Source organism: Nelumbo lutea, chromosome 5 (genome assembly GCF_056320005.1).
Source record: "Nelumbo lutea isolate HS-2025 chromosome 5, American lotus-T2T, whole genome shotgun sequence".
Classification (NCBI taxonomy): domain Eukaryota; kingdom Viridiplantae; phylum Streptophyta; class Magnoliopsida; order Proteales; family Nelumbonaceae; genus Nelumbo; species Nelumbo lutea.
The window spans coordinates 9,959,627-10,016,343 of record NC_142688.1 but is presented as its reverse complement, the minus strand read 5'-3'; the positions used below and the strand labels follow the sequence as shown (position 1 = coordinate 10,016,343).

The following is a 56,717-nucleotide window of genomic DNA, read 5'->3' as shown; positions in this document are numbered from 1 at the left end:
AGATTTAGAGTGATTTTTGAGTTGACCGGAAAGTTTCTCAAAATTGCTTATAATTTGCTTGATATTTCTTAACATTCCTAGATCCGCCTACAAAAAAGATACATTCATCTACAAACAACAAGTGACTTAACTTCATTGTAACTCTTCCAAAATTTACCCCTTGAATTTCATTGTTTTCTTCTGCTTTATGAATCATTTGAGGTAGTACTCCATGCCAAGAATAAACAAATAAGGTGACAAGGGGTTCCCTTGTCTTAGTCCCCTCTTATTTTTACTACAAAAGAAGGAGAAGTTATAGATTGATTGATTAACTTACTCCATTTCTGAGGAAAATCCATTATACATAACACCTCATCGATAAATTGCCATCCAATAGGGTCATAAGCTTTAGACATATCCAATTTGAGTGCTATATAGTGTATGCCCTTCTTTTGATGTTTGTGTTGATGAGTTACCTCTTGAGCAAGTACCACATTATCTAATATTTGCCTTCCTTTAACAATCCTGCTTGATTAGGGGAAACCAAGTCTGGAATTAGTGGTTGTAGTCTCATCACCAACCATTTGGCAATAAATTTATAGCAAACATTACAGACACTGATGGGTCAATACTGATATGGACCTTCAGCAATTTTATTCGTACGAATGAAAATAATGTTAGAGCAATTCACTTGTTTTAACAAAGACTCTAGTTCAAAGAAATTAACCACCATAGAGGCAACATCTTGTCCAATTTGATCCCAATATCTTTGATGAAAAAATGTTGTGAAACCGTCCGGGCCAGGAGATTTATGTGGATTCATATTAAACACAATTTCCTTGATTTCTTGCTCCGTTGGTGGAGCGAGTAAAGTTTGCTTATGTGCCTCACTTAATTAAGGGAAATTAAGATGTTCTAAAAGGCCAACATCCAACTGCTCTTCAACATCTCCAACACTTTGTATATACTTATGAAAAGATTCTCTTTATTTCTTGAGAGTTTGTGGTCCAATTACCATTGGCATCCTTTACCTAGCTTAGAGCATTAAATCACCTCTTAAATTTTGTCCTATGAAGAAAATATTTAGTGTTACGATCACCCTCCTTTCTAGATTTTAGTCTCCACACTTGTTCATCATGGGCAAATCCAATTGGTCCAACCTTTTATATACATACTAGGGGTGAATAAGAAAAACCGATCGAAATTGAACCAAAAATTTAGTTAACCAAACCAGTCGGTTTGGTTTCAGTATTTTAAAAAACCAAAGGTACCGATTTGGTTTAGGTTAACCAGAATAGAAAACTGACAGTTAATCGAACCGGCCGATATACATATATTTTTATATATTTTACTTATATATATATTTATATTTTTATACATTATAAATTACTAAATATGTATATAAATTTATAATATATATTATATTATTTATTATTTAAAATATAATATTATATATATATATTTATAGATTTTATTATATATTTATATATTTTTCTATAATATATATTATAAATAATAAAAAACTGAAAAATTGATAAACCAAACTGACGGTTAACTGAATTGATCAACCGATTAACTGATCAATTTCGGTTACCGGTAACCCCAATTAGGTTTCAAAGAGACAACCAATGACACCGGTAAAAAGTGATGTATGGGGAAAGACAAACTATGACACCGGTAAAAAGTGACATATGATTGCAAGTGGAAGGATGTAGGAGTGTGTGGGGATGAATTTAATAATGAATATGATGTACAAAGGTTTTGTTGAATTGAATTGAGTTGAAATTAATGTAGTGATAAGAGGTTTATCCATAGTTGGCTAAAATACTTAGCCCGTACCCGTTGGAGGACATGTGTCTAATAAAAGGCATTTTATTAAATAAATTAGTGGGGACCCATGCGATGTACATGATTTGTTAAGTAAAGAAAAAATAATAGAAACAAATAAAAGTATGTAATTGTTTTATATTTTTAACTTTATAAATAATTAATAATTATTTATATATTATATATGTTTTTACAATACAAAAATAACAATAATTAAATTCATCTATGGTTGTTCATCAAATTGATTAAACTGACCATATCTATCTTTCTATCTATCTATCTATCTATCTATTTATCTATTTATATCCCGAATTGGCTGGTTTTCACTAATGGCTAGTCGATTTTCGGTGACCAACTCCCCAACTTCACTTGGTTGATTTGGTTGGCCAAACAACCTACAACCAAATCGAACTAACCAGGGAACACTACTAATTTTAGCTAAATTAATAGTCTAGCCTCTAATAAATAACAATAGTTTAATCTCCAATAATTATTGGAAATTTTCTTAACAACAAAACAAAAGTAGATTTATATATAATTATTGATATATGTATCACAAAAAAAATAAATAATTACTAAAAATACAATAAATATTAATTTTAGTTTATGTAAATATATAATAAATATAGATTAAGATTTTAAAATTACTATTAATAAATATTATTTTTGAAAGTTATTTTCTAGAATTATTAATTGATATAAGTGAAATTTGTTATTTACAATATTTAGTTATTTAAATAATATCATTATTTAAATTTAAAATATTAATTATTTATTGAATTTAATAATATATAAAATTATAATTTGTACTATTATTACTTAATTTCGTTATTAATTTTGTAAAATATTAAATTATTATTAATTTGAGTATTATGTTATAATTGTTTTTCTACTTTTAAGATGTCTTTTAAATTTATTATATAATTTTGTTATTTTAACTATTTAAAATCTATTTATGTTAAATATTTCCTTATTTAAAACATTTAGTTATTTAAATAGTATGTAAAATATTTAATTTTTTTTTCGTTATTTGAATTTTATTTATTTTAAAGTTATTATATAATATTAAATATTTTGTTTTGTAATTATTTATCTATTTTTAATATTTTTTTATTTCATATATTTAGTTATTGAAATATTTAAATAATATTTTATTTTTTAATGTCAATTTTTTATTATTTGAATATCATTTCATGATGAATTTTGTAAAATATAAAATTATTAATAATACGAATAATATTAAATCTATTATAATTATTTTTTGTGTTTTTAATAAATATGTTAAAGTTATTATATAATTTTGTTAGAATATTTAAATAATTTTTTAAAAATTTTAATTCAAACTTTCTTTGAATAGATATGGATAAAAAGTGGGGGAGGTAGTTTAAGAGGAGATTATTTTGGTTAAGAACATTTGTGTGTGTATGAGAGAGAGAGAGAGAGAGAGAGAGAGAGAGAGAGAGAGAGAGAGAGAGATTTGGCCCATTAGTTTTAGGATTTAGGATTAGTGTTAAAAAAATGAAAAAAAAGAAAAATAGTTCTAGACTGCTGTATTTTAATATACAGATATAGATTGAAGGCTCGGGATTAGGGTTTAGGGGTTTATGGATTTTGGCTCCAAATCGAAGGATTTGTATCCAATTAAATAAATTTGACCCATTAGTTTTGGAATTTAGGGTTAGGGTTTATGGGTATTAGGATTTAGGAGTTTAGAATTTATGTAAGGGCGTAGTGTTTAAATGTGAGAATGAAGAGATAATCCGACCAAGGAAGGAAGCAAAGCAAAGCTCAGACACGAAGGGGGTAACATGAGTGCATTGAGTAGTGACTGAGGTGTGGCTGTCCCAACGCACTAATGGGTGGATTTCAGGCCCAATCCATATTATATCTGGGGTTGGCTTGTATCAACCCCAGTGGGCAGTGGCCGGGCTTAGAAGGAGTACATGATTTGTAGAGGAGTACATGCTGTCGCGTTCCAGTCGAATGATTTGTAGAGGAGTACATGATCCCCAACCTCAGGCTCAGAAACCAGAATCATGAGATCATCACGATGCACCAGATCAACCATGTCGCCGTGTTAGAAAATGGCTTTCATGATTATTTCTCGTAGCAGTAATAAAAGATGGCATTTGAAGAAGGATATTGTTACGTAGCCTTATATTTGGGGCCTCTTGCCTTCTTGGCCCGATTTATAAATACTGCAAACTCCAAATCTCGGGAGTGGAGAATCTGGAGACTCAATCAATCCGATTAAAGCTACAAAAACTGTCCATCAACGCTTTCAGCCCTGACTCTCGAGGACACCGTTTAGTTATTTGGTCAGGTAGAAGATTTAATAGAAAACTACAGACATAATGCAGATTTCTAAATTCCACTGTAGATTTATAAACATTTAAAATGTAAAAAATCTCTACATTCTGAATTAACACCTATTCAATTGTATTTTGTGCCTAAAAATTCTGATTCTGGGCTGAACCATCATTCTCCCAATATTTAATGGGTGTAGATATGCAATTATTCAAGTGGGCGAGCAATTTGCATGAATGGTTATCAGGGTGGAAATGGGCCGGGCTCGGTTCAGGTACCGACGGAATTAGTTACTTAACATTCAACTCATTTATTGCAACCAAGCAAATTTATTCATCGGATGAGGGCAGCTGAATAAGCTGAAAGTTATGATGAACCATAAACTTAAAACTGGTGCATTAAGCCAAACACAATGGTCAAAACTTTGACCTAGATCACCTTCAAAATTGTGAAGATCTGCTAATTTCATTTCGGTGTCTTTCAGTTGCAGCCTGGAGGATGCTGGCTTGTTGGTAGTGTGTGTACTATTGGGGCGGGGGCAGGGGAGTCCCAACAGGGTAGATCTGCTTCTCATCACAACGATCTCACAGATACATTCCACCATATATTGAGAGAGATGTTCCCGATGTATGGTGGGATGTGCCTGTGACCGTGAGGCGCCATGTGTGAGTAGCAGATCCGGTCTCGGATCTTACGCGTTCGTTGTCGTAGTTTTTACTCCTACTCATTTCTTTAGTCTAAACCGAGAGAGATGGTTATTAGATATTGGTTAGTTAATTAACTCCTCAGTCCTCGCTCAGAGGGCAGAGCCTGCGGTGATAAGTTGATAACTGATATGGTGTTCACAGTTCAAACGGTAGTAGTAGAACCGAATCGGAGTTATTCTCACAGTACCCTGAATTACTAAATTAACCCTTTTCATCTTTTTTTTTTTCATTCTAATAAGGTAGGCCGGTAGGCCCTGCCCCTAGCCCCTCCCTCAAAAAAAAAAAAAAAGAAAAAGAAAAAAAAGATTCTTATCAATTGAGTCGGGCCCACCCCGAAACTTCTTACACGAAAGAATCAAAGAATCAGGCCCAACTTGATCCACCTTATCACCTGAAAGCCTATCGGCCATCAACGGTAAGACTTTCCTGATCACCTTACCACTGCTTGATCGGTATGTTATATCTTCCAGCACGCAAGGCTTTCCGAGAAAAAAAAAAAAACACATCAACTTTCAGGTGATGAATAATTAGCTGCATCAAACTGGGGATTATGGGATTTGGATTTGGGACCTTCCGAAGTCCCAACATCCGTACCCCACATTTGTCGATTACTTGGAGTTGGAAACCCCACTCCCTGTATATACAGCAGATCCGGACTTCCACCATTCCCAAGTTTAAAACCTACCCTTTTTCCTTTTCATGGTCGGCAGCTGGCAGTCTCACGAACATCGGTCGTGCATTAAGAATATCTCCCGTGAATAATAATTTATAAATACGAGAGATGTTTTCAATGCATGATACGATGTGCGTGTGAGGCGCGAATGAAACGCCCTATGTGAGTAGCAGATCTGGTATCTAGTCTGGCACTTCCGTCAGATAAAATTGAACAGTTCCTCCTCTTTCCTTTTTCTGCCTCTTCTTCAGAGAGATTCACCTTCTGCTTGACTAAATGACTGGTACTCTGGTAACTCCTGTTTCTATTATATAAAAATATAATTTTGGTAGAATTGGAACCGTGAAAATCTTAAGATTTCTGGATTTTAAAGGGTAGGATTTGATTTGGGGAAGCAGTTTTCTAGTAATTCATCGTTACGATTTCCCACTTGCTGATGTTGGCAATGTACGTTTTGACTAGTGGAAGATCAAGCGGGAGACAGATGGACACCATCGATTTGATTGTTTCAGACACTCACTCTGAGAGAGAGAGAGAGAGAAGTGTAAAGGGAGAATAGTGAGTGACAATCAGAAGTCGTTTACAGCTCACCAGAAAGTAACCCAAAACTCGATCTCTCGACCAGACACAGACAGAATCTTTCAGACCCAGAAAAGAAATAGATTGAAAATCACGCTCTTTCCCTCTAACTCTTAAGTCCCAGTTTTTATTTTAAATTAATTAATAACCTACAGGATACAGAGGAGAGACGACGCAATTCGCCAATGCCACCGCTAGCCATGTCTAACTTCCTCCTGCCCCTCCTTTGTTTCTCTGCACTCTTCTTGTTACCTGTCCAAGCACTCACTCTACCCTCCGATACATCTGCACTTAAAGCTTTCAAGGAGGCAATAAACCCAACCACCATCCCTCCTTGGTCATGCCTCGCATCCTGGAATTTCTCCTGCGATCCTTGCTCCCTCCCTCGCCGTTCCGACTTCATTTGCGGTATCACCTGCAATTCCGACAGCACTCGCGTCACAACACTCGTTCTCGACCCAGCCGGTTACTCTGGCACTCTCTCACCTCTCCTCTGCAAACTCACCCAGCTAACCCACCTTGACCTCTCCGACAACTCCTTCTACGGACCAATCCCTTCCTCCCTCTCTTCTCTCACCAACCTCCAAACCTTGAGCTTGAGATCCAACTTCTTCTCTGGTTCCTTCTCACCCTCACTAACCCAACTCCCATCTCTCAGCTTTTTGGACATCTCCCACAACGCCTTAACTGGAAGCCTCCCCGAAACCATTAGTTCCCTCTCCAGCTTGAGAACCATCGACCTAAGCTTCAACAAGCTCACTGGTTCTCTACCCAAACTACCTTCCAATCTAGTGGAGCTGGCTATAAAAGCCAACTCGTTAACTGGGTCTCTACTGCAATCTTCGTTCCAAGGGTCACCGCGGTTAGAGGTGGTCGAGCTGAGCGGTAACATGTTCAACGGAGTAATCAAGGGCTGGTTTTTTCAACTCCCATCTCTGCAACAGGTCGATCTCTCTAACAACAGCTTCACAGGTCTCGAGATCTCGAAGCCTTCGGACGCCAACGGCAACCTGGTGGCCGTGGATTTAGGGTTCAATAGCATCGAAGGGTACCTACCCTTAAATTTCGCTAGTTATCCTCTGCTGTCGTCGCTCTCGCTTCGGTACAACCGGTTTCGTGGTCCAATCCCAATGGAGTACAGTAACAAATTGTCGCTGAGAAGGTTATTTCTCGACGGGAATTTCTTGATAGGGAAGGCGCCGCACGGGTTCTTTTCCGATGGGGCATCAGTCTCCGGTAGCTTCGGAGATAACTGTCTGCAAAGTTGTCCGAACTCGTCCCGGCTATGCTTGCCTTTGCAGAAACCTAACTCGATTTGCCGTCAAGCATATGATGGCAAACCAAGGTCCGGTAGTTCCCAGCCTTAGAATTAATATATGTTTTAACTTTTAATTATCATTTCCTTTATATCACAATTAGTGAACTGTTGATGATAAATCAACGATGCTAAACAGTTGTGTTCTTTAGCTCCAAGAAGGTTTTGTACTTTGTAAATTGTATAGAAAGAGAGACCATCTACTTGCACGGAATAAATTAGTCATTATTACTAGCTATATGTAAAATTGTAAATAGCGTTTTTAATAATATTTGTTTAGTAGTGAAGAGTAATCGGATTTGAAACGTCGCCGGTGATGGGAATTTTGATCGTTTAACGGTGAGTTTCCGAGCAACACATGCAACATCTGACAGGAAGGGCAAGTTGGGCATCTGGAGAAGAAGATGCTGAATTCGTATCGTATGTTATGTACATAATAAAAGAAGATTCCAATCTTACGTCTAAAGAGAGGTGAGAGGCACGTAACATAATAGTACACAGACTACTGGGCAGCCTGGGTTGCACCCACCCAAGAAACCCAACCTCTTGCCGACAAGGCGACATCTTCTCGGTATCAGATCAGCCTTACTTTCCGCGTCCTTTATTTATTTATTATTTAACTACCACCTATACTACACCTAGGGCTCGTGGTTGGACTCATGTGTACTATGAATGAATAAACGGTACGAGCCCAACTTGCTACAATCACAATTAAATGAACGGAAGCCAACATTCTAGCCAGTTCCAGGCTTACAAGCGCATTCATATTTCAATGTTGTTGCTTACTTTGATTGATTACTTAGTAACCGTTTGTGAGTGCTCATTGTATAAACAAGTGTTTTAACTTTAGTAAATGCGTATGAGTGTTTTAACAAGGCTATCCATTAGTTGCCCCACTTTTCAATATAACAGACAAACATTATTAATAAAGGTATTTTACGGGTCAACAATATAGTTCAGAGAACATGTTATCTGCCTTACAGTTTCACGAAACATTTTGGTTGTGTTTTGATTGGGGTGAAAATGTAATTTAACTTTATATATATTTTTTGAAGCGTATCTGCTGGATGGAGACCCAGAACTCTAAAATCTGCATATTTGCAAGTTCTACTCCACTACGAAATGGAGCCTGTAGACCAGATAGTGGAACCCAGAAACGTGCGGAATTCACTCCATCGGCACTGAGTTACACGCTAATCCTGTGGATCAAGAAGAGGTGTAGTCTGCAATTTGGGCAGGCTTCGGTTGAAATTACGTTAATTTTTGAAAAGCCCAAAGGTCCAAGCCTAATGCTGTATAAATTTAAATTCTTCGAATCGGGGATCCGACTGGCACCCTAATTTGGACCTATCTAACCTCTATCAAATGTTGTTTTCTCTAGGTTTAATTTTTGTTTTTCTATGTGAAAAGATTGGAAATCAAACTTGTATTACACTTTTACTTTTAAACCGAACTGAAAGATGTGTGACACCAATAGGATGGGTGGGGCTTTCAGAAACAGACGAGACAAGATTTGTCAATTCCGTCCGGTTTTGTTCGTTTTTCTTCAATTATGGTATGTATCAGTTCTTTGTTTCTATTAGATTTAACTATTGCCTTTTTAAAACGTTGTCTTAGACTTTCAGTCGCTTCCCTTAGACGTTCATACTCATTTTCAACCCTTTTTATGTTTCTTTCTGTTCATACTTCATACGAAATGCGCTTCTAATCTAAACAAAAATAAACTGGCAGAGGGAAATGTCTCCAAACAAGCAACAGGCACCATTCATCAGATTAATATTTTATTTCAATAATGTAAACAGTTGCGAAGAATCGAGATGCTTAGCCTTTTGGTGGGATGACTACTGGAGAAAAGTTTTTCTTTGACCGATAAAATTATAAATTTATAATCACCGACGAGCAAGAGCCAAAATCAACATCCAGGCTCCCACTTTTGTGTGAATACAAGAAAAAAATGTCTGGTAGTTCAAGTGATGGGAGTACCTAATTTCTACTTAGTCCATATCCTCCGTTCACTGAATATTCCTTTCAACAAGATTTATATTAGTATATTAGAATTCCTGGACTACAGTTGATAAGTAGCTTGCACTTGACTAACTGAACCAGCCAAAAGTGCAACTTAGGTTGAACGAAGTTGGTACTTTTATACTGCTTCGGGTTTGGGCCTTTGGTCTTGGGTTTTCGGACTGGGCCTATTTAAAAATTTAACAGAAAACACCCTTATTGTCAATGGTCAAACATATTGGCCAAACACTCTACTCCTTAGGATGTATCTAGTGTAAAATTCTTAACCAGGGCCACCAAAATCCTTGGTCATTGTGTCTTTAATTTTAGGCTGCAATGCAGACTTAGGCCTCCTTACAAGGCCCATAACATATTGTTGTTGTTTTCATCAAAGACAACAATTCTTCTGCATTTGAATTAATTTTATTAGACAAGATCCAAAGTGCTGGGGATCCAGGACCCATAAACCGTTTTGGGGATAACTTGCTTCTTATCCTACACAAACTTTGCCGAGGACACAGTAGCTCAAAATTAGAGGCGTAAGATTAAACCCATGTAACTACAGGCTCTCCATTATAATGTTAATGAATCTAAAGCGCAAGTTCACATCTACACCCTACAATGTCTCACAGTACATCCCTCTCATGTATTGAAAACATCTCCCAATGATAATACCAAAGCTGATGATATCATCTTTGGGAAGTATTTTCAATACACAGTGAGGATGCGCTATGGGACGTTGTGGGGCGCAGAGCTGAGCTCCTAACGTGCACCCAGCTCTTTCCCCAACCCTATTAACCCTGTAGTGTGATGTAATATCGAAAATAGAAAAAAAAAAAAAAAGGTTCCGTTTTCAATATTTGTTATTTAAAGTCTTCTCTAAAATATGTGTTTTGAAACATATATTTGGACAGTGGTCCGAAATTCCATTGAAATCTAAGCTTTTGGGATAGATCTACTTGGCAGAAGTGTCCATTAGAGGAAATTTTTTGCAAAGAGTTTATTCCTTTTTCCTCCATTTGTGTGTTCAGCCAAAAACTCTCATTCTTGTTGAAATACATGTAAAATAAGGTAGCAAACCTTGCTCCATCTATAAATAAAATCGATATACTTGCTTTATCTTTCGTCACCCTGGCTTCCTTTACCGGGAAAAGAAAGAAAGAAAGAAAGAAAGAAAAAAACTTGGCTTTTGATTTGAATTTCACCATCAACCATGACGAATTGTAACTCCTCTTTCCTTTTTCTCCTTCTAGAGTCTCGAGGTTTACATGTGAATATCTCATCTTCCGGATTCTTTTTATTTTATTTATTTTATTTAAGATATCAATCTTTTGTCACCTTGGCTTCCTTTACCCCAAAAAAAAAAAAAAAAAAGAAGGAAAGAAAAAACTTGGCTTTTGATTTGAATTTCACCATCAACCATGACGAATTATAACTCCTCTTTCCTCTTTCTCCTTCTAGAGTCTCGAGGTTTACCTGTGAATATCTCATCTTCCGGATCCTTTTTTTTTTAGATATCATCTTCTGGATCCTCGAATCGCCTTGATTACTATCATCGAAGCCAAGAAACTTATGCATACACGCACCCTATGTTATTCCTCATAATGTCCACTTTTTCCAACTTTATTTCTAAGGGTGCAATACAGGTGGGTTGGATCAGGTTGGAGGTGAAACCCAGGTTCAACCCTAAAGGTGTAAATGTTGGGCTTAGGCCTGGCCCAACTCGAGTTTAAGTTTAAGTTTATCAATCCAGACCCAACCCGAGCTTAATTCAAGACAATTTAGGTTGGGATCAGGTTAGGTTAATCAGGTTTTGACGTATTTATCTTTTAATGGGCTTTATGGGGAAGGGATCTGCTCCGAACGGACCACTGCAGCCACACTTCGGGAACAACTCCTTTGTCATTCATGGGAGATGCTCCTGATGTGTGACCCCTAGTTGATACACTATTGTGAGCATTTGTTTCAGGTCTGAACTCAGTTTAATGACTCACTTTAAGAATAGAATTAAGGGAGAATGACCATTCAGCTCAGATCAAAATTTTATAGCCCCAAAGTACAGGGGGAATGCTTCCTGACCGTGAATTGATGCCAAATTCACGGGCAGGATGTGGTTTATAGAGGGGGGAGAGGGCTAGTAGTAGGGGGGGAGGGCTGGAATTCAGATTCTGCATCGTATGTATCTGTACTTCTGATATAAATATAATGCATATGTGTTTTTTGACCAGGCTTAGGTTGGGTTGGGCCAGGCTTGAGCTACCCAAGGCCTCAACCCAAGCCCAACCCAAGTTTAGGTTGGGCTTGAGTTTTCTGGCCCAAGCCAAGCCCATGCAAAAACTCGGGTTGGGTCGGGTTTTGATAACACAAATTGTTAAGTTATTTGAATTTGATAACACAAATATATAAATTATTTTATATGAAATAATACAAATTGAACTCAAAAATACCAAATTGTCTATTCTAGGGATAAAATAGTAAAATCATGGGATTTTAGATATTAAAGGTTTGATCCAATACAAACAACCTTATCTATTCAGAGCCTCTAAAAAGTAAAAAAACATCTATGCATCAGATTTTAGATATTTTTAATATCTTTTTAACTTTTCAGAGTTCAGATTTTATATTTATCAAACATCACCTAAAAATGAAGCTAAGAAAAAGCACATGTGTGAGTTTTGAAAATAGAAGAGCCCATGTGTGAATTATGGTGAGAGGCCCTTAACTTTCACCCATCCCTCTTTCTTATATAGATATAGATAAGATATGTGACATATGGAGAAAATGTTTCCTCAGATCTGTTGCCACTTTATTGAAATCCAAACACACCAGCTCTTGAAATGAAAAAGAAAAAATATGTAATGCCTTGAACGATCTGCAAATTGTGGACCCTTCAACAGCTGCAAATATTGTTGTAATGCCTTGAATTAATTGCAAATGTAATGTAAGATCTGTGAAATGGGACTTAAGAGGATATAGACGGTGGATATTAATGACAGCTCATCCAAATGTACAAAAATTTTCAAAATCAACGACGTATGATCTCGTCATCTGCTTTCCTCTTGATTGTAGAACCTTGGCTGTAAAATGCAACGATATGATATACTACATTAATAATCTTTGGTAGGAAGTAGAACAATAATAATAATTTTGAATATTGAAATTATCATAGTATGTGTTTGATTCTATTTACATATTTTATTCAACGATTATAATTTGTAAAACCAAGAATTAGGCACCACTATAATAGTGAAAAAATACTAACCATTTCAAAAAACTTTGAAAAACAATAGTAGTTAAAATCGAATTCACTTCACAAACGACGTGACAGCATTTATTGAATAAACGCCCACTATTCCAAACACTCCTTAGAATATTTTGGACGGTGACTTATATTGAAACTATCCTAAATAATTTATTGGAAATGGCTTCGTCAATGCAGCTCAACCACTGCATACAAATCTTCCAAATAGCTTCTTTTTAAGTCGAGACTCCACGCTCTTATATTTTCATTTAAATTTAATAAAATAATACATAAATTTTCAAATTTTATTTTCAGCCAATTGACCCACTCAAAGACACGTAGCTCCGCTCTGAGGGCGGGGGACCATAAATGCATTAACTAATTAACACTAATTACCATGAAATTAAGTAGGGCGCTGTACAACAAAAAATACAACCAGAAGACAACCAAGTATTTAATTATAAACATCAACAACCAAGTATTTATAAACATGAATACTACTGACATCCGCACAATGTTCCATGCACACTTCATCAAGGCCAAGGTCGATGAAAACATGTATGCGCATACATGTCATGCATACAGTCCTAATGTTTAGCAACTGAATGAAACTTAAGATATTAATAAAGATGCATGCATAAATTAATTGTTCTCTAAAGCAAAGCATGTCCAGGAAATGAATAACAAATTACGAGTAGTAACCCATTTAATCCCAAGGCGTTCTTTGTTTCAATTTGACTATCAACCCATTCTTCATCAAACAAACTAAGGTTGGTTTTATAGTGATCGATTGACCCTCCACTAGATGAACGTGGAAGTTGAAGAGTATAGCTGCAGCTGCCAACTTCATTTGAGTGAAAGCCATTTGCTTACCTATGCATGATCTCGGCCCTGCGCTGAATGCAAAAAATTTGGACATGGGTTGAAGATCCAGCGTCCCATCCTCACGAATCCATCTCTCGGGCTTGAACTCCAAACAGTCCTCTCCCCATATCCATCGCATCCTCCCAACAGCATACAGGGAGAGTATCATCTCCATCCCGGGCCTCACGACGTTGCCGTCGGGGAGGACATCTTCCTTCACCACACCTTTGCTGTTGAGGGGAAGTGGAGGATACAGTCTTAATGATTCACAGAACGCGGCATGAAAGTACACCAACCCTTTTAGATCACTTTTGTCGAACACCCATGGCCACATTTTTTCCCCACTGCTACTGCGGCCCGTCGCTTTCTTCGAGAATGAAAGCCTCAACTCATCCAAGATCTTTTCTTCCACATGGGGGTTCTTGCAAACCAACCAGAAGAACCAACTAAGACCTGCAGTAGTCGTATCTCGTCCGGCGAGAGTGAAGGTCAGCATGCTATCTCTGAGGAACTTGTCACCATTATTCTTCACCGACGACTGATGCTCACCATTTTGCCATCGACCTTGTTCAGAATCTTCTTGAGACTTGATATAGGTGGATAACACAGTGTTTCTGTCCACTCCCTTACGCAACTCTTCCTTCGTCTGAGAAATATATTCGGCCAAGATGATATCTAAAGTTTTCCATGACTCGATGTACTTCCTCTCTCTTCCAACCTTCAACCAGCGCATCGACTTCCAAACTAACGTCGGCACTGCAAACCTGTAAAGTATTGCTTCCTGCGCATCATCAACAGCTTGGACAAATTTATTAGTAGGCAAATCCGGAGAAAGGTGTCCTAAATCTCTCCCAAACACCGCTATGACACTAGTATCAAACGTGAACCTTGAAAATACATCTTGCAAATCAATGCTAGATCCATGACTCGCCACATGATCCAACAGAGGGACAAGCCTGTCCTCGATCACCTTCTTGGTTGTGTCTGCGAGGAAGCTCCGAAACTCGGACGACCTGAAACATGAATGCGCCATCTCTCTCTGCTTGGCCCACGAATCAAAATCGGCGTTGAATATTCCCCCGCCGAGAATGTCGAACTTCTGGTGGAATTCTGGGCCTTTGGGGAAGTTGGCAAAATTGGTCTTGAGAATGTACTTGAGGTTGTCTGGATCGGTAGTCACCAGGTAATGGAGCTTCGACAACTTTGGCCCTTTGATGTTAAAGGAGCCGGTGCCGAGGGAGAGGAAAATCCCGGCTATCCAATCATTTATTTTATGCATGTTGAGGACGACCGACGGGATTGAGCCAAACAAAGGCCACTGCAATAAGACTTGGTTCCTGTGTTTGAGGTACCATATCAAATATGAGGAACAAACACATGCTATGAAGAAGATTACAAGCTCCATCTCAACTTTTCTATTCGTCCACTCTCGAGTCTCGATCGGAGCAGCAAGCTAATCAGGCATGTATGATAATAGATGTATAAATGCTACATATATCCTTCTTCCTGAAAATTTAAACCGCAGAAGAATACTGGTATTAATAATGAGAAATTGAGAATACAATTACATAAGCGTACCGCAATTGACACGGTAAGTTTCCTACTTTATTGCGTACAATAAATTGGAGGACCAAACCAACCAACCAAATATCAAATGGGGTTTTGGATGGATGGATACCAGAAGTGTATGCTTGCTTAGCTGGTTCTATAACTACCGAAAATTAAAATACATACATGATACCGGGAGAAAAATTGCTGAAACCTCCCGTCAAGTTTACGACGTTGCTAAAGTTTGTTCTGAAGTTTTGAGCATCTCTCTGTGTCACAGTTGCAAGTAGATACCCTCTAAAAAGGCACCGACATGTCTAAAATATCCATATAGTCACTATTGGTGCTGGTTCTACAGAAAAATATAATACAAATTTTATTAAAACAAAAATAAATAAATAAAGTTGCAAGGCAAATTTGGAAAATAAATCTTTACAAAAGAAAATAGAAAGAGGAACAGTGATTCATATGTACAGAAGACTTGAAAAATAAATATTTCTGGGTAGATTTCAGCAATTTACCCGGCTCAGTTTGGAAGGAGTATAAATATAAATTTGTAGAGTACAAAACCTTAAATGTTATATTATTTTATATATATTTGTATTTGTATTCCTTCCAAACTGGGCTGCATTTGTTTTAGGTGAGATGGGAGTTATTGACGAAACCTGAGATGGGAGCTATTGTAGTTGACATAGAAGGAGGAGGGAAACAGAGGAAGAAGAAGAAGAAAAAAGAGGAGTATGAGAGAGAACGAAAAAGAGACAGATAGAGAGAGAAAGGCTGGAGGTGGGTTCACAGATTTGCCGCTACAACTAGTTGTAGTGGTGGTGACGGAAGAGAGAGAAAAAAGCCACCCTGACGCTACAACTGGGTTTTGCCGCTGCTACCCCAGGTTCAAATTCGACTTGGGAGAGAGAAATCTCATACTGCCATTGCCGTTGCTGGGTTTTCCTTCTGGATGTTTGACGGAGACGCATTGGCGCCGGCAAGAAAAATAAACAAGAAAGAAACGTTAGTATTACATTGACAATTTCAATGTTTAATTTACATCGGTTATCAGTGTAAAAAAAAAATATCAAAAAATGAGTTTTACATCGATTTAAAGTGTAAAATTACACTCTTTTCAAACATGTGTAAAAAAGAACTGGGGTGTAAAGTTTATCTCGGTACGATTTTCCACCCCAAATAAATGTGTCCTAAACAAAAAAAAATGTGACCATGTAAATGTAATTAACAAGTGGTGAGAAAAAGAGATGGTGTGGTAGGGGTGTCAACGGTATTTGAATTCAAGATTCCACATGATCAAATCAATTTGAATAGTTCAAATATCTAATTGGTCGAATTTGGATATGATCTGATTTGATTCGATAAATATTTAAATTCGATCGATTATTTAATTTTTATATATAATATATAAAATATTTAAATGTCTTATTTAATTTATATATATAATAATTGAATTATTTGAATATTTTATATATTTATATTAATAAAATATTTCTTAATTATCTAAAATAATTAATTAGTCTTTGAATAGTTTATATACTTAATCGGATTCAAATTCAGATATTAATTTCCAAAATCTGTCATATATCAAATTGAATTTTTTAATCAAATTCGAATTCAAATATTAATTCATTCCATTCGAATTCGATCTATTTACACGCCTACTAGGATGTACCGTGTATGCTTCCGTAGGTTCATTCCTTATTTATTACATGTGTAGACTGTAGAGAGGGTTGAATAGTGAACACGCTGAAGTACCCCGGCCCTCCCCAGAGGCGAAATGGTTCCGAGAGTTCGAACCTACTTAATACGGGTTGGTGGAACATTATGATACGTTGAGTCTTGTCACATCTGAAGTTCTGTTAGTGTTTCGTTCAGGCAAAGCCCATTCGAGTATCCCTTACAGCCTTGCATCGAGAATACGGGCTTTGCCTGATGGAAGCTGATCTCACAAACAATTAAAACCAGAATTTTACACATCCATCAACCATGAGGGAGGTTCCGGATCAAGTAATTCCTCCTCCCCAATACAATTAATTGTTTTATTATTAAAAAATGACCAATCAGGTGGTATTCAACAAAATTCACGAGTGCTTTGATGGGTCAAAGCTCTTTTTCCGAACTAGTTGGAGTTGAGGTGTACATCTAACAGATAATCTTGCCAATTTGGATGAATCCGGGTGGAAGGATGATGTGGTGTACCGAGCAGGACCTGCAATCAAAGCGATGTTAGAGGCCGAGGATGAGGTCTCGGGTGAAGGCATTCCAATGTTCAAGTTAATAGCAAGTGATGAGATCGACTAGGCCAAATTTTTGAAGATGAATAAGAATAATTCTCTATATTAATAAACCCCAATAAGTGTGGCAAATAAGAACAATTACTATAGACATAGAAATATAAAAATTGTAAAAATATTTTAGAAACATATTATATATTATCATTATCACAAAACTTTTAAGCCTAGTAATAGTGTCTATTAGTTAATTAGTATTACTCAAGCTTCAAACCCACGAAAACTATTAAAATGTTATATCATTATGATTCAATTATGACATTATGACATTTTCTAAAATCTTAGATCATTTATTGATCATCTAGATAAGAAAATAGTTTTGCTTCGATTTAGTTTTAAATTATATATTTCATCTACATTATATAAATATTTTTTACTTATCATAAATAATTTTTGCTTAGCATAATTAATATATAATTTTATATGTATATACATTTATTATTTGTAATTTTTTATTATATTTTAAACATTAATTATTTAACTATCATATCATCCATTAATCCATATGACCTAAATTATTAAACCACCATCCAAAAAAAAAAATAGTTTGATTTGTAAGTCTTACATTTTCATCATTGATAAAATAGTAAATTTGTTAAATGACCTTTACGTTTTAATTGATTGACTAACTGTATCCTTATTGTTTACATATTGTCTTAGCATACCCCTAAATATTCCGACAATTGTCTAAAGCCTATTTGTTATTAAAGTATGTTAATGAAAAGATAAAAAGACAATTTTACCCATTGTTCTCTTTTAAAGTTTTAAAATGAAACATTAACGTCAATTCAATCCTCTGTTAAATGACAACATCAACCCTTTTGGAGGTTCATCCTTCCCTGCACAATTTCAAAATGAATATCTGAACAGAATCTTTCACCTTAATGAATTAGGGGGTTCAGCTTGTATAAATCCTATTCCGCCACATGGAAAGTTCATCCTCTTGGACCAACATCATCACAACCAAAGTTTGCCCTCACTAACATCATCGTACACTGCCATTGCAAACAAGCCACCATCATCGTACACTGCCATTGCCTTCGCGAGCTGAGCTTCTCATCCGTTACAAGCTTCTGGAGTCTTTCAAGTGCAACTCTCTATTTTGCCATCTAAGAGGGTTTCCATCAGAGTACCGAGATAGGCTCTGACAGGTCTAATCCCGCCATCTTTCGGGAGAATTGAACAACTGGAGTCGTTAGACTTCTCAGATAACAAGTTGACTGGGGAAATCCCTTCAGGATAGGCGGGCCTTAGATTTCTTTCATATTTGAACCTCTCGTGGAACAACCTTGTTGGGATGATACCACAAGGAAGTCAAATGTAGACATTTACAACAACTTCTTTCTTAGGGAATTTAGGTTTGTGTTGGCCACCACTATTAAAAAATTGCACTATTTCAGAGAGAGTTCATTGCCACAACGGTTATCAGAAAATTTTGGGGTCAAGTTTGATTGAGAATTTGTATAAACTGGATTGGGATTTGGAGGAGCCAAAGTGGTTGTTGGGCCCTCAGTATTTTGGAAGAGGGAAAGAAAATGGTATGACAGCCCCTCGTTTGGAAGATGGGGACAGGTGGCATGGCCAATTCTATGTGTTCTGTTTTAAACTAGACATCAGCGGAAGGAAGGCCATACATAACTGCAATCGCTGATCTTGGGGAAACCAAATGCTCTTTTTCCAGAATACAAAAGAGCACTTAACAGAAATGATAAACATTATTGAAGGTTTCTCTATTAATAATATAGTAGAAAGGATGAGTCTAAAGAATAGATTCTTAATAGACTAATATGGTGTCTGGCCTCTCCACGGACAACAAAGAAAAGATAAAAGGTTGCAGCGGGTGACGGCAAAGAAGAACTGGACCTGTGTCAACCGGTTCTCATGGCCATTGCTGAGATACTTACTGATGGAGCGCAATCCGGTCGGTCTTACCTGTCAACGATTTAATCTCTGAGTGGAGCGACGGGGAGCCTGAAATGGAGAAGATGAAGGACTCCGGGGGAGCCCGATGAGATAGCTCCGAAGCTCAAGTTAGTATTATTTCAAAGGCAAAGTAAAGACCAGATGGCGCAAAGTTCGCATACCTTGTTGTTGGGGGTAGGGGGCCTTTTATAACCACTTCGTGCACTCACTCCGAAGCCCCTGTCAGGTTGGGTATGATTACTCTTGCTTTTGTCAGTTCGGGTGTCGTCATTTCTGCTGGGACAGAACCGCCACTGCTCTTTGTCGGAGCCGTCTCTGTAACTGGAGATGGCGGTGTCAGGAGGCGGTGGCAGGTGGTCGTTTGGAGCGCGGCCGTCAAGCGTTAGATCCCAAGTCAGTCAGGTGCGCCGCCCTTGGGTACGGTCTTCCTCAGTGTCAGGCATGGTACGGTTTATTTGGTTTTGGCGTCCTGAGGGCGATGCGGTGGAGTGGTGAGCGAGGCAAAGTCTTGAGTTCGGAGGTATGTCCTGTATTGATATAGGGCAGGCAGTTCGGCGAGGTGTGTCCCGAACTACTATAAGGCAGGCCAGTTCGGCGAGGTGTGTCCCGAACTGCTTCATGCAGGCCAGTTCGGGTTACTGTCTGGCTTGGGGCCGAAGGGAGAGTTCGGGCTCCTAGTATGGAGTTCGGACATCTGATAGGGGAGTTTGGTCCGCTGGTTTCTCCCCTTGGTGCTCGTGCCTTAGGCGTGCTTTTGTGCCGAGCTGTTACCTTTGCCACGTGTTGCGTAACTGTGAGGTCGGGCCAAATCTTCCTTCATCAATTGCCACCCACTCCTCATGCCAAGGCTCTTGCCCTGGCGCGGGGAGTTTGCGAGGTGGTAGGTGGATTTGTCCTGTTCTTCGAATCTTGACAGCGCGAGGTGCTTTGCCAGGGTTCTTCGGTTTTCTAGAGCGTCCGAAAAGTTGGGAGACGTGCCTATGGCTTATAATGTTGACGGACGTGGCAGCGCGCGTCTATTTTAAATTTCAAAAAATCGCACCGTTGGGACGTGACAATGGGTCTTTTAATTTTTGAAAAGAGTGCGCCACTGCCGTTTTGAGGAGACGCGTGCTAGCGTTGTTGATTGCAGAGAAACGTGTGCGGCGCATTGTCAATTTCAGAAAGACGTGTGCCGGCGCGTTGTCGGTTTCAGAAAGACGTGCACTGACGTTTTGTTCATTTCGGAGAGACGTGCACCAATCACGTCTCGATCTCAGGAGATGTGCGGTCAGCGCGAATGCGGGCCATTGGATTGGCTTTGATCAACACTGTTGGTTCTTGGTTACTGTAGCTATAAATAGTAGGGGACCCCAGTCGATTTATCACTTCTACGGTTTGCTTCTTGAGCTCATGTCCAACTTTTCAGCTCGCGTCTAGGCCTTTCAGTTCGCGTCTAGGCTTGTTACTTCGCCTTCAAGGTTTTTGGCTTGTTCCAGTCTCCGGAGCCTTCAAAACTTTCTTCCGGTGAGTACCTTCCTGAATCCACCTTTTCTCCTCGATGTCTAGCTTTGATAGCTCAGACAATTCTTCAAGTAGGACTAATGTAGGTTCTACGAACCAAGCCATATCCCCCGTCTGCCTTAATGATCCTGAGGTGGAACTTGAGGATGACCTCGAACCCGTGGGCTGAGCCGCTTTGGGCAGTTTGGCATCTACCTCTCGTCGAGGTCGAATGCTAGACAGGTTTGGTCCTTCGACCATGACGCTCGAGGGGCTCCAATCTTTACTTATCTCTTACAATCTGCCTAGTGGTACACCTATTTCATTCCTTCGGGTAGCTTTCCTTGGGAACACGGTCCTGATGAGATCGTGATTTTTCGAGAGCAACTCGCTGCGGGGCTGCGACTGCCTTTCCACCCCCTTCTCGTCGAGGTCATAAACCACTTCGGCGTTACCATTGACCAGCTTCATCCGAACTCTATTCGGAACCTGGTGGGGATAATCTCCCTTTTCTGCAAACAGAACTTCCCTTTAGACTTGGAGATATTCTCCTCTATCTTAATGCTCAAGAAACAAGCGGGTTCTCTTCCTGGGGGAAGATGGGCATATTACCTGTTTCCTTGCCCGGGCTTTAAGCTTCTGCACGAACTTCCTAACAAGGTCCCGGCGTGGAAGCGGGACTACTTCGGGGTGCGAAGTGCACAAGGATGGCCTTTTCAGACCGGGTGGGGTGAGGCCGCTCCTAATTCTAGTGTCACTCTCGATAAAGAGATGGTGAAGGGCCTCCGGCAATGGGCACGACAAGGTTTAAAGTGCCATCAGTACTTAACAGAGGCCAAGCTTATTGCGGCTGACCTGAGTTCGGGTAGGTTTCTAGCTTAGAGGTTTCTTGTTTGCTTTGTTCCTTCGTTTTTTTTTATGCCGAACTTTTTTCTAGAGGTGTGATGGACTCAGAGAAGACTCGTGGGGGGCGCCTGTTCCAAGGCATGAAGAGGAGGAAACGGGTCGCCAAGCGAACTCGTACCGAACTGCCCCAGGATGATGAGCCTCAAGTTCCAGGCCACACGCCGGAGGATCTTCCCAAGGAGCCCGAGGTAAATCCGATGCATGAAGCGGCAGGGGCCCCTTACGCTGAGACCACTCACACGGGTGCTCCCGCCTACTCGAGTGCCCCTGCTTACTCTGGGTCCGCTCATGCGCGGGCCGGACCCTCGGGCTCGGGAGCTCAAGGGGAGTTCAAGATCGTGTTGTCGCCAAACTACGCTCTTCAGAAGAGTATGGAGGCTACTTTCCCCGAGGAGATCGCGGCGTGGACCGATCTTCCCTTGAATTAGGTTGCCTGCCGTGCCGTAACTCATGCTATGGTGGTAAGTCAGATTTCGTCTGCCTTCTTCATTTTTTATCCTTCTTGCTGTTGTCGCTCACTTGTTTCTTTTGGTAGGTGAACTCTTCTATTCACGCCTTAGCAGCCCAGGTGGAGAGGAGCTCGCGACAGGCACGAGCTGCTGAGGTGGCTGCTCATGCTGCCCAGGAGGCTTTTCGTGCTGCCGAGGCGAATACCCGAGCAGCTGAGGCGTCCGCTTATGCTGCTGAAGAGGCTGCTCGAGTTGCTCTGGCCAGGCAGGCGATGTCTCAGCGGGATGTCGAGGCCATGGGGGTAGTCGTGAAGCACATGGCGGACTTGAGGTTGGACCTGCTGCATCAGGTCGAATATCTTCAGGAGGACATCAGGGAGAAAACGCAGATCTTTTCCCAAGGTATTGAAGATGCCAATAAGAAGGCCGTTGAAGACTACATTGCCTCGCCGCGTTTTGACGACTTGATGGTGGATTCTTATAGAAGGGGATTCAAACTGAGCCGTTGGATGATCCGGAACACGTATCCCGACCTCGACGTTAGTGCCATATCCACTTCGCGTATAACTCAGGAGATGGCCAAATATTGTCGATGGCGAGCCGGATTCTAAGGGCGAGACAGGGCCTTCGGGTGTCGTTGAAGTGCCTTCTGATGGGGAAGAAGTAGCTCCGGGCTTGTAAATTTTTTTTTTATGTACTCTCCTTTTTCTTGCAATGGAATAGACAATCTTTTCGGTTAAGTGTTGTTCTTTTTTCTGAACTGATTTTTTGTCCCACTGATAACATACCTGATCTGTTTCTTGCCCGGGTTATTGTACTTGCACGACCTCGCGTGACCTGTTTCGGTGTTTGATCTTCTGCTTCGCTTTACTCTGTTTGATTGATATTTTTCCGAACTGATAATATGCCCAAGTTTTCTTTGCTCGCTTATGCCGAGGTTCCTCTTGTTGACTCGGCGTCATGGCTCTAAGGCTCTTGTAGCGATTTCGTCCACTTCGCTTGGCGGTTTACAGGTAGTATCGCCTTAAGTTAACGATGTTCCATGCTCGGGGTACCTATTTGCCTTCTAAGGTTTCGAGCTCGTATGCCCCCCCCCGAGCGCTCTCTTTAATTTATAGGGCCCTTCCCAATTTGGTCCAAGTTTGCCCACGCCGGGTTCTAGCACCATAATTTTACGAAGAACTAGGTCGCCGACTCGGAAGCTTTGCTGCTTTACTCTGGCGTTGTAGTACCGAGCTACCAGTTGTTGGTAGGCCGTTGTCCGGATGTGTGTGAGGTCTCTTACCTCGTCCAGTAGGTCAAGGTTGGTACGTAACCCATCTCCGTTCGTCTGATCGTCATATTTTCTTGTCGCAGTGTAGGTACTTCGATTTTCGCCGGGATTACTGCTTCAGTGCCGTAGGTGAGGTTGAAGGGGTCTCTCATGTGGTGGTTTTTTTTGTAGTTCAGTGAGCCCATAAAACACTTGGTAGCTATTCCGCTCATAACCCCTTAGCTGGATCTAGACGTGCTTTCAGTCCGCGGAGGATAGCTCTATTCATTACTTCTGTCTGACCGTTTGCTTGTGGGTGCGCGACCGATGTGAAGTTCTGCCGAATCCCCATACTCTAGCACCATTCTTGGAACTTGATATCCTCGAACTGCTTGCCGTTGTCAGAGATTAGTACCCGAGGTAACCCAAAACGACATACTACGTTCTTCCAAAGAAGTTCTATATGTTTCGGGCCGTAACTGTCGCTAGAGGTTCGACTTCTATCTACTTTGTGATGTAGTCTACCCATTACTAGGAACTTTCTCCTACCTATTGCTGGTAGGAATGGCCCTAGGTGGTCGATGCCCCACTGTGCAAAGGGCCATGGGCTGGCGAGGTATTTGAGGTCGGAAGCGGGCTAATGGTGGATATTGGCATGCTTCTGACACTTGTTGCATTTTTTGACGAGCTCAACGACTTCTTCCTTCATCGTTGGCCAGTAGTATCCTTGTCGAAGTGCTTTTTGGGCGAGTGCTCTGCCCCCCAGGTGTCCGCCACACAAACCTTCATGAGTGTCACGGAGTACGAGCTCGACTTCGGTAGGTCGCAGACAACGCAAGTAGGGGAGCGTGTAGGACCATCGGTACAACCGTTCGTCAATTATGACGTATTTGGCTGCCTGGCACTGCACCCTCTTGGCCGCATTGCGGTCTGCAGGGAGGGTTCCATCTAGCAAGAAACTCGTGAGTGGGTCGATCCAGCTCGGCTCTACTTTGAGGACGGGAGCGACCTCCTCTGCCCCACCGAGAATACTAGGCCGAGGTAAGTCCTCTATGTACACGTTTCTCATGTTGTTGTGACTTGTGCTGGCTAACCGGGATAGAGCGTCGACCTTAGAGTTCTCTGACCTCGGGATTTGCCTGATGAAGTGTGACTGGAAGATGAGCAAGGCCTCTTTTACTTTCGCCAAGTATGTGATCACGGAGAGCGCATCGTCGTGGGGATAGTGAACACCTCGCGCATCGTCTTCTGTAAAAAAGATTGGTTATTCTGTCTTCGGCCTCTTGGGAGGGTTCTGCTCCTCTCGGGCCGCCTCGCAAGCTGACGTCCGTGCTGCTGCCGAAGTGCAACCAGCCACCACCGAACCGCCCACTATTACGTGGATGGTTCCCCGAACTGGCCTCTCTTCCGGAGGAGGTCGCTGCAAGGCTTCGGCCGATCTGTTGCTCGATTTGAGGGCATCTTTCCCGTGTTTCCCTTGCCGACCTGCTTTATTATTATTGTCATTATGTACAAAATTTCTCAAGTATCCGCGACGGATGAGTCCCTCTATTTCGTCTCAGAGATTATTACATTGTTTGGTACTATGACTGTGATCTTTATGAAAACTACAGTATAGATTTTTGTTCCTTTCGTTTGGGTTGCATTTTAGGCGATGTGGCCACTTTATGTAGAGGGCGTCCTTGATCGTCATCAAGATCTCTGTCCGCTTTGTGTTCAATGGCGTGTAATCCATTCGAACTGCTAAGGGAGCTCGGGACGGATGGTTTGGCTTCGCCTCTCGGGTCTGGCTTCTTCTGTCACATGGGTTGGAGGGCTCGCCTTCTCTTTTTCTTTTTTCAACCCCGCCTTCGGTTCTTTGGTTGATCTCTTCCTCTGTTCTCATAAACTTGTCTACAAGCTTGAGGATGTCGGCCACAGTTGCTGGATGATTGGTCACCATGTTCCATTTGAATTCTTTGTGCGTTACCCCTCTTTTGGGCGCTGCGAGCTGTACCGCGGGGTCTAACCGTGGGATCTGCAAGCATGCTTCATTGAACCGCTTGATGTAGCTCCAGATGGGTTCTCCTTCTCTTTGGATTATCCCAAAGATACTTTACTCGGTTCTGGGGCACCGCTTGCTGGTAACAAAGTGTGCGGTGAAGATCTGCACGAACTGGGCCCAGCTTCTTATTGTCCTGAAAGCTTGGTTTCGGTACCAGGTGTGGACCACCCCCTGAAGGTGGTGGTGAAGGCCATGCACATGCATGACTCGCTGGCCCTAGCGAGGTGCATTTGTGACTGGAATGCGTCGACGTGGTCGTTGGGGTCAAAGGACCCATCATACTTGTCTAGAGATGGGAGTTTGAAGTCTCTGGGCAAGGGGACTGCCAGAAGTTCTGATGAAAGGGGGGGGGGGGAGGAACTAAGAGAATTGGGACAGTTTTTACCTCGTCCAAGCTCGTCTCTTCCTTGCCTCTGAGCTCGGGTAGGACATGGGTAGCAGTTCGGCGACTTCGCTAGTGCCTTCTTTGAGCGGGCCTGGTACTGGCACTGCTGGCCTCCGTGTTGCTGAGCTCGATGGGCCCGGAATGCTGGCCTGCTGCTAGGGCGCGAACCGGTTCTCCGTGAGTGGGAACTCGGGCTTGGAGCACCGAGGTGACTTTGTGGACGAGGTTCCTGACCCGCCTACGAGTTGCGAGGCGGGAGTGATTTTTCTTTGCTTTCGGCCTGGGGATGAGGCCTGACTATTAGGGGGTTCTGGGGTTGGGAAGCTTCTCTTCGGTGAGGTCGCTCACCTTGAGGGGAGGCCTTAACCGGATTCGAAACAGGGTGCCGGGGGGGGGGGGGGAGAAGTGACTGGTTTAGGTGCAGCTGAGGGAACTGCTGCTGGTAATGGTGCTGGGAGAGGTGGTGCAGTACTTGGTGTTGCTGGAGTTGGTGCTGCTGGAATTGTTGCATTTGGGCTTGCATTGCCCGCATGCATTGCATTGAATCGGGCGGGTTGCCAGTGGGACAACAGTTGGTTCAGCGAAGTTTGTTTCAATAGGGAGTGGAAGAGAGATGTTCAATGAAGGAGGGTTCAGGGGCGCCACTGCTTGTGGCACATTCAAACTGGGGATCCCATCCACTGAAAGAGGGATGGTGAACTGCCCAATGCACACCACGGGAACATGGAGTTGCTCTCCAGTGGTGGTCGTTTCCGTTCCACGTCGGCACTGTTGGAGGAGGCCATCAGTGTTGGAGTTTTTGAAAGAAGGGTAGGTAAGAAAGATTTAGAGGGAGGCTTTTAGAAGCGTTCCCACAAACGGCGCCAATTGATGGAGCGCAATCCGGCTGGTCTTAGCTGTCAACGTTTTCACCTCTGAGTGGAGCAACGGGGAGCCTGAAAAGGAGAATATGAAGGAACTCCGGGGGGAACCCGGTGAGATAGCTCCGAAGCTCAAATTAGTATTCTCTCAAAGGCAAAGTAAACACTAGATGGCGCAAAGTTCACATACCTTGTTGTTTGGGGTAGGGGCCTTTTATAACCAGTTCGCGCACTCACTCCGAAGCCCCTGTCAGGTCGGGTATGATTACTCTTGCTTCTGTTAGATTGGGTGTCGTCCTTTCTGCTGGGATAGAACCGCCACTGCTCTTTGTCGGAGCCGTCTCTGTAATTGGAGATGGCAGTGTTAGGAGGCGGTGGCAGGTGGTCATTTGGAGCGTGGCCATCAAGCGTCAGATCCCAAGTCAGTCAGGTGCGCCGCCCTTAGGTACGGTCTTCCTCAGTGTTAGGCATGGTACGGTTTGTTTGGTTTTGGCATCCTGAGGGCGATGCGTTGGAGTGGTGAGTGAGGCAAAGTCTTGAGTTCGGAGGTATGTCCTGTATTGCTTAGGACAGGCAGTTCGGCGAGGTGTGTCCCGAACTGCTATAAGGCAGGCCAGTTCGGCGAGGTGTGTCTCGAACTGCTATAAGGCAGGCAATCTCGGCGAGGTGTGTCCCGAACTGCTTCATGCAGGCCAGTTCAGGTTACTGTCTGGCTTGGGGCCGAAGGGAGAGTTCGGGCTCCTAGTAGGGAGTTCAGACCGCTGGTAGGGGAGTTTGGTCTGTTGGTTTCTCCCCTTGGTGCTCGTGCTTTAGGTGTGCTTTTGTGTCGAGCTGTTGCCTTTGCCACATGTTGCGTAACTGTGAGGTCAGGCCAAATCTTCCTTCATCACTGACCGTTAGCATCTCGACTTGGCTACAGAGAAGAGCCATCGCTTTCAAAGGTTGCAATGGTGGTGGCGCGGCTTCGTTAATAGTAGACTGTGCAGAGAGAGAGAGAGAGAGAGAGAGAGAGAGAGAGAGAGAGAGAGAGCCAATGTGTCCAAAGGGTATTTTTGGGATTTTCTTTTAAAAAGTATCGATGACATGATGTCGTATGTGATGGAATATGATGGAAAGTTAACGATAGGAGAGTTTTTAGACAAATGTTAGAATATTTAGGGGTACTCTAAGATAATATATAAACAGTATAGAGTTAGTCAAGTTGCTAAACTATAAGGGTAGTTTAAGAAATTTGCCCTTGATAAATTTATTTCTTATGTATAATACTTATTTATGTTCAATATAATGAATATATAATATTAGACATATGCCCAATATTTTATCTTTTATAAATATATAATAGTAGGTATTTGCCCAAAATTTTCTCTATTTTTTATTTGTATGATTCATTGTATTTTTTTTATTTTTATTATTAGACTATAATAGCATTTCATTTCTAGGTTGATTTTAAGCTTGACATTTCATTTTCATAATTTACATTTCATACTTATTTTTGTTTTCTCTAGTAAATATACGATATTAGACCCAAATGGTTGAATTGCTTACCCAATGACAAGAGGGAAGAAAATGGTTTTGTTTTCAAATTACTTTTCAAAATATTTATTTTTATAATAATAAAATTCATGTTGTGAATTTAATGATGAGAAAAATATATCTTAAATATATGAGTTAATGACAGAATATACCTTAAATATGAGATTTAATGAGAGAAAATAGGAAAATAATTTTATTTCAAATTGGTTTTAAGTTTTATATTCCATTTCCATCATTTATAAAACATCTCTTATTTATCGTACTTGTTATTGTTTAATATGCCGAATAATATATAATATTAAAAAAATGTTTTCAAATTTTTTTAAATTTTATGTATTTTTTTCATTCTATCTATTTTTAAATTTTATTATTTAATTGTGAAAACATGGATTATCCCATTTGATGCAAAATGGTCTAATTTCTTACCACCACTTAGATGAAAACTATTTTTTTTCATGTAGATTTTGAAAGTATAAGCTTTTATTGTATTAGAATTATTAATTTATTATGTATAGATTTAATTAATAGAACTTAATGATGAGAAGAAACAAAAATGCCTTAAATATATGATTTAATTAAGGTGAATGCAAGTTAATATTTTAAATTAAATGTTGGATTTAATGAGAGGGAATTGTATGCATTGATTACCTTACATTTACCTATTTTCAACTCATTTAATATTAATAACTGATTACCCTATTTGCCCTCATTTTTATCAATAAATTTAAATATAAAGGGATAACTTTTGTCCTTCAAAAATTTAAAAAATATTCCTCAAGCTATTCGTGATTTTTAAAGTAATACAGATTTTTCTTAATTTTAAAACTACCTTTCTCTGACCGATTTTACCCTTTATAGTTCTTTAAATTTTCAATATAAAACCCAACCACAATGTTTTCTCAAAACCTTGCACAGAAAGCAAGATATCATTACGTTAATTCATTCCAACTTATTTCCGATGATGCATAAACTGGATCTTCCTTTCGAACCCAGCACCAATGTTCTCTCCTTCATGCATATCTTTAGGATGGAATGAATGGTCGTTGACAAAGCAAGGCAACCATCAATAATTCTTTCTACTTTGGGAAATTTTCAATAAACGATGGAACACTGCATGTGAAACTGTCTGATAAGGTGAATTACACTCCTATAAACATTCCCCTTTATTATTTTTATTTTGTTTGAATTTTTAAGTTTAGAGGTTTTTTGTTTTGTTTGTGTTTTTTTCCAAGTGTTTGATTTTGGTGGTGCAAAAATGCCCAAATGTTAGATCGGGAGAGATAGGATATGTTTGATCTGCGGCCTTTACTTGTTTTTCTCAGAAAGCTAAGGAAAATTTAGAAGAGAAGAGATGAAAACATGAGATGGAGAACTTAGAAAAACTGATTTTGATCATCCCATTTGTGGGTTCTCCTTGCCAAGGTCATCGGGGTTCATATTTTCGGATCTTGGTGTATATCCGAGGTTTTCGTTTGACACGCAGCACAATAGAGAGAATAGCTAGGAACCCTAATTCTTCAAAATTGGTTTCTGAATTTGCAAGCTCGGACGAAATTAATGCAAGTGAATAAAGGTTTGATTTTGGAACGGTAACGTAGAAATCTCAATTAGATTTAATTTTGAAAATTTGAATAATAAAGGACAAATTCAATATTTTGTTTTTTTTAGAATTATCTATTATTAGAAAACTTAGAGATACCTTAAATTTTTTTTTTAAACATTGGAATAAGCTTTATCCATTTGCTAAACCATACGAGGTACTAAATATTTAACCCAATTAAAAAACTTAGGAATAGAGAAACAGTGGGTCAATTTTGTTGTAAAAAATCTATAAAAGTATTCTGTGGTTTACGTTTGATCGGCTAGTATATACCATACAAGCGGCGACCTTCTACAGTATATACTTATAGTCTATGGGTCCCAACCATTGCCTGTTATTACCACGTGGTATGTACCCTGTTTAGTCTTCACTACACTATGTGAGAGAATAGAGTTTAGTCTACACTACACTATGTGAGAGAATAGAGTTTAGTCTACACTTCCCTGTTCTTACCACGTGGCATGTGCCCTGTTTGGCCTGCTAGTATGTACCATATACGGGGCAACCTGCTATAGTATAGACTATAGTCTATGGGTCCCAACCATTGCCTGTTCTTACTACGTAGAATGTGCCCTGTTTAGTTTATGATGTAACCGTTTTCGATCACGTACCAATGTTTTGTGATGTAAAATTTTTTGGCTAAGTACTGGCGAACTGCTTGGTGGTGAACTGCCTACTGGCGAACTGCTCAATGGAGAACTGCCTGGGGGCGAACTGCCTGGTGGTGAACTGCCTGGTGGCGAACTGCCTACTAGGCGGCCGGTGACTTAGAGAATGCTGGAGCTCCCTGGTGTGGCGCAATCCGACTACCCTCAGCATGAGGTGGTCTTCTTTCCTTTGTAGGCTGCGAGAGCTGAGGGACCTGCGAGAACTTCATCTTTTCCTCCTATGTGTAGGTGGTGGGAGCTGAGGGACCTGCGAGAACTCCATCTTTTCCTCCTCTTTGTAGGTGGCGGGAGCTGAGGGACCTCCGAGAACTCCATCTTTTCCTCCTCTTTGTAGGCGGCGGGAGCTGAAGGACCTGCGAGAACTGAACCAAAGGTCCCGGGGGTATTTTCCCGACGGGGGCTCTCCGACGCTTATGTTAGCACTCTTATTGTAGAGAGCTTTGAAGATAATATGAGAGAGCTAGAGAGCAGGGGTTACTTCCCTTTTTTCCTCCCCCTCCCCTTTGGGGGGTGAGGTCTTTATATACCGGAGTCCTCGCGGGTTAGGTGGGTGAAAAGCCTCCAAACGGTAACACTCGTCGCATCCTGTCAGAACCGGGGTACGGTGGTGAACTCCTCGAGGTCGTCAGGCAGCGCCTGTGTCAGGCGGCCAGGTCGGCGCCTGGGCCGGGTTGTCAGGGGGGGCGCCTACGTCAGTCGGCGGGTCAGTGTCTAGGCCAGGTCATCAGGTCGGCGCCTGTGTCAGCCGGCGGGTCAGTGTCTAGGCCAGGTTCGTCGGTGGGCGCCTTATGGGCGGCTTGGCCGGATCATGCGCTAGGCCGGTCCAGATTGGCCAGGTCGCGGAGGCCGCACGCAGCTAGCGCAGGCCGCGTGCTAGGCCGTGCGCGCGCCGCGCAGGTCGCGTATGCCGTGCGCAGGTCGCACCAGGCCGGCCAGACTAGTGCCCAGGTGGGTCACCAACTTCGTAAGTTTGTTGGCTAGGTGTTTTCCTAGTTGTCACGAGGTGCCACATGTCACAATTTCACTGGAGGGCCAAATCTGCCCTCATCAGTTTACACTACACTATGTGAGAGAATAGAGTTATGAATTTAGATGCCTCAACGAGTCAATGAATTGATTCCTTAAATTATTTAGGGATAATAATATATAAGGGCAATTTTTGGATCCTAATATCAGTAAAAGTAATATTTAAAAAAAAATTAAAAAATAGAGTAACTTTTGAAAAATAATATCAACAAAGGGCAGAATCATTGTTCATCTTCTTCCTCTTGCAGTCTATTCACTAGCATCGTTGCTCGCCACTTTCGGCAACACCTCTGCCTCCGACAACGTTGCCGAAGGTGGGCGGATGCAGAGGCGACAGCGGTGGTGCTGGTGGGCGGAGGTGGTGGCGTTGGGCAAAGAAATAGCCATCAGCGCCGCCACCTCTGCATCAACCCACCTCCGGCAATGTTGACGGCGGCAGAGATGGCGACGCTGGTGAATAGACTACAAGAGGAAGAAGATGAACAATGATTCTGTCTTTTATTGATATTATTTTTCAAAAGTTACTCTATTTTTGAATTTTTTTTAAATATTACTTTTACTTATATTAGGGCCCAAAAGTTGCCATTATATGCTATTATCCCAATTATTTTTAGGGTAAATTTCTAAAACCTCCATGAAGTTTTTGATTGTTGTTGAAACCTCCCATAAAGTTTAATCGACATTTTAGTTAAGTCATTTTCATGAACCAGTCTGAACTAAATTTAAATAAGTTTGGTTTGGTTTTAGTTTGGATAGTTAAAATATAAATGTATTTTATATTTATATTAATGATATTATTAAAATATATCAACATTTATAATTAAGATACATATTATATTATCTCTCTCTCTCTCTCTCTCTCTATATATATATATATATATATATTATTGTTAATATTAATATGAATATTTATAATTACAATATAAGGCCCTATTTGTTTTTCAATAAGTTAGTTACCGTGGTAAATGCATTTAGTCGGATAAGTGTTTCCTAGGAAAGATTTACCCGTTTACCCATGTTCTTTTATTTCTCATGTAAATAATGTAATGACCATTTTAGCCATAAAAAACCATTATTAAAAAGGACATTTTTGTCTCATTCAAGTGTAGGCAACTTTCCCCCCAAGTGGAAAAGTTATTTACCCACCTAGGAGATGGGTAGGTAAGTGATACACGGAACAATAAACTTTCCCTAGTCCCCACATAAATTTGATAAAAAGAACATAGGTTTTTTTGTCAATGGGAATCAAAATCTCATTGGCCAACTTTCCCCCCTCTCAAAATCCAAAAAAAGAATGCCCCCTAAATGTATGTATCTATTTTGATTAATTCGGGTTTAGTTCGATTGTGAAATAGGGCTCATCTAAGCTGGAATTCGTTTCCCAACAAAGAGAAAATCTAAAAAAAATACCTTCTTTTTTCTAACTTGTGAAATAACTGTTTCCGGCTTTCTTTAATCTTTGAGTATGTGATTCTACCATGATCCATCACCATGATACCGTCTAGTCAATCTAGTCTTATCAAATTTGGTCTACCATTTCCTTAATTAGCTGTTTGGAATTGGAGTATGTTAATGGAGTAACCGAAAAAACCCAACTCCATGAAATGGTAAGAAGATTAATGCATTTTATACCTTTGATTTTTTCATTATTTTATATATTGACTCTCAGAAAGAATGGTTTGTTGCAGGAGAAGAGAGAAGGCAGAACAATGCCCCTTCCTAGGAGAGAGGACCTTATTCAGGAGGGTTCATACAAATTTCCTAAGGGGGGTGTTATGATTTCAATGGTTTTGGTTTGATTTTATGTTGGACCATTTTAAATAAATATATTATTCAAAACTATTGTAGGCAAGGATGAGATCATTTGTTGTCTCATCGAGCAAGCAGAACGGGGCACCTTGGTCGAGACCATGGATTCCCATGATGCGATGACAACAGCTTTGGGTAAGAACCATCCATTTCGAGTTTGTTGCTTGAGTTTCGGGGTAAACTCAAAGAGTGTTTTTGGAACTCCAGGGTCTAAAGGCACCACCAATAGTACAATGGCTTCAGAATTGCAGCAAGAAAACCAAATGCTTATAGCAAAAGTGGCTCTTTGAGAATTGATCACTCTTCCATAATTGTATAATTAATAAGAGTGAAGCTTGTGTTTTTGTCTTGTATTGTTTTTCAAAGTATATTATGTTGGTTTTCTTTCATTGAGCAGTGTGACCGAGTAGGCCATCTCAAGTCACGAATTGCCATTGGGGGGATGATTCAAGTATAATAGATCATCGTTTATGAATTTTATCATAATAAAGGGAAGACAACTCACATTATTAAATCCCTGGAAATAAATTCTAATAGAAAGGTCGCTTTAATGTGCTTACCCACAGAACTAAAGACTAACCTCTAAGGGTTCAGGTAGGCAATGGGGTCTTCTCACATGATGCAGCAGTTATGGGCATTTGGATTGGAATCCAGATGAACCCACATGGGCAGCTTATATGGGTGCTTCCCTCTTCTGAATGTCGCACACCAACTGATCTCTCCTTATCCCGACTGACCAAGTGAAATTTCTTATATTTTTTATAAATAATAAAAATATTTTATGGAAAGAAAATGGTAATAATACATCTGTAAGTTAAGATCCCATAAATGGTAGTTAGCCCCGCGGGCTAACCACTTCAATTATCAAATAGTGGATCAAGTGAAATTTTATAGGCTCAGTTTGAAAAGAGTATAAATATGTAAAATTTTATAGGCTCAGAAGAGAAGAATTGATATCCATCATCCATATGTATTAAAAGAAAACTGACCACGTCACATGGACTCTCCTTCCTCGATCCCCTTTCTTTTCTAAACTGCCTCCTTATTCATTTGTTAAGTCTTACAAATTGCCACCTTAGCAATTCTCACCTGTCCCATTCTTGTACTTTCTCCATTCACACTTCAGAAAAGGAGAATTTCCGATCAATATTTTGTATTTTGGCTTGAGTGACAATTTGGTCTCCAGATTTTAATATGCGATAATTTAATACTCAAATTTTTAAAATGTGACAATTTAGTATCCAAATTTTTAAAATGTGACAATTTAGTACCTGCCGTTAACTAATTCGTTAATCAGCCGTTAAGTGACATTTGAAAAGTCAAAAATACCCTAAGAATGTCATCTAATTCTCTTCACAAACCATCCAAACATTGACAATAAAATAAACAATCTCAAATTCTAGATTCTTCTAAACAATCACAACCTTTTTTTTTTTTGAATAGAAGAGGCTAGGATTTGGGACTGTTCAGTTTTTTGTCAATGTTTAATTGGATGGTTGATAAAGAGAATAGATGGCATTCGAAGGGAAATTTTGACTTTTCAAAAGTCACTTAACGACTGATTAACGGACTGGTTAACGGTAGGTATTAGATTGTCACATTTTGAAGGTTCAAGTATTGGATTGTCATATTTTGAAAGTTTAAGTGCTGGATTGCCATATTTTAAAATTTGGTGACCAAATTGTCACTCGAATCAAAGTACAAGTTAAAGTATAGATCATGAATCTTGGTGGAAAAATCCAATATGACTAGATTTTTCCTCTTTAATTTCAATATTCTATCTTCTCTCCAATCGAAACAAAGAGTATCCCATTATCATTGCAAAGTTCATCCCCATTGTCTTTCAAGTTCGAAGGTTTGTGAATTTAAATTGTAAGCAGAGGAATTGTTTGGACATTGCAGGCTTGACCCAAGATTTCCTTCATAGTGATAGAAGACAATCCGGCTTATGCACAGATAACCAATATTTTCTAAACGTTACTGCCTTTTTGTTGTTTGTAGCGTGTTGTAGAGGAATTAATGTCTTAGCCATAGGAATTAATGTCTTAGCCATACTAACTGTCCACAAGAATTAACGAGGCACCTTTTGCTTTTTTTATCAAATAGAGTGAACAAAAAATAACTCAACTTTAACATACTACTTTATGGAATTAAAAATCTTTGAACTTTCATGGATGGATTTAGAAACCACAAACCAAATTTTGCCTAGATTTTTTTTCAGGGCTTTCTTTTTTTGCATTTTGAGAGGAGGAAGTTGGTCAATTAGATTTTGATTCTCATTGATAAAAAATTCTATGTTCTTTTTCAAGATTTATGTAGGAATCAGGCAAAGTTTATTTTACTAGGTATGGATAAGTGGTACCCATTTCCTAGGTAGATAAATAACTTTCTCACGTAGGGGGAAAGTTGTCAATACTTGAATGGAACAAAAATGCTCATTTTAATATTGAATTTTTTTTTACTAAAATGGTCATTACCTTATTTATATGGGAAATAAAAGAACATGGATAAATGTATTTATCCGAATAAATCTTCCCTAAAAAACACTTATCTAAGTAAATGTATTTACCCAGATAAATAAATTAACAAAACAAGAATGAGGTCTTCATAGAAAATCCAACAGGAAAAATCTAGGCATTCAATTTGGAAGTTATGAAGGGGCAGTGGGAAAGGGCTCAATAAACATTGAAAGATGCATATAAAATGAGATGCTGGTTTACCCTGGCATGCTGCTATAATCACTCTGTCCAGCAATCACTGTAGCAGCCTATCGGGTCAAGAGGATGAAGTTATTTGGCTTGATGTGTCGGGTATTGGACCAGTGGGTTGGACCATTTTAAAAGTTAATTTAATGATACTTTTTGTTAATCTTATAAATTGTTAATTACTATTAACCGTAATTATTAGTTAATTAAATGATATTATTAATTTTGTTAAAGGAAATTGAGGTCTAGACCCGCATCTAATTATGTAAAAAAAGGTATGTGTTACCCGTATTAAAAATCCATGCCTATTTGAATTAGAAATGGCAATGAGGTAGGGACCAAATTTTCCCATCCCAATCCCCATCTTTTTCAGTGAAAATTTATCCTCCACACATGGTCCTTGATGGTAACGGATTCGTCATTGGAGACCCGAATCCTCAATATTTTAATGAAAGATTATTTTTGGAAAAAAGATTTGTTTAAAATAAAGGATATTTTTAAATATAGATAATATTATAAACAACATAAATAATATTATATGTTGAATATTGGGCATGGCAAGCACTTCACTCCTTTTCCCTGATCGGGCATCCGTATATTAATCCCCATCCCGGTCCCCATTGGATCGAGAAGGTTGAATACCTAACGGGGATGGGGAAATTTGTCATCCCTAATTTGAATTTGATTTACACAAAGCACCCACAATTACTAATTACTTGAATTAGTTAATTAGTTAATAATAGATCTGAGGTCTAAACATTCAAGTCAATCCTTTTAAGTACACTAAATAATTATTGTAGTTATTAAGTTAATTATTTCAGTTAAGTATAATTAATCTATTAATTTCCAATTTAATTAAACATTTAACAAATAATTAAGTTTTTTTTTTAAATGTAACCAACTGTTAAGTAATTACTGCAATGCTTATATCAATAGATTATTAAGTAGATTGGGTAAATAGTGAATTGGTTAACATAAAACATCCGTTTATTTTTTTAAATTACAATAAGGCCCTTAATAATTAGTTACTAAATAGATCAAACATGTAATAATTCGTTATATTATTATATTATTATATAAATTAATTATTAAACATTTGTTTACTTAATTTATAGTAATATGTAAAATACATAAATTATTATTTATATATTTATTTTTGATTAATTTTAGTTAAATTAAATTAATAGATAAATGATGGAGACCATGTGGGTCCTTTGGATCCAATACTAACCCATATTTACTTACCGTGTCATAGAACCATGAATGGTCCAAACTAACTAGTAGACTAGGGGAAATCAACTTAACGGTTTGTTTATTTGTCCAAATATATTGTATTAATCTGGTACAATTAACTCAATTGTACTTACAATGTAAAAGACCCAAAATGGCCAAAATGAATGCTTTATTGGGCTGAGTCGTTGTATTGATCAGTTCAGTTATCCAAATATTCTATTAAATGAAATTTCAACTCAGTTCAATTAATCCAATTCTACTTACAATGTAAAAGACCCAAAGACCATTTAAATTAACTGGTCTAGTGGGTCAGTTCACTTTGTTAAGCAAAATTAAGGCATGATGCACGAGTTCTATGACATTCTTAATTGGGGCAAGAGAAACTGAAATCATTGATTCAAATTAAATCAACTTTTACCATCACACTGAACTAATGTAGTTTCTTTTTTAAGGAAACAATTAATGTAGATTTAATTACATTATAACACCTTTATTTAATAAATTTAATGCCTACATTAATCCAATGCACGTTATGGATCCCAATTAAACAAATCCCATGCATCACTGGTCCCAACTATTTCTATATATAATTTATTCAAGTAATAAAATCAGATTCTTACTTATATTATTTGTTTAAATAATTTCAAATAATTATAGCTATAAACAAGGTTTAAATTTTTGATATGATATGCCTGATATAGGGTGTATCTTATCGTATCTTTGAAAAACCGATACAGGGTACATATGGGAATCGGACGTTTCATCTTTTTTCATACGTATCAGACCCATATCGGGGCGAATTGGGAGTGCATTGGGGCGTATCAATAGTGTATCGACAAAAAAGATACGACCAAAAATTAAAAAAAATAAATAAAGGGGAAAAGAAAGCCACTTTCCCTGAAATAAGTCTTCCCCCCAAATGATTCTAAAACTCCAATATCCATTCTTAGAGTGTTAAATTTGCAAAAGTTTGCAAGAAACAAGTGTGAATCGTTAATTTTTTAAAGATTTTTAAAATTAAAAAAAAAAAGGCTAAAATAGGTAACTTTTTTTTCAAATTTTTATAATATCTTGTGATTTTTTTTCTTGAATGTTTAAATTTATATTGATCTACATTTCTTACATTCAAAATCATAATTTTTTGTGTCATCGGTAGATTTAAAGAAATTTCATGAAGATATTTGGGGAAAATATAAATTAACAAAAAATTTGGAAATGTAATTTTTTCTCTGCTTATAAAGACTAAATATTTTTTATATCTATGCATTTATCTATCATATCCATAGAGCAATTAAAATTTCTTCTTTATTTATTTATTTTTTTTTATATTTTTAGAATTAAAAAGTTAAATAATTATTAATTATATTTTATCATTTGATCACAACAATTGAATATATTATAATTCTATGAATGATCTATCATATCCATAGACCAATTCTAATTTCTTTAATAATTATTTTTTTTATTTTTTTATTTTTAGAATTAAAAAGTAATTAATTAATTAACTCCACAATGCAATTGAAATTTCTTCTTTAATAACTATTTTTGAATATATTATATAATGCTTATTTATTTTTTATATTTTTGGAAATGAATAATAAATAATTATATATTACATTTTCACTTACAAGTTGTACCAATGCATGTTTTATGGTTGGATAAGAGAATTGGGTTTTTCTCATCCCATAAAACATTAAAGCTTAAGAATTATAATTTATAAATTATAGTTAAGCATAGGATTTTTAATGAAATTATAATTAGGTATAATACATTTCTTCATAAAACCATTAAAATATATTAATTTAATGTATATAAACCTCATTAAGGTCTTATATTTAGTGTTGTTGATCTATTTTTATGATTTATTAAAGTATTTATAGTGTTTTCAAGTGTATCTATGTGTATCTTAGTTTTTGTCCGATACGCATGCATATCGAAGGCGTATCCCGGTACATTTTTTAAAATTATCTTTCCGATACACTTAATATTTATTGATACTTTTGGCTGTGAGTATAATTGGGATGGAACTGGTACAAGCAATCAAATTAGACATGATTCGCCATTAGCTGTCTTACATGTGATGGGGCTTGGCATTTTACAACCACAGGATTGAGTTGGGGTCTCCCGCCAACAAATATATTCCAATATCCTTCTAGCATGGCACATCTTGCATTTTGTTGGCTGAAAATCACAACTTGCAACAGAGTAATAGGAATCCGGATCTCTTACCCACTGACTATAATTCTAGCTATGCCTGCCTATCCACAAAACACTAACTCTGTGCATTGAAAACATCTCTTCATGCCTTATAACATGTAGGGGGATGAGATGTTCCCCATATGTTATGCGGATAGAATTATGAATAGTTAATCCAAACTCCTACTACAGTAGATTTAGTTAGAGTTATTGGGTTAATGACGATAGAGATGCAGGCAGGGGTGGGATCTGCTCCTCCCACCGTGCATGGGAAACATCTCTCGCATTTATGTGAGGAATAGAGCAGATCCGGTCTCATGCAGCAGATGTTCACTGGCATTTACATTCACGACATCTACCGGGAGAACCTATCGTAGTTGTCCTACTCAAACTGATAACCCAGAAGTTCGGTTAAGTATCACTCAAAAAGATCGGAGATTTGGAGGTATGGATATGAAATCAAACCTGCAGAAATTCTCAATGGTACAGTCATATGTACGGAAGATGTTGGTAATGCACAGTGGGATATATCTGTGAGGCGCCCTGTGTATGGAGCAGATCCGGTCTCGTCTCATGGGCGTCACATGCACATTACTCTTATATGTACAGTACAAGTTGCAGAAACAAACATTAAAGAGTTGCTGAACTTGTTTAATACCATTTTCCTATTAAGGTTATATTTGGTTCGAAGGAAAAGATAAGAAAAGGAAGAGAAAGAGAAATTTTTACAAATCTTATATAGATTTTTTTATCTTCTTCCTTCTTTTTCCTATCTTTTCTTTTCTTGTACTGTTGGCAGGCAAAAAAATTATGAAATGTCAAATAAACGAGATCACATCTCTGCCCTATAAGGAGCCGTCCTACAACGTCTCTCAGCACATCCCCTGTGTATTAGAAACATGTCCGGATGATGATACCATTGAAACTGATACTGTCATCAAGAGATGTTCCCAATATATGACGGGATGGAAATAGGATTCAGTCACTGCAAGGCTCGTTCTTACAACCATCGTAGCCTTATATTAGGAATATCTTCCCGTGAATAAAACATAAAAATACAAAAATATTCCCGATGCAAGGCTATATAAAAGGCTGTTCAATGTTCGAACGGGCCTTGCAGTGACTGAAGCCGATCTCGACGGAATGTGCTGTGGGGCGGGCCCTTGTGGGGCGGAGATGTTAACTCCAGCTAAATGACGGAACTACCAAAATATAATGCTTGCAGCAGATCCATCCATCTAACATTGAGGTCGCATTCTGTGAACCCACCAACCAGAAACGAGCACGTCAGTGGATTAGAAAATTACTAAGATTAACGAGAGTTTGCACGTTAATTCTGTTATTTTTGAACGCATGCAGGAAACTTCTAAGTTTATTATCATCTATGTGCTCATCTTCTCTCCCCTAATTCTATCCCCAAAACAAGGGCCAAATGCTGCAGAAAGAGCCATCAGGATCGAAACTACTGTCAACCCTTGGGACAAAGTTAGATCCTTCATCAAACTTGCTCGGATAAATTTCAGGCCTACAGATTCGGAGTGAGTTTTCTTTTCTATCCTTCCGAGTCTTTTCTTGTAATATTCATTGAAACTAACCCATCTCATTGTTTCGCCGTTCCTCTCTCTTTTAATTATTTTTGCTCATCTGCAGTAGAATTTGACGTTTCGATGAACTAGCTAGGTTTATTTGGTATTTTGTTAGGAGAATAAGCGTGAAACTTCACCGCAATACTGCAAAGGATGTCATGAAAGAAGCTGCAGCCAAGAGTTTAGAAACAACAAAATAAACTGCCCAGCACACTGCTAAAGTCGCCGGAGAAGCACTATAGAAGACTACCAACAAATTGAAAAGAATGGTATCTGGCTCTGGTGGACAAATAGACCAAGACCTGTTATCACTATGCCAATCTTGTATCTGTATTTCTTCTTTTTGGATATTTGCTTCTCTTTTCGAGAAGAAGAAGACGATGACTGACCAGTAGATTTTTTGTCGCCGCCGGTGGAATTTACATCACGGATGCCGGTGTGCAGTGAGGTCGCCGGTGAGAGCTTCTGGATTTGGGTCGGCGGAGGAGAGGAGAAAAGAGTATGGGAGGGAGTTGGAAAATCCCAAAATATTGAAAGAATTGCGTTAGTGATTTTCTATCCACCAACGTGCTCGTGAGTCGTTTCTGGTTGGTGGGTTCCCACGGGCTCACAGGATGCGATATACCTCTCTTCCTTTTTAGTCTTACTTTTACAGAATTCTGACACGGCCGTTGAGATAAATGGGCCTCAAAATTTGGCCCAAACTACGGACAAGATCCAAGATTCAGCCAAGTCCGGCTCTTATATCAAGTATTGGATTAGCCGGCTAGGCCGTTAAATCCTGCCCAGCCCAATAAACAATGTTTGTCTAGTTTAGGAAACATAAAACGATTTAAGCTTTTATAACAAAGACCCGAGACAGAGGGTCTGAATTACATCCCACAGGTGAATAATGGCCCAGGCCCAGCTTGTTGTGAATTGTCCAACCAGATGATCTCTATGCACTCACCTTAGGGAGTTTGGATCTCCTACATTCGTGAATGCGTGGCATGCAGCATTCTCGAATCTGGTTCTACAAAATATTTATAAAATGAATGTGAATGGATATAGGGTTTAAACTTTCAACTTACGCGAGAAAGGCAAATTTCATAATCTCAACTGCTCAATTTACAATGAAACTAGCAGAACAACTAGAGAAAGGAAATGAGCTGGTATATCAGACCAAATAAACACTTTAGAGGTAGGGAGTGCTTTCTTAATTTGCAAGATGTCTGATAAGCTTTTCAATAGAAAACTTTAAAGCTTCCCGCAATGATAGAGCCTCAATCTATCTATGACAGGGAATTAACAAGATGGGGACTTCAATGAACGAGCAACAATGACCTGCCCCCTATGATCGCAAGCAACAACATCTCCGATCTCTTGATATATATATATATATATATCATAGAGCAGAGCAAAAATAGAATTAACCACATGAGAATAATCACAAGTAACGTTCTGATCAAACTATATATATATATATATATATATATATATATATATCATAGAGCAGAGCAAAAATAGAATTAACCACATGAGAATAATCACAAGTAACGTTCTGATCAAACTACAGTCTGCATCATTTTTGCCAAATCTGCCACATTAATACAATGAACACTGTGCAAACATAGAGAAGTGGTTTGGTTGCAAAGGATCATCAATAACCATTGAGAGAAGGGCCAAGTACTCCTTTCAACACAGGAAGGAAGGAAACCAGTAATGCACCTTCAAAGTACAAACAAAGAGGTGAACTCGAGGATGGAACCCACTAAGGCAATGATAGTAATAGTAAACACTTTGGCCCTGTTTGCTTTTTGGTAAGTTACTTATTCGGGTAAATGCTACCTGGATAAGTTTGGAAATACTTATTTGGGTAAGTACATTTACCCATGTTTTTTTATTTCTCATATAAATAAGGCAATGACCATTTTAGTCATAAAAATTCATTATTAAAAAGGGCATTTTTGTCTCATTCAAGTGTTGGCAACTTTCCCCCCTAGGTGGGAAAGTTTTACCCACCTAGGAGATGGGTCGGGTAAGTGATACCCAGGAAAATAAACTTTCCCTGGTCTCTACATAAATCTCAAAAAAAAAAAAAACATGGGATTCTTGGTCAATGAGAATTAAAATCCCATTGACCCTCCCTCTCAATATTTGAAAAAAAAACGCCCTTTTCAAGTATCGACTAGGCGGGATTCGATCCCAACTCCCAAGTATCTGCTACGACCAACAGGAAGCCTTACCAACAAGCTGGTTGGCACCTTGCCATTGAAAGGAGGTCTTGAAGAGCAGCCCAGCCCTACTCCCTTGTAAATGGATTCATCAATGCCGCAATTTCATCATGGTAAGACACCCCTTCATCCCTTAGGTCAAATAGGCTTTGTCCAAGGTTCTAAATATCGATATGCCCAATAGGCTAATAGGGGCGTATTGAGCAGTATTGGTATTATTTATTTATTTATTTTATTTTTTTTCAAATACGGTTCAATGAAATAGAGAGGAAATAGTTCGGAATTGCTTCGTAATTAATAACACTTTTTAAGAGTAACCCCCGGCCTGCTTGAGAGAGAATAAATTGGATTTCCAGCGGTGCAATTTATTAGCTAGAAATCTTGTCAAAGACCAATTGCCACTTCTCCTCACTTCACCGGTTGAATCCAATATATGAGCCCAATATACGCTCGATATTGTTTCTTAACATTACAAATTTACAAGCGATTCCAATAATCCACGCTCTTTTACAAGGTTTAACCGTGAGCCCAGCATGACCCAAATCCAAACTTTTATTTTGTACGGGTTGGACTTTGAGTGTTTCAACTGGTCATAAAACTCATGCATGTCTGAAACTCTGATTGGGTTTGGGTTGAGCCCTCAAGTTTTACACAAATATATCAGATTCAGACACGGCAATAAACTATAATTTTATATTATAAAAAAAGCTGACTCAACAGACTAATTTAAAGCAACAAATTAGAGATAATTAATAATCACTATTCACACTAAGGCACGTGTGCATAGAAGGGTAATTGGCAGATTATACATTTAAATTTCATTTTTATACTCTGCACCAAAACAAATACAAAAATCCGCTTTGTAATAACAATATAGAAATATTAAGTCGTACATAACAATAACATATATATATATATATATATATATATATTATATATATATTTTTAAGGTAGGATTTGTAGTGGTGCACTTATTTCATTATACTCGATTAGAGTACTAGTAAGTTAATAAAGACTACAAATTTACCGAACCCCGCGGCCTCTTTGCTTTACTCTGACCATTAACCCAGGGTTCATGAGAGAAACTAAGCTTGGTTTTATGGAGACCGATTGACCTTCAACTAGTTCAATATGAAAATTGAAGAGCAGAGTGGCAGCAGCCAACTTCATCTGGGTAAAAGCCATTTGCTTACCTACGCAAGTTCTCGGTCCATTGCTGAATGCGAATAAATTGGACATGAGTTGAAGATCTAGCGTTCCATCATCACGAATCCATCTCTCGGGCTTGAATTCCAAACAGTTGTCTCCCCATATCCATGGCATCCTCCCAACGGCGTAATGGGAGAGTATTATCTGCATCCCAGGCCTGACGACGCTGCCATCGGGGAGGGTATCTTCCTTGAGAACTCCTTTACTATTCAATGGAACCGGAGGATACAACCTCAAGGATTCACAAAAAGCCGCATGCAGGTACACCGACCCTTTCACATCACCTTCATCAAACACCCATGGCCACACCCTTGTCTGAATATTCCCTTCATCACCAGCAGCAGCTGCTTTATTCATCTTCGCTGAGAATACAACCCCTAATTCTTCCAAGATCTTTGCTTCTACATGTGGGTTCTTACAAACCAACCAAAAGAACCAACTAAGGCCTACAGTGGTTGTATCTCGTCCAGCGAGATTGAAGGTCAACATGCTATCTCTGAGGAATTTGTCACTGATTTGTTTCGGAGACTTGATGTAGATGGCCAATATTGTATTTGTTTCCAATCCTTGAAGCAATTCTTCTCTTGTCTGGGAAATGAACTCACCCAAGAAGGCATCTGCAGTTGCCCATGCCTCCGCATATTTCTTCTCCCTGCCAACCTTTAACCAGCGCATCAGCTTCCATACAAACGCAGGCACCGCAAACCTATAAAGTATGGCCTCCTCTGCGTTGTCAACTGCTTCCACGAATTCGTTCGTAGGAAATTTGGGAGACAGATAGCCCAAATCTCTTCCGTATGTCGCAGCAACGGTGGTCTCAAATGTGAATCTAGACAACACATCTTGCAGATCAAAGGAAGACCCTTTGCTTGCCATAAGAATTAACAGAGGAATGAGCTTGTCCTGAACTATCTTCCTGGTGATGTCGGCGAGGAAAGCCCGAAACTCGGCCGACCTGAAACAGGAATGTGCCATCTCTCTCTGTGTGGACCATGAATCAAAATCAGCGTTAAATATTCCATCTCCAAGAACATCGAATTTCTCGTTGAACTCGGGGCCTTTAGGGAAATTCGTGAAGTTGGTTTTGAGCACGTACCTGAGGTTCTCGGGATCGCATGTTACCAGATATTCAAGCTTGGAGAATACTGGACCTTTCAGATGAATGGTGCGAGTCCGAAGAGAGACGAAAACGTCAGCCAGCCAAACATTGATGTTGTGCATGTTGAGTACCAACTGCGGGAGTACTCCAATCAAAGGCCAGTGCAATACGAGCTGTCGTTGGTTCTTGTGTTTCACGTACCATGTCAAAATGAAGTAAAACACGCAGAATAGCAAAACTTGGCTTAGCAACTCCATCCTCTGTATTTCTGTTGAGGAGAAATTAAACCAAATGTATTACTACTATATATGGGCGTTGGGCATTGGGCGTTGGGCGTTGCTTTCACACTCCATCCTGAGCATGACAATGCATCTACAGCTAATAAATGACAACTACCATCTCAACAAACTAAAAGTAGGAGCTACCTATTATTAAGTACATGATTGAATCAAATTTAATTTTACTACTTAGAAAACTTTTTGGCACCTGTCCTTTTAAATACCCCAAGCCTAAGTCTGCATCTCCTTCTAACCAAATACATTCCCCAACACCCTACGTACATGATCTATAATACTACACATCTCACAAATGATAGGTCCCACTTTTATAATGGGTCCCAGTCTCATGATGAATTGTATGATATCCTCTCATGTTGGTACGTATTTAGTTGGAAGGAGGTCCCAACTACCCAATCTATCTTTTTTTATCCTTGAAAAAATTGCTCCATATAAATCTTAACTCTATGGGCAGGATGTCGGTTTATATGCGGGCTATTAATAGATTAGGACGTGGTTATAAATTCAGATTTGGAGAGTAGAGTCTACACTCATTCCCAAGATGATTAAAGCCAATTTCTGGTAGTTGTAAGAATATTTATTAGCTCCACCCTAGGGGATTTAATTATGGTTTTTAAAACCAAACCGGTCTAAGGTCCAGTTATCCGAATGGTCAGTCCGTTTTGATAAAAAATAAAAAAATTAAAAAATATATTAAAATTTGAAAAACGGTCAAATCATATGAATGATTAATCGGTCAGTTCAGCAGTTTGCTAACCAAAATCAATAGTTTTGATAAAAAATAAAACCGATTCAGCAGTGATCGATTCCCGGTTTTCTGGTCTGATTGTCCGGTATGGTTCAATTTTAAAAAACCATGGTTTTAATTGTTCAATCTATCCCTAAAAATCTTAGCTCCACCCTTCTTGACTGTAGATTGATGCCAAATCCACAGAGAGGATATAAGGGGCTACTAATAGACTAGGAGTGGCTTTAAACTCAGATTTCTGAGGGGAAAAGTCTACTTATCCCTATTTATTATAGGTGTTTTAACTGTTAAATCCACCCTTACAAATCTTAACTCCACCTAGGAGAATACGGTCTACTTATCCCTTTATTATATCGGATAAGTGGACTGCAAACCTCACCGGTTGAACTACTTGTTTATTATATTGTGCTCCTGCTTCACCTATCGTACACTTAACCAGTTTTTGAAATAAATTCAACACAACTGATTTTTTTTTTTTAATTTCAAACATTGATGTGCTCCAATTTCATTGGAACATGTGACTTTTGTTCCAATGAAATTTCATTCCAATTTCGTTGGAATATGTTCCAATCTCATTCTCCTCTATTTGGCTATGCCGTGTAATTTTTTGGTGACTTTCAGTCAGTGTTTTCAAACAGTCGTTGACGTAGACGAGTCAATGATTTGATCGTTTGAATCAACGATTTTTTGGACAATGGTTCATGGTTAAAAGGAAGAAGGAGATTAAGAGAGGTTGAGGGATTAAGACAAAATGATCTCAGATCTGAGATCACCAGAATCCTAGAGAGAGAGAGATCAAATTTGAGATCTCAAAACTGAGATTTCTGTTCTCTGATCTAAGATCAAAAAGTAAAAGGAATAAGCCCTAACCATAGTTTTTAAAACCGGACTGAACCAGACGGTCGGACCAAAAAATTTGGACGGTCAAAGGACTGGTTCTGTTTTATCCCATAACCATTATTTCTCCCAAAATTGTTGATTTGGTTAGCAAACCACTAACTTAGACAGTCGAATCATTCAAGCCGTTCAACGGTTTGGTCGTTTTTTATTTTTTGTCCGAATGGGCCGTTCATTTGGTTCAAACGGTTAGACCATTCAACCCGGGAACTGGACCTCTGACCGGTTCGTTATCTGATTCAGTTTTAAAAACCTTGACCCTAACCCTTATATTCAAATCATATCAAACCGCATAAACCGTTCAACATGAACAGTCAAACCGCTAACCTAAAAACCGATAGCCACAGCAGTTCCATTTTTAATGCCTTCCTTTCACTTATCAAATACTTACCCCGTTAAGTGTGTTTAGGGGGCTCAATTTTTCGCCACATTAGCATGTTGAAGGCAAAAATTTACATATTATTATTATTATGTTTCCCTCCACTTACATTGGCATATTATTATCCTCACCCAACTACTCTTTAATGTTGATGTATAATCCTAACTACCAATTTGTACCCATGCTTCTCACCCTAAAAGCAACGGGCTCTCTTGAAAGGAAAAACTTCGTACATACTCTACAAATATGGAATCCAGAAATCCATTGGTAACATCACCCCATAAATTCAACATACATGAGTGGGAGTAGGGGTGTCAAGTTGTCAACTGTACTGGGTTTTGGTCCAATCTGATCTAACTCAATGTCAATCCATTACAAATGGATTAGGTAATCAGGTCCAATCCAATGAATATTTTGGACATTATTAGACTGGTCCAATTCAATGTCTAATCCACCTCCAATCTGTTCAAATTTATTTATTTTAGATTAATCTTACAAGCCTGGTTCATTGACACCTATGTTCTTGTTTTCTATCAATATCAATGGATCAGATATATATTGACTTAATCCAACCCAATCCAATATAAATTTATAATATGTGGATGGACCAGATCCAATCCAATCCAATAAATACTTTAGACCATTAAGTCTGGATTGGTCCAATTCAATATGTCTTGTTGGTCCATCCAATCCAATCCAAAACCAATCCATTGACACCCCTAAATAGGAGATACATATAAAACACAAACATAGAACGTACACCAATGCATACAACGACACTACCAAATGTGTCGTGAGTTCCAACTTATCATTTCAAACATACCACAATAAGGGCTAATAGCCTGAAACTGAACTACACTTTTTAAATAATTAATTTAGGGAAACTCATTAACTAATAATTCATAATCATTTTTAAATAATTAATTAAAATTTAAGAAATTAATCTTTGAAAAAAATTCTCCAAAACTATTTAAATAATAATCCATTATTATTATTCAACTAAACAACTATTAAAAAATTTAGGAAATTTTAATTAGGAAATTGATCTATGAGAAATTGTTTCATATTATTTAAATAACAATCCATTACTATTATTTGAATAATAATTTAGGAAAATTATTAAGTCTATCCACACCAATCTAGACCACTTGGTTGACTTTGATCGTTTTACATTAATTAACAACAAATGGATTACTTTTAATTGAAAATAATGCAATTTACCATAATTACATTAACTTACTATAAATACATTTACATTGTAAAATAATTAATTTACTATACATTACTACTAATCAATAGCAATTTCAATAATATTTTTGAAAATTATCATAAAATATTGTAATTCATTGTTATTTAATTCACTATTTTACGGGGCAAGTTTTCTCAAATGTTATATGGGGTCAGGGCAAAGACAGGGTGGAGACAGGAAAAATATTTTTGGCCCAAATTAGGGATGGAGTTTGCATATAATTTCCCTGAACTCGATGGTAAATTAGTAAAATATCCATAAATTTAATATTTATTTTTAAAATATCTCTAAGTTTTCCTCATATTCTTATAATCTTAGGGTTCCATAATTTCATCTATAAAATATCCCTAAATTATTATAATCCAATTTCTAAAATACCCCCGAATTTTCATAATCCTATTTATAAAATATCCATAAATTAGGTTTTATAGGTGATTGTCTCATTGAAGTCAAAACGAGAATGAAATAGAATGTCTTGACTTATGGGGTGAGGGAGAGGGAGGGGTGTCTACAAGCCCCCTAGTAGTAGATATTACAGATCAAGGGCTCAGTGAGTAGGTGCATATAGCTGACCTACCCATATGAGAGAGGGATTACCATTACACGGATTTGATACTGCACCTCCACTTAAAATCAGTTGTGTTACATTATCTTGATTTTTGGTTCATAGACAGATGGCCTCACGAGGCTAAACAACAGGACAGGGTAGCCTATTACACATATGGTCATACCCATAAACCCCCCAAATGGCAACGAGATTTGATCTCGAGTTTTGCAGCAAATTGGTAGAGAGCCTAAAAAGTAAAATCCCAAGCCACCCAAGTGTCAAATCATTGATGCAATACACCCCCAATCCTATAGATGTTTGCGTCAATTCTTAATGAAGTCTTAAATCTATCTATAAACTTAAAGCATTGGGAGGGTGTACGATAGTATTGTGAGGTTATACTTATATGTTTTTTTGTTGTTGAGACGTGTTTTTCTCTTTCTTCTCTTCTTTATTCTCTTTTCCCTCACTTTGGAAAATTACAAGTGATGTAATTGTTTTCGGCCATGTACCAATGTTTTGTGATGTAAATTTTTTTGGCTAAGTACCTCGTTATTTGACCCGGTGGTGGCGTGCCTTAGTGATGAGCTACTTGGTGGTGAACTGCCTACTGGCGAACTGCTCGGTAGAGAACTGCCTGGTGGCGAACAACCCGGTGGCGAACTGTCTGGTGGCGAATTGCCTGGTGGCGAACTGCCTGGTGCCGAACTGCTCGGTGGCGAACTACCTGGTGGCAAATTGCCTGGTGGCGAACTGCCCGATGGTGAGATGCTCGGTGGCGAAGTGCCTAGTGGCGAACTGCCTGGTGGTGAATTGCCTGGTGCGAACTACCAGGTGGCAAACTGCCTGGTGGCGAACTGCTTGGTGGCGAGCTCCCTGGTGGCAAACTGCTTGGTGGCGAACTGCCTGGTGGCGAACTGCTTGGTGGCGAACTGCCCGGTGGTGAACTGCCTGGTGGCGAGCTCCCTGGTGGCGAACTGCGTGGTGGCGAACTGTCGGGTGGTGAACTGCCTGGTGGCGAACTACCTGGTGGCGAACTGCCTGGTGGCGAACTGACTACTAGGCGACCGGTGACTTAGAGAATGCTGGAGCTCCCTGGTGCGGCGCAATCCGACTTCCCTCAGCATGAGGTGGTCTTCTTTCCTTTGTAGGCAGCGGGAGCTGAGGGACCTGCGAGAACTTCATCTTTTCCTCCTCTTTGTAGGTGGCAGGAGCTGAGGGACCTGCGAGAACTCCATCTTTTCCTCCTCTTTGTAGGTGGCGGGAGCTGAGGGACCTCCGAGAACTCCATCTTTTCCTCCTCTTTGTAGGCGGCGGGAGCTGAAGGACCTGCGAGAACTGAATCAGAGGTCCCGGGGGTATTTTCTCGGCGGGGGCTCTACGACGCTTAAGTTAGCACTCTTATTGTAGAGAGCTTTGAAAATAATATGAGAGAGCTAGAGAGCAGGGGTTACCGGAGTCCTTGCGGGTTAGGTGGGTGAAAAGCCTCCAAACGGTAAGACTCGTCGCATCTTGTTAGAACCGGGGTACGGTGGTGAACTCCTCGAGGTCGTCAGGTTGGCGCTTGTGTCAGGCAGCTAGGTCGGCGCCTTGGCCGGGTTGTCAGGGGGGCACCTACGTCAGTCGGTGGGTCAGTGTCTAGGCCAGGTCGTCAGGTTGGCACCTGTGTCAGTCGACGGGTCAGTGTCTGGACCAGTTCATCAAGCTGGCGCCTGTGTCAATCGGCGGGTCAGTGTCTAGGCCAGGTTTGTCGGTGGTCGCCTTATGGGCGGCTTGGCTGGATCATGCGCTAGGCTGGTCTAGGTCGGCCAGGTCGCGCAGGCCGCACGTAGTTCACACAGGCCGTGCGCAGTTCACGCAGGTCGCGCGTGCCGCGCACAGTTCACGCAGGTCGCGCGTGCCGCGCGCGCACACCGCGCAGGTCACGTGTGTCGCGCAGGCGCGCGTCAAGCCGCGCGTAGGTCGCACCAGGCCGGCCAGACTAGTGCCCGGGTGGGTCACCAACTTCGTAAGTTTGTTGGCTGGGTGTTTTCCTACTTGTCACGAGGTGCCACGTGTCACAATTTCACTAGAGGGCCAAATCTGCCCTCATCAACAAGAATGCTACATATAAAACAAATATTCCTATATAATTGCTTATATAATATTCAAAAATTATAGCAATGCCACATATAAGACAAATCTCCTTATATAATTAATTCAATGGCATTTTAAAATTATAGTAGTGATACATACAATTATTAACGATTATGACATCTTATAAATAAAATGCCATTCCTCTTTTTTCTCAACTCTCTCTATCTCTCCTATTCTTTATCTCAACTTTTATTTATTTATTTATTTATTTATTTATTTAATAAAGTTAAATAAATTATTTATTTTAATAAAATAAATCGACAAAATAAAAGAGATGTGACATTAAAAGATAGATTTTAATAAACATTAGCAAAGACCCGTGCGATGCATGGGATTTCTTAAATGAAAGCTAAATAATAGAAATTGTCATTTACTAAAACAACCCCTATAGTTTCATAGATTAACTAAAATCTACCATATAGTTTGTATTTTACTAAAACACCACTTATAATTTGCAATGGATTTAATCAATTTTCCATTAGATGACAATGGAAAATGACAGTGTCAACCCTAATGTTCATTTAAATAAATTTAATAATAAATAAATAAAAATTACCATTTTTTGCCCTAATAAGACAGGGCAACCACTCTATTGGCTATATTTGATCAATCTTGTTTTCTGTACAAAAAAGTGTTAAGGGTATTTTTGAAATAAAAATCATGGGCCAAATGACAAAACAAATACTCCTTAATGAAAGGCTAATTAAGTAACCACCAGGTAGTTCGCCACCAGGCAGTTCACCACCCGGCAGTTCGCCACCAGGCAGTTCGCCACCAGGGAGCTCGCCACCAGGCAGTTCACCACCGGGCAGTTCGCCACCAAGCAGTTCGCCACCAGGCAGTTCGCCACCAAGCAGTTTGCCACCAGGGAGCTCGCCACCAAGCAGTTCGCCACCAGGCAGTTTGCCACCTGGTAGTTCGCACCAGGCAATTCACCACCAGGCAGTTCGCCACTAGGCACTTCGCCACCGAGCATCTCACCACCGGTGACTTAGAGAATGCTGGAGCTCCCTGGTGCGGCGCAATCCGACTTCCCTCAGCATGAGGTGGTCTTCTTTCCTTTGTAGGCAGCGGGAGCTGAGGGACCTGCGAGAACTTCATCTTTTCCTCCTCTTTGTAGGTGGCAGGAGCTGAGGGACCTGCGAGAACTCCATCTTTTCCTCCTCTTTGTAGGTGGCGGGAGCTGAGGGACCTCCGAGAACTCCATCTTTTCCTCCTCTTTGTAGGCGGCGGGAGCTGAAGGACCTGCGAGAACTGAATCAGAGGTCCCGGGGGTATTTTCCCGGCGGGGGCTCTACGACGCTTAAGTTAGCACTCTTATTGTAGAGAGCTTTGAAAATAATATGAGAGAGCTAGAGAGCAGGGGTTACCGGAGTCCTTGCGGGTTAGGTGGGTGAAAAGCCTCCAAACGGTAAGACTCGTCGCATCTTGTTAGAACCGGGGTACGGTGGTGAACTCCTCGAGGTCGTCAGGTTGGCGCTTGTGTCAGGCAGCTAGGTCGGCGCCTTGGCCGGGTTGTCAGGGGGGCACCTACGTCAGTCGGTGGGTCAGTGTCTAGGCCAGGTCGTCAGGTTGGCACCTGTGTCAGTCGACGGGTCAGTGTCTGGACCAGTTCATCAAGCTGGCGCCTGTGTCAATCGGCGGGTCAGTGTCTAGGCCAGGTTTGTCGGTGGTCGCCTTATGGGCGGCTTGGCTGGATCATGCGCTAGGCTGGTCTAGGTCGGCCAGGTCGCGCAGGCCGCACGTAGTTCACACAGGCCGTGCGCAGTTCACGCAGGTCGCGCGTGCCGCGCACAGTTCACGCAGGTCGCGCGTGCCGCGCGCGCACACCGCGCAGGTCACGTGTGTCGCGCAGGCGCGCGTCAAGCCGCGCGTAGGTCGCACCAGGCCGGCTAGACTGGTGCCCGGGTGGGTCACCAACTTCGTAAGTTTGTTGGCTGGGTGTTTTCCTACTTGTCACGAGGTGCCACGTGTCACAATTTCACTAGAGGGCCAAATCTGCCCTCATCAACAAGAATGCTACATATAAAACAAATATTCCTATATAATTGCTTATATAATATTCAAAAATTATAGCAATGCCACATATAAGACAAATCTCCTTATATAATTAATTCAATGGCATTTTAAAATTATAGTAGTGATACATACAATTATTAACGATTATGACATCTTATAAATAAAATGCCATTCCTCTTTTTTCTCAACTCTCTCTATCTCTCCTATTCTTTATCTCAACTTTTATTTATTTATTTATTTATTTATTTATTTAATAAAGTTAAATAAATTATTTATTTTAATAAAATAAATCGACAAAATAAAAGAGATGTGACATTAAAAGATAGATTTTAATAAACATTAGCAAAGACCCGTGCGATGCATGGGATTTCTTAAATGAAAGCTAAATAATAGAAATTGTCATTTACTAAAACAACCCCTATAGTTTCATAGATTAACTAAAATCTACCATATAGTTTGTATTTTACTAAAACACCACTTATAATTTGCAATGGATTTAATCAATTTTCCATTAGATGACAATGGAAAATGACAGTGTCAACCCTAATGTTCATTTAAATAAATTTAATAATAAATAAATAAAAATTACCATTTTTTGCCCTAATAAGACAGGGCAACCACTCTATTGGCTATATTTGATCAATCTTGTTTTCTGTACAAAAAAGTGTTAAGGGTATTTTTGAAATAAAAATCATGGGCCAAATGACAAAACAAATACTCCTTAATGAAAGGCTAATTAAGTAAATAAGTTGTAAAATATATGAGATATTTTATTAAAATGAAAACTATAAGGTAGGTTTAAGTAAATATGTAAAACTATAAGGTGTGTTCTAGTAAATGGCCCTAATAGAAACACATAAGAGTATACAATTGTTTTATATTTTCAACTTTTTAAATAATTAATAATTATTCATATTTTATATACAACTTTTAATAAATTTTTTTATAATACAAAAATAACAATAATTATTTTTAGTTAGATTTACTCATCAAACTAATGAAACCGACCATCTTGATCAACTCAACCCAAGTTGGTCATTTTCTAATATTTTAGGTTAGCTTTTGTTCAAAAATTTCCCAATTCGGCTTAGTTGGATCAATTTCACTTTGGCCATTTGTAAACCAACCAAAATCGAGTGACCTAACCATGGATATATATTAATATTTATATTTTAAACATAATTTTTAATATGAAAAAGTGGGAAATTTCTCATATTTCTTAGTCTAAAATATTTTATATCATAAATCTAATTTTAAAATTTATTTTTTAATAGTTTCACTATAATTTTCAAAATTAAATTTGATTTTTAAGATTAAATCTTTTAAACCGACTGACCAAACCAAAAAATGACCCAAACCGATACAACTTGATTGGGTCGGTTTTAGGTGACCAACTACCCAACCTGACCATGTCAATTTGGTTGGTCAAATAGCCTATAACCGAATCGAACCAACTCATGAACACTCATAATTTCAGCTAAATTAATAGTTTCATCTATGATAAATAACAATAGTTTAATCTCCAATAATTATTAAAAATTTATAGAAAAAATACACAATTATTGAAAATATATTGATAATGAAATATATAACTTAGTGAATAAAGGGTATAATATCAAATAATAGTTTAATCTCTAATAAATATTTATCAATAAGTTATAGCAAAAATACAATAAATACAATAAGTATAATAAATTAAATTTAAAAATTTCACTAATAGTAGTTTAATCTCCAATAATTATTGAAAGTTTTCTATTAAATAACAAAACAAAATAAATTTATGCATAATCATTGAAAATACATTTATCACAAAAGAAATAAAAATTTACTGAAATACATAAATATTAATTTTAATATATATAATTATATAATAAATAAAGATTAAGAGTTTAAAAGTATTATTAATAAACACTAAATTTTTTGAAATTTATTTTCTCAAATTATTACTTGATGTAAGTGAAATTAGTTATTTACAATATTATGTAAAAATATTAAATTATTACAAATTTCAATATTATTTTATGATTATTTTTCTACTTTTCAGAATTTTTTTAAATTTATTACATAATTTCTTTATTTTAACTGTTTAAAATCTAGTTATGTTAAATATTTTTTTATTTAAAATACCTAGTTATTTAAATACTTAAATAATATGTAAAATATTTAAAATTTAAAATATTAGTTATTTATGGAATTTAATTATCCATAAAATCATAATTTATATTATTATTTCATAATTTCATTATGAATTTTGTAATATATTGATTTGTTATTAATTTCAATATTATGTTATAACTATTTTTCTACTTTAAATAAATTTTTTAAATTTATTATTATCCAAACTTTCTTTAGATAGATATAGATAAAAAGTAGGGGAGAGGATAAATAGGACTTAGAGATAATTTAGGAGAGAAACTCTTTACTAAATTAGAGATAATTGTGGAGATAAATAGGAATTATAGATAATTTTGGAGAAAGTGGATGAGGTAGTTTAGGAGAAGATATTATTTAGGTTATTGGGAAAGTGCATCTCATTGGTTGTTTAAAACATGACATGGAATAAAAAAAACAAAAAAGGAGAAAATTTCTTGACCACTTTGTTTTATATATATATATATATATATAATTTTAGTAAATTATTTATTTATTTAGAAATATTATCTATCTCAACTTTTATTTATTCATTTATCTATTCTATTGCTATTATCTAAACAATTATTTATTTATTTTATTAAATTATTTATTTTTTTAGAAATAATTTACTAACAAATTATTTTCTCCCCTTGAGCCCAATATTTAGTGTTGTCAACGAGTCGGGTCTGGTTCGAGATAGCTATATCAGTCCCATTCCAATAGACTTTTCATTTATTTAATTAATTTATTTAAGAAAATCTAGGGTTGAACCATTCGGTTGGATCTATCCT

General features: G+C 38.7%; 2 protein-coding genes and 1 pseudogene across 4 annotated transcripts; 1 reads left to right on the top strand and 2 right to left on the bottom strand.

The window, feature by feature from the left end:
* The first annotated feature begins 5,779 nt into the window (after positions 1-5,779).
* LOC148850257 (uncharacterized) lies at positions 5,780-7,625 on the top strand. Its single transcript, XM_088946607.1, has one exon. It carries the CDS (start codon positions 6,258-6,260, stop codon positions 7,437-7,439), a length of 1,182 nt encoding a protein of 393 aa, XP_088802733.1. The 5' UTR covers positions 5,780-6,257; the 3' UTR covers positions 7,440-7,625.
* A 5,460-nt stretch (positions 7,626-13,085) lies between these two features.
* On the bottom strand, positions 13,086-16,044 carry LOC148850256 (alkane hydroxylase MAH1 pseudogene; annotated as a pseudogene). Its single transcript, XR_016098956.1, has 3 exons — positions 15,710-16,044; positions 15,231-15,396; positions 13,086-15,002 (listed from the first exon to the last, which is right to left on the bottom strand). The product of XR_016098956.1 is annotated as an alkane hydroxylase MAH1 pseudogene (transcript).
* A 28,126-nt stretch (positions 16,045-44,170) lies between these two features.
* On the bottom strand, positions 44,171-45,799 carry LOC148850255 (cytochrome P450 86B1-like). 2 transcript variants are annotated; one of them, XM_088944321.1, is made up of 2 exons: positions 45,520-45,799; positions 44,171-45,404 (listed from the first exon to the last, which is right to left on the bottom strand). In XM_088944321.1, exons 1-2 carry the CDS (start codon positions 45,538-45,540, stop codon positions 44,238-44,240), a joined length of 1,188 nt encoding a protein of 395 aa, XP_088800447.1. In that variant the 5' UTR covers positions 45,541-45,799; the 3' UTR covers positions 44,171-44,237. The 2 variants fall into 2 exon arrangements, with proteins under 2 accessions (XP_088800447.1, XP_088800446.1); XM_088944320.1 differs by having other exon boundaries at positions 44,171-45,795.
* Between the last annotated feature and the right edge of the window lie 10,918 nt (positions 45,800-56,717).

Excerpts from the sequence above, each read along its gene's own strand:
- LOC148850257 (XM_088946607.1), top strand. The coding sequence starts at position 6,258 with ATGCCACCGCTAGCCATGTCTAACTTCCTCCTGCCCCTCCTTTGTTTC.
- LOC148850255 (XM_088944320.1), bottom strand. The coding sequence starts at position 45,779 with ATGGAGTTGCTAAGCCAAGTTTTGCTATTCTGCGTGTTTTACTTCATT.